Below are 72089 nucleotides of genomic sequence, written 5' to 3' on the forward strand. Positions count from 1 at the left end.
TTAGTTCCATTACTATTTATATGCAATTATACTGATGTAGTGGAAGATGACAATTAGGTATCACGTGGAAATTAATTAGAACCATTATAATCTCAAACCATATAAAAATTTCTCATTACCTAGACTTTCCTTTATGGCTTTTTTCTTCCTATATTAATCATATTTTTTTTCTTAATATTAGGTGATTATATGTATTATTGTGATTAGTTTTATGGTAAAGTGCTTAGGTATCAAATTGATTAATTATGTATTATTGTTGTTGTCCATTAATAGGATTGAAAAGAAATTGGAAGAGCTGCACATTGAGATGGGTGAATTATGTGAGACCTGATCTCTGTCCCCTCTTGAGATCAGGTCTGACATAATGCAAGTGAGGCATGGTTGGTTGGAAAAGTTTTTTTTTATTTGCAAGGATCTCACAATAGTAGAGCCTTCATGTCTATGATGGATCAAATTTGGAGAGTGAAGGGAGGTGTGGAGATTAGGGAAGTGGGGAAAAACCTTATCAGTTTTAAAGTGTAAGGTTGGAACTGTGGATGAAAGTTTTAAAGATACATTTGTATATGGACAACCTGAAAGTCAAAATAAATATAAAACTTTGGATCTGTTAAAAGGACAGAAACCGAGGGATGATGTTGCCTGGTTATGTATGGGTGGTTTTAATGAAGTAATGGGGGCAGATGAGAAGTAGGGGGTTGACATATTGATGCAATCCTCCCTAAGAAGGGACCAGTCACTAGAGCCATGAGCAAGAGGCTCCAAGAGGATTGGGCTAGAGCTGCAGAAGAAGGCCCTAGGGTTCTCATGAACCTCAGGGTAGATTTCTGAGCCCATGGGCCAAGTTTGGGTCCAATTCTCTTTGTACATATTAGACTAGGATGTCATTATATTTGGTCCTTGTATTTAGGGATCCATATTGTAGGTAGGGTACCCTAGAAATATAGGATTTTTCAGCCCTTGTATTTTAGGGCACCTAGACTAGTTTTTGTATTAGGGGTAGTTATGTAATTTCACATGCACTAAGTGAATATTTGATGTGTGTGGTTGGAAATAAATTTAATTGAATTGGTAGAAGCCCAATCCAATTAAATTTTAGAGGGGGAAGTGAGCATTTGCTTACTACACCCCATTGCCACATCATATAGTCACATTTTGTGTTTGTCCTTCATGCTTTACATGCCTCATGACACCTAAGCACACTTAGTGGAGAATCTTGGAATTGATCTTGGATTAGTGGGCTGAACCATAACTAAAATTCACTAATCATAATTAGTGAAATTTTGGCTCCAAAGTTTGGCTCCACAAATTCAATTTCAAATTCAAGTGAAATTTGAATTGAAATTCAAATTTCACTCCAATTTTGTGTGACACTTAGGCTATAAATAGAGGTCATGTGTGTGCATTTTTTTAAACTTTGATCATTTGAAAATTAAACTTCAGATTTCAGAGCTCTTTTAGAGCACAAAATTTCGTGCTCTTCTCTTCCTCTCCCTTCATTCATCTCCTTCTTCCTCCAAGCTCTTATCCATGGCCTCCTATGGTGGTGAGTTTCTTCTAGACTCATCTTCTCCTTGAAGTGGCGTCTCCTCTCTCTTCTTTCTCTATTCCGTTGTCATTCATCTTCCAAGAAGCAAAGGAATCCATTGATGAAGAAGATCCTAGACCTACAAGCTCCAAATGGAGCTTACATCACATATGAACTTTCAGAATGTTGAGTTGTTTAACCAAATTGTTTTGGATTGTTGTTTGAGGGATTTGGGTTATGAAGGGTATAAATATACCTGGTCTAATAACAGTTAATATGCTAAGATAGTGGAAGAGAGATTAGATAGATATATGGAAAGTGATGTATGGATGAATTGCTGGAAGGAAGTCAGGGTATTCCCTTCGGCAAGATATACATCTGCCCATAATCCAATGGAATTGGATTTTCAAAATCAGATTCTGAAAAAGGGAAGAAAAAGGAAGAAAACAAAGAGGTACAAGTTTGAGAAGGTATGGCTAAATGATGTGGAAGGGTGTCAAGCAGTAACTAAAGGATGGTGGTGCAAAGGTGAGTTAGTGACAAGAAATTTAAAAAGAGTCAGTACTAACTTTTGGAGGAATGGAGGTTTCCCATTTTGGAAAAATTCTAAAAAGAGTAAAAGATCTGAAAAAGAAATTGCATTAATTACAAAAAAAAGAAGCAAATAGAGGATATTATTTTGCTGATAGCTACGAAAGACGAGGAGTTGGATGAGTTGCTTAAATTGGAAGACGAAGTGTGGCTGCAAAGATCAACAGGCATTTGGTTAGAAGGGGGAGATAGAAACACAAATTCTTCCATAGAAAAGCTTCTCAAAGGAATCAAACAAATAAGATCAAAAAAATAAGGAATGATGGAGGGATGGTTTTTTATGATGAAGAGAACATTGAAAAGGGTCTCACCGCTCACTTTGAAGCAACCTGTAAATGTTGTGATCCAAAACTATAAATGAGCTGGTTGAACTAGTAGAGGGAAGACTGGATGATGAGATGAGGGAGATCATGAACAAAGATTTTACTTAGGAATAAGTAAAATAGGCATTATTTCAAATGCATCTAGCGCATTGTGGGAGATGATGTAATAAAAAAGGCATTAAAAGTATTGAATTAGAATGCAGACCTAGGTAAAATAAATAAAACACTTATTGTGCTAATCCCTTAAGTGAAGAAGCCTGAGTTTAGGCCCATAAGCCTTTGTAATGTAATTTTCAAGGTCATTATAGAGGCTTTTGCAAATAGGATGAAAATTTTTTTGCCCTCTTTGATTGGTGAATCTCAAAGTACTTTTGTGCTGGATAAGTTAATAACAGATAATACTATCATAGTTTTTGAATTTTTTCATCACATGAAGCAAAAGAAGAAAGGGACGAAAGGGATTATGGTTCTAAAGTTACACGTCTTAAAAGACTATGATGGGGTGGAGTGGGATTTTATGAGGATGGTGATTCAAAATATGGTTTTTGATAGGCATGAAGACCCAAATGACAAGCCCAAAAGGAGGACTAAAACACCTCAAAATTTGAAGGATTATGCCAATTCTGTTATTTTGTAGTACTCCACTATGCTATAATTAGTAGTGATCAATTCTGTTAGAAATGCTTTGTGCTTTTGGCAATTTTGTTATTTCCTATAGTGCTCTATTAGTGCATAGGTGATCCATATGACCCAGACAGTCACCAGACTCTCATCTTTCATCACATAGTTCTTAAGGTCTAACCTTGTGAATGTGTGTATTTTCTGACAGCCGAGAACCCGAATGCGAGATAGGGTAGGTATATGCTAGTTCGGGAAGAATATTATTAATATTATTATCCAAAAAAAGTTGTGGACACGTATTGCAATAATGACAAAATGACTAAATGAGACCCTACACTAGTACTATCCCATTACCTATGCATACAAACAAGAAAGAAAAAAGGGAATGAATCCATTCAGGAAAATCATACATAAAACCAACAGTGTCTTACTAGTTACTGGGTTGTGGACTTTTAGTGAAGTGAAACATGGACATGAAGCAAGTTGGTATATTGGGTGCCAAAATTTATAAAAGAAATATTATTGTTTTAACTTAATAATACTACTATTAAATGACTATTCTGAAATGAATATGAAAGAAGGGTGAGAGCAGTTAGTAGAAAAAGCAAACCTTGTGCTTTACGCCATGTATATATCCATGCGGATTGTTGTAATTGCTGCCTTTGCTTTTAATTCCTGCAACAACTGTGTCTGTGTGCTCCAACTACGCCAACTTTAACTATGAACTGAACCTTCCCACTTCACCTTAATTTCCCTGCTTGCAATCAACACACATAAATGGGTTATACTATAACAAACAGACTTTCAATTAAAAAGGGTTTATTTGAAAGACATGTTGTGAACCACAGCTAGCTAGCTATAGGCCACCAAAACGTTTGACCCTATAGTAGCCACATGCACAAGCTAGCATTGCTTTCAATTATTTTCAGTTAGCTGCCATAGACTGTTAGTGTAGTGGATGACATTACATTTAAAGCCAGCTAAGCTAAAACTGGTTTAAGTTAGTTTCCAAACACTAGCTTCTTTAAAGACAATACATTGGTATGGGAATGTGATATTGGTGATATATATATATGCTACCTCTATAGCTCTGAATCTGATAGTCTGAACCAATGTTGAAAATTTCATTCATACAAAGGCAACTACTAGAGTCTTTTGTTTTCTTATTTGGATTCAGTGAAACTAAAGCAAAACTAAATGCCCAAGCAGGATTCCAATTATAGATGTTGCAACATAACAGAAACAACCTCAAAGGAAATGTTTTTGAGTAAGTGATGGGAAAGCAAGAAAAGTTAAATTAAAACAAGACTATAATATAATACTTCACCATGCATGAACCTAATAATAAATTAATTGATGACAAATTGCAAGGGAGTTAATGAGATTTTGAATGCTTTTAAGGGAAAGCAAAGAAAAAAAGGCGAGCTTGGAACATATATAGCTAGGGTGCAAGAAAGAGGAAGCAAACATAGATTTTGGGTGATCAATTCTGTTAAAAATGCTTTGTGCTTTTGGAAATTTTGTTATTTCCTATAGTGCTCTATTAGTTCATATGTGATTCTGTTATTTGCTTTTGTCTGTTAGCAGGCACTAATACCTATTTTCTTAGGGTGTATCCTCTTGAAGCAAAAAAAGGGGCATAATCCGAGCTTCATTTGGTCGAGCATAATGGTAGTATGGCATATTTTAAAATAGGGTATGGTTTGGCAAGTTGGGGATGGGAAGAACGTGAAAGATTTGGAGGGATAAATGGATTAGGGGGTGTGAAGATAATATGTTGAGATTAATTCCTAGTGAGGGTTTGGAAGATATGATGCAAGCATATCTTATAGAAAATGACTCTAGAAAATGAAATAGGTCCCTTATCTTATATATATTTGAAGAAGGATAAAGTGACCAAATCCTTGCTATTTCGTTGGGATATAGCCAAAGAGATGATAAGTTGGCTTAGGGGCTAACTTTAGATGGAAAATGCTCTGTAAAAAATGGGTATAGAGTAGCACAGAGGAACAACGGAATGGTCCATAGAACACCTTATATATCTCAATCAAGACAAGAAATGGTGAACATGCACCAAAGCACCACAGAAGAGCAAGGATACTTGTAATTTATGCTCAATGACAACTCTTTTGCTTCTTCTACACCAGAGACCTTAGCAGAAGAAGTTTTGTGAGATGGTCTATGGAACATAGATGATGTTCGTGGAAATTTCAGTGTAGCTAGTGCAGTAAGCAAAGTCGGTCAATACAATTTAGTTGCTCCCTTCTGTTAATGTTTTTTTGGTTAAGCAAAGTAGTCCTAGGTAGCTAATCTAAGTCATACTTTCATCATAAGGCTCCAAAAGCCAGAAGCTTTGAGGTTTGGATTAGTTATTATTGCATAAATTGTGTAGTAGAAGTAGTAAATGATGTTATATGAAATGGAAAATAATAAAAAATGATGGAACATAATCCAGTCAATTATATTGTTTAACCCGAATTTTCTTCTCCCCAAATTTGGAACATAACTTTTAGATAGTAAAATAGCTATTTTAATCTAAGTTATTATTCTAATCAATTCCATTGTATTCTCTACTACTAATCCAAATATAGCCTAAAAGATATGACAACTTCTAAAACTTCATAAAAAAGAAACTAATCCAAAATAGCCTAAAAGATATGATAGCTTCTAAAAATGCATAAAAAAGAAAGGGAAGGTGAATGCCAAAAAAGTGTTGATTAATTCTAAAGGGTTAACAAGAAAATTAGCCAAATATGAAGAGGGACAGAGATCTCGTATGATTTGCATGGATTTCCCATTGTTGTCTCAATGGTGAAGAGGCCATTATGGTCGGTTCACTCTATAGCAGCAGCCTAAACATTCAAATATTCAATTCCTTCCACTTTACACACCCACAACATAGTATATGTATATATATATATATATGTGTGTGTGTGTGTGTGTGTGTGTGTGTGTGTAACAGACCAACTTGCTTCATGATTTGAATCACAAACTAAGCAACTAACGGGCATAATGTTCGCTATTACGTAAGTCCTCACAATGTAATCAGGAGGAAAAGTTGCTTACTCAAAGTAGAAGAACAAAAGCAACGATTATGACAAAACTAATTCTAATAAAATGAACTATGAAGGCCACATGCATACCTAAATTGGGGCTGAGCCTCAGCAAAGGAACCAGTAGGTGACCTTCAATCACATTCAAACCAAGATGACAACAGATCGGCACTGGAGATGGCGGAGCAGCCTGGGGTTCACAGAGGGCACAATGCGACGATGTCACGGGAGCGACAGCTAGGGCGAAGAAGCAAAGTTGTCGGGTTAGTAGTGAAGGAATCACGCACATGTCGTGATAAAATGAGTAAGCAAACAAAGACGATTTTTCGAACAAAACCGTCTTTGTACCATAGTACAAAATTACAACTTTGCCATCCCGCACATAGTTATCTACTCATCAAAGGTGGTTCTAGGCAAACGTCGTTGTTGTGTTTGACTTTATTACAAAAATGTCACCGCCAATCATTCTAAGACGGGTTTTTAGAACCGTTTTACAATCAACTACGTAAATAATGACTTTTTTAGTAATGTGCTAACCTTATCATGTGTCCTTGCCAATGTGCAGCGACCAAGTAATTTCTGTTAATGCATGAAACTACCAAACAAATATCCTTCCAACAAATATTTAACCATAGATAGCTGTATAAGTTTAGGAAAATACTTACCATCCACGTGTTTATCTTCGATCTTATATTTTTCTTCATTTCTTAATTATAACATCATTTTATCATATCTATAATTTTCTCTTTATCTCTTGTTTCTTTCTATATCCATACACCTCGAAAATGGGGTGTGGTAGTATATATGCTTATAATTTCTCATAAGTTTATTTAGCCTCCACAAAAAATTTGCTAATCCGATAAATTGATGTAGAAGAATATTATTATATATCAGGAGTGGTGAAATCATGAAATGATTGTAATTCGTTAGGTAGAATGAAAATAGCCACCTTCTAGAGAAAACTAAAGAACGGGATTGCGTGGGTCAAAGGATGAGAGAACAACTACGTACTAACATTAAGACGTCCTACCATGCTAGGTTGCGAGCATGTGCTTAAGAGCAAGTAGAAGAGGCCATAAGCTCATTGAAAAAGAATACTAAGTGTGCATATCAAACTCATACTGATGTACAATATATTTAATTTGAATGGTTTAATTAATCATTTGCTATTATATTTGTGCTAACTTTTTGTTTTAATTTTTATACTTAAAAATTTTAGGTTTTAGTCACCATACTAGAAATTTATCTACATTTTAATCCTTATACCTCAATTTTGTGGAGGTTGTAGGCTGCCAAAAATTAACAAGAATTAAAACATAAAGAATTATTTGTGTAAAAACTAACGTAGATTTTTTTAGTGTTGAGACTATAAATGAAAGTTGACACAAAATATATGAATTAAATAATAAATTAAATCTTTAAAATGTTATTGTATATAGTTTCTTTTATGATCTTTAGGAACAAAACCAATGACAATATCAGCTATAAAAAAGATTATAACAACTCATATTTTTCTTAACTAATTAAATTAGACTTTTTAATTGAAAAAATGTAGAGGAATCACAAATTTTTTTTTAGTAACTATGATATTGGTATAAAATTGACCCAATCAAAAATAATCTTTGTTGGAAGTCATGAACACAGACAAGGTTACATAATTTGAATTGAAACTTTTGACATTATATTATAAATATGGTGTTAAAAACTATAATAACTAGTGGACACTATATATATTTATTTTATTTATTTTTTACTTAATTAATGTTTTAGTCCTTTTTGGGGATTTTGTTTTTCTAGTCTTTGAATTTTAAAAATAATAATTTTTTCCTCCTGTGATAAATTAGCACTAAGTAACTATTTTAAAATATAAATTCTAGTAGTTAGAAACCATCAAGAGTTGTCAATTTATCATGAGAATGACAAAATAATATATTTTTAAAATTTAGGATTAAAAAAATAATTTAAATTTTAGAAACTAAAAAAATGATTCTCAAATTCAGAGACTAAAACACCAATTAAATCTTTACTTTTTTACCTTTCAAAAAAAATTTAAAAAAAGAATAAATTACAAAAACCTCCCAAAGTTTACTTAGATTACACATTTACCTTTTCCTTTTTTTTTCACATTACTGGCCTCTCCTCCTCTAACACCCTTAACGTTGTGAGGTAATATTTAAGATCTAAGGGGGATTTCACCATATCTGGTTTTTTCTTTAGTGTTTGATAAAAGTTCTTTGAGTCAAATTGTTTCTTGTTATTGATGATGACAACTTGTTTTGTCGTTTATTCTCAAATTGATTTATTTTGTTGTCTGAGCATTATGAAATAAAGCATTATGGATGCCTCCGGGAGTTCAAATATACACAAAAATTTGCTTGTGATCTATATGATGTTATTTTATTCATCTTCTACAAATATTTATTCATCCTCTCTGCAAATCCTGTTTTCCCTTGAGGTGTCTTACGAACAAGATGAGATGAGATGAGGGTGTTTTGGGAATAATTTTGTTTTTTTTAAATCACATGCCAATCACCTGGTCATATAAATAATTAAGTTAACTCGATTTGGAGAGGGATGTAGCAGACAATACATGTGTAGTTAGAATAAGTTTAAATTACTCGTTTAATTCTTATAGTTTCACGATTCATATATTTTTAGTTTTTATAGTTTTAAAGTGATTTTTTTAGTCTTTATAATTTATATTTTAATTCCCTTTTAGTTCCTATAGTTTATATTTTAATTTTCTTTGAATCCATGTAGTTTGAAAGTGATTTTTTAGTCCTTATAATTTTTATTTTAATTTTCTTTTAGTCCCTATAGTTTAAAAGTGGTTTTTTTAGTCCTTATACTTTATATTTTAATTCCATTTTAGTCTTTAGATCAAAATATGAGTAATATTATCAATTACAATTAACTACAAAATATTAGCAAGTAATTCATAACTAATTTATTACAATATAATTTGTAATAAAAAAATAGTTATACTTTATATCTAATTTGTAACTAATTATTTATATATATATTTTAATAAAGACTAAAAGGTAATTAAAATACAAATTATAGGGACTAAAAATATTATTTTTAAACTATAAGACTAAAAGAGAATTAAAATAAAAATTATAAAGACTAAAAATATCACTTTTAAACTATAAGAACTAAAAAAAATAAAATGTAAATTATAGAAACTAAAAAAATTACTTTCAAACTATAAAAATTAAAGAAATATAAATTGTGAAAGATCTAATTTAACCTTAGAATAAACTTAGAGTTTGTTGTAATTTAATAAAGAAAACACTGGAAACGACATGTTGGGAGATTTTATTTGCCTCAGAAGTGGGAACTCAGGAAAGGATAACCAATTGATTGTGGCAATTAGGTATAATCACTGCACCGCAGTCTCAGCTACAAAACTTAATTCTGTTTGACCGAATTAGTCATAAACTTCAAAGGATACCGTTAATGTGTCAAAAGTATTTCAAATTAGAGTTCTAAAACTTAGCACCCAAACAATTAGAGTGGTTGGTATATAAAAGCATACTTGAATGCTACTGGTGGAAAGTGAATACGAATTCACCTCCAATTCACATTTGGCACAGATTTTTTCAACTTATGAATAATGCTAAATGGTACAATTATTTTGGCATTCAAATTTCTCTTTTATGTCGTCAACAATTAAAACCGTATCTCCCCATGTATATGTGACGACCCGTAGGTATATATACACAAACAAAGACATTATTTAGTACCATAAATAGCATTAATATCAATTTTCAAATGTTGAAATAATTTGTTTGAATAATTTTTATATCATGATTAACTTCTAATAGTTTTGTATATACGTAGCATGATAAGAAATATTTGGATTCTATTGTCCGATAGCAATTGAAATAATTGTTAGTCTTGCCTAGCCATGTATGCTTCGTGTTCTTATCTTTCCTTGTTTTTGAAAGTGATTTGGAAAACCACCTGTTATGACTCTACACTTTGAACTTGTATTCCCTATTTCCTTTAAAATAAGCCAAAGACATATTAACTGAAATAAAAGGGTTACTCCAAGTTTCCAACCCATTTTTAAACAAGGACTTGTGCTTTTCTAGCAACATTATTTTATTATAGGGTGTTGGACATTTTAGTGTAATTGATCTCTTTATTATGTTAAAATAAGAGTGCACGCTTGTTTTAATGTAATAACGAGATGCTCGGTTTAGGCAAATTTTGGAAGTTACATGGAAGTTAAATTTTGGAAGTTACATGGAAGTTATTTTTCAAGAAAAGACAGGTTTTTAAAAAGATAAACTTCCATCAACCGCCAACCGTTTTTTTTTTTTCAAAGGATAAAACTTCCATAACTTCCTTCAACCGCCAAAAACCACCTGTTCTTTGATTATAAATAATCATCCTGGTTCAGAAAGCATAACATGTGAAAAACTCACAAGACCAAAACAAAACTCTTGAATTATAATCTTCTGATTTTATCCGATTGAACAATTTTGGTTGAACCCCGAAATTTGATTCAATCTGAAAGTGTTTATACACGACTTCAGATTTATCCAGTATCATCTCGATTTTTCAAATTAACCAACAAAAGATTGAATCAAATTTTTCGAGATGACGAACGATAGTTCGAAGATGACAAGCAAGTTTGCGAAGTTGGACAAGTTTGAAGGGCAGGATTTCAGAAGATGGCAGAAGAAGATGCACTTTCTCTTAACAACATTGAATGTGGTGTATGTGCTGAGTACACCGATGCCGGTGTATATGGAAGGCGAAACTCTGGATCAAACAAGGAAGCGTTCGAAATGGGAGAACGACGATTACATTTGTCGTGGACACATTCTGAATGGTATGTCTGACTCTCTCTTTGATATTTATCAAAATGTTGAGTCTGCTAAGGAATTATGGGACTCTCTTGAATCCAAGTATATGGCAGAAGATGCCTCAAGTAACAAATTCTTAGTTAGTAATTTCTTTAATTACAAAATGATTGATTCGAGGCCTGTTATGGAGCAATATAATGAACTGCTGCGGATTTTGGGTCAGTTTACTCAACATGATTTGAAAATGGATGAATCCATTGCAGTTTCATCTATAATTGATAAACTGCCTTCTTCTTGGAAAGACTTCAAGCATACCTTGAAACATATGAAGGAAGAGTTGACTCTGGTTCAACTCGGCAGTCATTTCATGATTGAGGAGTCGCTGAGGGCTCAGGAAATTGACAAAGTCAATAATAAAACCGTAGCAGGTTCCTCTTCCGTTAATATGGTAGAGGAAAGTGGAACAGTTAAGCAAAATTACAATGCTAAAGGTAACAAATGAAAATTTCAAGGAAATAAGAACAAAGGTCCAAACAAACAGACAAAATTGTCATGTTGGAAGTGTGGGAAACCTGGTCATTTAAAGAGGGATTGCCGGGTGTTCAAAGGAAAGAACAAGGCTGGTCCAAGTGGGTCTAATGATCCTGAAAAGCAACAAGGTCAGATTGTAGTGAATAATTTTAATTCGAATACGAATTCAAATTATGTATCACTAATATCTGATGCATTCTATGTGCAGGATGATGACGTTGCTTGGTGGTTTGATTCGGGAGCAACAAGCCATGTGTGCAAAGATCGTCGTTGGTTCAAGGAATTTAGACCAATTGATGATGGCTCTATTGTGAAGATGGGCAATGTTGCAACTGAACCAATCCTAGGATTAGGTTGTGTGAATTTAGTTTTTACTTCCGGAAAAAGATTGTATTTGGATAATGTCTTATTTGTACCTGGTATTCGTAAGAACTTATTGTCTGGTATGGTTTTAAATAATTGTGGTTTCAAGCAAGTACTTGAAAGTGACAAGTACATCTTGTCAAGACATGGTTCGTTTGTTGGATTTGGTTATCGTTGTAATGGAATGTTTAAATTAAACATTGATGTTCCTTTTGTTCATGAATCTGTTTGTATGGCCTCGTGTAGTTCTATAACTAATATGACAAAATCAGAAATTTGGCATGCTAGATTAGGACATGTTCATTACAAAAGATTAAAAGATATGTCAAAAACAAGTATGATTCCTCCTTTTGATATGAACATTGAAAAATGCAAAACTTGCATGTTGACCAAGATCACTAGGAAACCTTTTAAGGATGTTAAAAGTGAGACTAAAGTCTTAGACCTTATTCATAGTGATTTGTGTGATTTGCATGCTACTCCATCATTAGGTCATAAAAAATATCTTGTTACTTTTATTGATGATGCATCAAGGTATTGTTATGTATATTTATTAAATACAAAAGATGAAGCTCTTGATAAATTTAAAATTTATAAGAAAGAGGTAGAACTTCATCAAAATGGGCTAATCAAAACTCTTCGTACGGATAGGGGAGGTGAGTATTATGATCCGGTTTATTTTCAATCTACTGGAATAATACATCAAACTACAGCTCCCTATACACCACAACAGAATGGTGTAGCCGAAAGGAAGAATAGAACCTTGAAAGAAATGGTGAATTCCATGTTATCCTATTCGGGTTTAAGTGAAGGATTTTGGGGTGAGGCTATGTTGACAGCCTGTTACTTGTTGAACCGAATTCCTAACAAAAGGAATAAGGTTACCCCATATGAACTTTGGCACAAAAAGACACCAAATTTGAGTTATCTCAAAATTTGGGGATGTAGGGCTGTAGTCAGGCTTACAGAACCTAAAAGGAAAACCATAGGTGAAAGAGGTATAGATTGCATATTTATTGGATATGCTGAACATTCTAAAGTATATAGATTCTATGTGCTAGAATCTAATGATTATGTTGCTGTGAACTCGGTTATAGAGTCACGGGATGCTATCTTTGATGAACAAAGGTTTACATCTATACCTAGGCCAAAGGACATGAATTCCATGTCGAAAGTCTCAGTTAATATTGAGGATATACCTTCAACTAGTACTGAAACTAGAAAGAGTACGAGAGTAAGAAAGGCTAAGTCATTTGGTGATGACTTTCAACTCTATTTGGTTGAAGGGTCAAGGAATGATATTGAATTTCAATATCAATATTGCCTTAATGTTGAGGAAGACCCAAAGACTTTTAGTGAAGCAATGGCTTCAAGGGATGCTGTATTCTGGAAAGAAGCAATCCAAAGTGAGATGGATTCCATCATGCAAAATAATACTTGGAAATTGGTTGACTTACCTCCTAGATGTAAGCCATTAGGATGTAAGATGATCTTTAGGAGAAAGATGAAAGTGGATGGTACTGTTGACAAGTACAAAGCTAGATTGGTTATCCAAGGCTTTAGGCAAAAGGAGGGTATTGATTTTTTCGATACATATGCTCCTGTTGCTAGGATATCCACTATTAGACTGTTGTTAGCACTTGCTGCTATCCACAATCTGATGATTCACCAAATGGATGTGAAAACTGCATTCTTAAATGGTTAATTGGATGAAGAGATATACATGAAACAACCTGAAGGGTTTGTTATGCCAGGAAATGAAAATAAGGTGTGTAAACTGATGAAATCTCTTTATGGCTTGAAACAAGCGCCTAAGCAATGGCATCAAAAATTTGATGAGGTTGTGTTGTCTAGTGGTTTTGTTATAAACCAAGCAGATAAATGTCTATACAGCAAGTTTGATACTCATGGCAAAGGAGTTATCATTTGTCTGTATGTAGACGACATGTTGATCTTTGGTACCGACCAAGATCAAGTTGATGAAACTAAGGCATTTTTGTCTTCTAAGTTTGATATGAAAGATATGGGGGAGGCGGATGTGATCTTAGGAATAAAGATCAAACGTGGAAACAATGGTATTTCCATCTCTCAATCACATTATATTGAGAAGATATTGGAGAAATTTAATTTTAAAGATTGTTCTCCGGTAAGTACTCCCATTGATCCTAACCTGAAGCTATTACCTAATAAAGGTGTAGCAGTGTCTCAACTTGAATACTCAAGGGCGATAGGATCACTCATGTATGCAATGATTAGTACTAGGCCTGATATAGCTTATGCTGTTGCTAAACTCAGTAGGTTTACAAGTAATCATAGTTCTCATCATTGGCAAGCTATGAATAGAGTATTCAAGTACTTAAAGGGAACCATTGACTATGGTTTGACATATACTGGATTTCCTTCGGTTATTGAAGGTTACTCTGATGCAAGTTGGATAACCAATATGGAGGATTATTCATCCACAAGTGGTTGGGTATTCCTCCTTGGAAGAGGTGCTATCTCTTGGGCATCCAAGAAACAGACCTGCATTACAAATTCAACAATGGAATCTGAATTTGTAGCTTTAGCAGCAGCTGGTAAAGAAGCTGAGTGGCTAAGAAATCTAATCTATGAGATTCCATTGTGGCCCAAACCTATACCTCCCATGTCTATCAGGTGTGATAGTCAGGCAACTTTGGCTAAGGCATATAGTCAAGTGTATAATGGGAAGTCTAGACACTTGGGTGTTAGACACAACATGGTTCGGGAGTTAATCATGCATGGTGTGATATCAGTGGAGTTTGTGAGAACTCAGCATAATTTGGCCGATCATTTAACCAAAGGGTTAAGTAGAGATCTCATGAAAAGGTCGGCTGTGGGATTAGGATTAAAGTCCATCTGAAATCTCTTATGTTAAGATACCCAATTCCCATCTAATATGACATTAGGTGCTGAATTCAATGTGGGAAGCTTAACATGTAGAGATTGGAACACATCATCGAAAGTATCCCAAAAGGAATGTGTTCGGTTCTGCAAGTTAAGGAGGTTGAAGTATAACTTCTCAATGGTTCTTTTGAAAAATTGCATTTGCAGGTGCAAAAAAAAAAAAAAAAAAGAAAAGAAAAGGACTACCTATATAAGCATGAAGTTTAGCCGCTTCAAGAAGCTGGGACTTGGCTTTGATATGCTTATGAAGGATAGGGACACAGGCTAGTAAAACTAGTGTCGAGCAAGAGTAATGTTATAAACTAGTGTGCAGATTATCTTCATGTATTCATTATGAATAGAAAGGGTTCAATCCTTAGTGACACCTTGATATTCGAATATTTGAAACGTGTAATTTGCTAAGATGAAATTCAATCGTCACGATATTTCATCTATGCAGTAGTTTGTGGTATGTTATGACTTTGGTAATTTGATTGGTAATTACACTAAAATGGGGGAGGTTTGTTGGACATTTTAGTGTAATTGATCTCTTTATTATGTTAAAATAAGAGTGCACGCTTGTTTTAATGTAATAACGAGATGCTCGGTTTAGGCAAATTTTGGAAGTTACATGGAAGTTAAATTTTGGAAGTTACATGGAAGTTATTTTTCAAGAAAAGACAGGTTTTTAAAAAGATAAACTTCCATCAACCGCCAACCGTTTTTTTTTTTCAAAGGATAAAACTTCCATAACTTCCTTCAACCGCCAAAAACCACATGTTCTTTGATTATAAATAATCATCCTGGTTCAGAAAGCATTACGGGTGAAAAACTCACAAGACCAAAACAAAACTCTTGAATTATAATCTTCTGATTTTATCCGATTGAACAATTTTGGTTGAACCCCGAAATTTGATTCAATCTGAAAGTGTTTATACACGACTTCAGATTTATCCAGTATCATCTCGATTTTTCAAATTAACCAACATAGGGAACATAGGATTAGTACACTGTACACCAATAAGAAAACAAAAACTTTAGCCTATAAAAGATGTGCAAAAAACCACAACCGAGGTAAAAACTCTTAATGTGATCCATCAACTCAATAATATGGACAGTTTCAATTCTAAAGATAATGCCATTTCTTACATGCCAGACATACCATATTAATTTTATTTTAAATAATCATAATATTTCAGAAAAAAAAAACAGCACTTCATATTTATCGTTAGAATTAAGACTACGAGTGGTTAATTTAACTATCTGCATGAGTTTCAAAAATCATAAGGTAAAGTCTTAAGTAAAATTTAATGATTAAAAGTTATATGTTGCAAAGCAAGTAACGTGGAAGTAAACTTAGTATCTTTCCTTTCTACTTGCATTTCAACTAATCCAACCTATCTAATTTATGTTTGTGATCACAATGCCTCAATTTTCAGAAGCAGAACATTAATGATTCAACTTCGATCAAAGAGCATCATAAAGGGACTTCCTAACCCAGTAAGAATCAGCATTAAAAGCTTTGTTATATAAAGACTTGGATTCCTCATAATTCTCCATCCACAACAAAAAACTGTTGGATTTTTTGGCTCCCTTCCTATGTAGAGTAAAGACCCAAATGAGAAGGTTCATATGTCTTACTTATTTAAGTGGAGTGGGGTCAGATTAGAGAGTGAGATACATTGAGAGAGACTCATTTGAAAGGGAAAAATAGTTACAAATCATTGAGAGAGAAAGAAGGAGAGGAAAAATCATTGTGATTTTCGCATACCCACTAGAGAGCGTTTTTTAGATTGCAACTGTGGATTTGTTCACCGTTGGATCCGGCTGATTTTTGGATAGAAGGAAAAAAGATATCTGGAGAGAGAGATAAGTGTTTCATATTATTTGCTCTATATTTTGGGATTTTATCTTCTTGTCTCTATTGTACTAATTGGGGGTTTGTTTTGATTTGACTATTTGTAGCACGTTTTAGTACACTTGTTGGAGGTTCTCTTGTATCTTCAATGATTATAGTGGAGTTATTTCTTTGGTCTAGACGACCCGTGGTTTTTACCCTTCACATTAAACAAATTGTGTTTCTGTTTTCTTTAATTTCTATCTTGCGCTCTATGCTTTATTGGTGCTCCTCACAGGTTCTTGCAAGTTTTGGGGAATTTATTTTCGCTGTCTATTACTTTGTTATAGAGTTTGTTATTGTGTTGGCCTATTTCCCCCATCAGAGTGGTATTAGAGCTCTTGGTTAAGGGGTTGTTTTTCTACTTGCTTGAACGATGGAGGCACATATGAAAATGGTATCCTTGAGTGGAGCAAGGTATCACTTTTGTAAGGGAAAGATGAAGGACTTGTTATTTGTGAAGAATATGCATCTTCCGGTCTTTGGCACACAAAAACCAGATTCTATGTCTGATGAAGAGTGGGGTTTTGAACATGAACGTGTATGTGGTTTTATTAGACACTTTGTAGATGAACCCATTTATAATCTTATTTCTCATGAGACATATGCAGGAACTTTGTGGCAAACTCTTGAGTCTTTGTATGCTTCTAAATCAGGGAGCAAAAAATTGTATCTATTGAAGAGCTTTGTTGAATTGAAGTACAAGGATAGGGCTCCATTTACTAAGCACTTGAGTGAATTTCAAGGACATTGTGATTAGTTGTCAGCCGCAGGTATCGACTTTGATGATGACCAGTTGGGATTGTTCCTATTAATAACTCTACCTGATTCATGGGAGACATTCCGGATCTCTATGATTAGTGTTGCCCTCAATGGTATTTTTTCTTTGCAAATGGCAAAGACTAGTGCTCTTAATGAAGAGATGAAAAGGAAGACACAAGGTATTTCTTCTCAGTCAGAGGTGCTTGTTACTGAAAATAAGGGAAGAAGTCAGAAGAAGATGATGAAGGGTGATAGAGACGAGAGCAGGAGCAACTCTAGGTCTCGGTACAAGAATGTTGAGCGTCATTATTGTCACAGAACAGGGCATATCCAAAGGAATTGTTTTCTATGGAAGAAGGAGAGTAAAGACAAAAAGGGTAAGCAAAAAGAGAAGGATCGTGATGATGACCGTGTGACTACTGCTACCAGTGATTTGCTTCATCTTGTATCTGATGAGAGCATGTGAATAATTGATAGTGGTGCTACACTGCATGTTACAGCCAGGAAGGAGTTCTTCACATCTTACACTCCAGGTGATTTTGGAGTCTTGAAGATGAGTAATGATGGCGTGTCCAAGGTGATTGGTGTTGCTGATGTTTGTTTGCAAACCAACATGGGAATGTAGTTGCTACTTAGAGGAGTGAAACATGCTACAGATGTCCGCTTTAATTTGATCTCTGTGCAAGTACTTGATGATGCTGGTTATGATAACCACTTTGGTTCTAGAAAGTGGAAACTCACCAAGGGTAACTTGGTTGTGGCCAAGGGGGAGAAAATTTCAAAGTTGTATTGGACGAAAGCTTTGGTTGCTAGAGACAGTGTGAATGCTATGGATATGGAGGCATCTTTGTGGCACCTAAGGCTTAGTCATATCAGTGAGAAGGGGCTGAATTGTTTAGCCAAGAAGGATATGCTTCCAAGATTGAAGAATGCAAATTTGGAGAAATGTTCTCATTGCATGGTTGGTAAGCAAACCAGAGTTTCCTTCAAGAAGCATCCTCCCTCCAAAAAATTTGAGTTGCTTAAATTGGTGCATTAAGATGTTTGTGACCCTTTAAAGGTGAAATCATTTAGTGGTGCTGATATGATGACTAAGGCATTACTAAGAGGGAAGTTTAAAGCTTGTTGTGGGATTGTCGGTTTGGCAGTCATCTCCACATAGTTGTGAGGGGGAGATTTGTTGGGTTTTTTGGGCTCCCTTCCTATGTGGAGTAAAGGTCCAAATGAGAAGACTTGTATGTCTCACTTATTTAAGTGGAAAGAAGTCAAATTAGAGAGTGAGATATAGTGAGAAAGACTCATTTAAGAGGGGAAAACAATTACAAATCATTGAGAGAGAAAGAAGGAGAGGGAAAATCATTGTGATTTTTGCATACTCACTAGAGAGCGTTTTTCAGATTGCAACCACGGATTCGTTCACCGTTGGATCGAGCTGATTTTTGGAAAGAAGGTTTTACGCGCATGGTACTTCAAATTTTATGGTTGGATCGGGAAAAAGATATCTGGAGAGATAGATAAGTGTTTCGCATTATCTGTTCTATATTTTGGGGTTTATCTTCTTGTCTCTATTGTACCAATTGGGGGTTTGTTTTGATTTGACTGTTTGTAGCATGTTTTAGTCCACTTGTTGGAGGTTCTCTTGTATCTTCATTGATTATAGTGGAGTTATTTCTTTGGTTTGGATGACCCGTGGTTTTTACCCTTACATTTAGGGGTTTTCCATGTTAGACAAACTGTATCTTTGTTTTCTTTAATTTCTATCTTGCGCTTTATACTTTATTGTTGCTCCTCATAAGTTCTTGCAAGTTTGGGGAAATTTATTTCCACTGTCTATTACTCTGTTATAAAATTTGTTATTGTGTTGACCTATTTCCCCATCCAAAACTACTTCTGAATTCAGTTAACACACCAACCCCACATCCAAAGGTTCAGTTCAATATGGCAACCTTGTCAAGTTTTGCTTCTTTGGCCATTCTAAGTTTAGTTCTAGTAATTGGTGTCATTATCTCTAGGGCTGAAGCTAAGCCAAGGGCATTCTTTGTATTTGGAGATTCACTTGTTGATAATGGAAATAACAATTACATGGCTACCACGACATGTGTCGATGCCCCTCCTTATGGGATTGATTATCCTCCAAGTCATAGACCAACTGGCTGTTTCTCCAATGGCTACAACATTCCTAATCTTATCAGTTAAGTTCACATATTGAACCATGTTTTGGCTTCAATATTCATCTTTTAAGCTTCATTTTCATCATGCATATTTGAATTTTTGAACCTTTTTTGTCATGTAGCTTTGCATATAATAATTAGCTCAACATAGACACAGTTTATGGCTAACTATGTGAATTGTTTCAGGTCAACGACTAGGTGCTGAGTCTACATTGTCATACTTGAGTCCAGATGAAATAAACTCTTTGTTGGTGCCAATTTCACTTTAGCCATAATTGGAATCCTTAATGACACTGGAATTCAGTTTGTAAGTTCATTACTTACTATATATATAGTTACTTTTTCCTATGATATCTAATGCGTGTCATGCCCAAAAACCTTTAAAAATAACACAAGATAAATTCTAAAATAATCAATACAATTGTAAAGTTTATTGCTAATCATAATGATTCCACTTAAAAATGATTGCATGCAACTTTTGCATATAAATGTGATCAGAATGTATAGACAACTACAATATTTTAAAGAGTACCAAAACCGAGTGAGTGCTATAATTGGAGCTTCACAGGCTAAGAGCTTGGTGAATCAAGCACTAGTACTCATCACTGTAGGTGGTAATGATTTTGTAAACAACTACTTCTAGGTGCCTAATTCAACAACGTCTCGCCAATACTCATTACCTCAATATGTCAAGTATCTCATTTGAGTACCAAAAACTTTTGCAGGTAACACCCTTTTGATTAAACAAAAGGGTTGATACTTAATGTCTTATGATCACTCTTTGTGATAGTCATATATATATATATATATATATATATATATATATATATATTGCAGGAACAGGACCCTTGGGTTGTGTTCCTTCAGAATTGGTGAAATGTGGCAGAAATGCAGAATGTGCTCCTGAACTTCAACAAGCTGCATAATTGTTTAACCCACAACTCGAACAAATGTTGCTACAACTCAACAGGAAAATGGGAAATGAAATTTTTATTGCTGCAAACATAGGAAAATGCACAACAACTTCGTTACTAACCCCCAACAATTTGGTACTACACACTACTAGTACTAATTAATTTTCATGTTGTCTACCTAGTTTCTCACAATCATTGTTTTTTGAATTGTGATCACAATCAAGGTTTTAAAAAATAGCCCATGATCACTAATGTAGCTGCAACATAAATAATTGTGACAGCATAATCCAGCAATTATAGGCCTATCAATAGCATATGTTTGCAATTTTCTACCAAAGAATGTGAAAAGCTATGACTCACTACTAAAAAACTTGTTTTTTTACGACACACATTCTAAGACGGTTATACGGAAACCGTCTTAGAATGTGACGCGGTGGTATTTTTGCAATTAAGATCACTGTATTTTATTTTTATGACGCACATTCTAAGACGGTTATGAAAAAACTGTCTTAGAATGTGATACAGTTACATTTCTATAATTATTGAAAACTTAAACGACAACAGATTTCAAGAAAGAATCGCCTTCATATTCGTTCCTTTATAATGTTTACTAATTACTAACCCTAGCTTGCAAGCTCAGCCATTTGCTCATCCTCCCCCATCTCTCAACCACTCCACCCTATGTATGACGCCGCACCACACACAAAACCTCCCCGCCACACACAAAACCTAAAACGCGTATCACTCCCTTTCTCAGTCACTCACTCAGCAAAAGAGAAGTGTCGACAGTTTGGATGGTGGGTGCTTCATCAACGACAACAACCTGTGGCGGAGGACAGGGTTCTCGTCGCTCTTGGAGTTCACATTGGGCAGAGCAACTTCTCTGCATTGCGCTGGGATGCAAAACCCTTGCTGCAATCACCACCACGGCACAGCCGCACACCTCAGAGACGCCACCGCAACCAGGTTTGCGTCTCTTTTGTTTGGCTCTCTTATTGAACTTTGCTTCTTTTTTTTTGTGGTTGGGGCAAATACCTCTCTAAATGCAGGAGTCTTAAAATAATTTTTATGGTGTCACCTTTGTTATTCCTTTTCCATAGTGGCAATAGTTGATCCACTGAATCTCTAGGCACAAGCAAAATGAATTGAAGAATCTTTTGATATTATCGATGACTTAAAACATATATATTCTCTTCTGTGATTACTTTCCATGCTAGTGTGGGCCAAAATCCATATCTATGTGAATCAGGTCAATGCAATTTCGAGAAGAAACAGAAGAACATTGCTACGCCCATAGTAGCATCAATTAGTGGGGTGTTGATTCTTCTAGTAGCCGTGGCAATATTGTGGACCCTTAAAAGGAGAAAATCAAAAGGTAATGCTGCGATTTTAAAATATTCGTATTTTTTATCAATGATTTTCCAAACAAATTCATTCTTGACCTATTAATTTTCCAATATTGTAGAAAAATCAACAGCTTTAATGGAAGTGAATGATGAAAGTAAAATCTCACGCCTGCAATCCAAAGAAGAAGATGATTCATTACTGCAAGTCAAAAAACAAATATATTCATACTCTGACGTCCTTAAAATCACCAACAATTTCAATACAATTATTGGTAAAGGAGGATTTGGAACAATTTACCTGGGCTATATGGATGACAGTCCAGTTGCAGTGAAAGTGCTTTCTCCATCGATTGTACATGGCTTTCAACAATTTCAAGCAGAGGTAATTTTTTAATCGCTTTACACTAGCTTTTTTAGATAAGTAACAAATATATATGGTTAAACATGGTTGTGATTTTTATTTCCAGGTTAAACTTCTAATCAGAGTTCATCACAAAAACTTAACATCCCTTATTGGTTATTGCAATGAAGGAACCAATAAGGCTTTCATATATGAGTATATAGCTAATGGGAACTTACAAGAACATCTCTCTGGTTAGTTGTCAAATAAAATTAATTTCTTGTTAAAAATGTGTGCAACTCAATTTCCAAAGTAGGTTTGTATTCTGAAACTCTGGATATAGAAATTTTCATATGATTAACTTCTAGTCAACAAAAACCAACATGTAAAGAAAGTTACACAACTTGTTCCTGTAGGTAAACACAGCAAATCAACGTTCTTGAGCTGGGAGGACAGACTTCATATAGCAGTGGATACAGCCTTAGGTCAGAAACTAAACTTCAAATTATTTTGACAGTTTTGTTAAGTCCCTTTTTACCCTCTTAATATGTTTACTGTTAATGTTATTTGCTTACTGACTTGCTTTTGCTTACTGTTAATGTTATTTATCTAATTTTTTTAAGCAACTAAAGATTTAAAACCAAACTATTAATAGTTTTTAAATTTAAAATCACTTAATATTTATTAAATAATACAACTTGTTTTTTCATGCTTTGCTAAGTGATTCTGCAATCCTTGACATTGAACCCCTACATTTAATTAGTTGCTGAATGCTATTTGTTTATACCTAGTTTCTATGGGACCAAAGATATAAAATAAACTTTGTTGAGTTTCTTTAATTTCTAACTGAATGGTTTTGAAACTGCAAAAGCATTGGCTTCCAATTAATGTGAGTGTGTGTGTGTGTGGATTTTGCTGAATTCTGAATTAATGAGTAAGGAATACGAAAATGAAAATGAAACCAAGAGAGGAATCATCTGTAAATTGGAATTCATTAATTGGTTGAAGATAAACTCTTCAAAATATCTTGTACTTGTCATAATAGCAACGGATGTTCTTCTTGTCCCAATTTCCATACAGTAGCTGATGTGATCCTATCAACTTTTTGCATGAGAAAACCTCTATAGATACATGTATACAGAAAATCATTGAGTCTAATGAATAAGGGTGTAAGCACCCCTTTGTGCTTAAAAGTTAAAACTGGTTTTTGTCTATATTACTACCAAATGATATGTAAGGAGAGACAAGGTGGTAGTTGAAACTGGTTTGTTAATATCATAGCAGGTAGTTCATTCTTAAAAAACACCAATATATATAGGAAATAAGACAGGTAGCTTTCTGGATCAGGAAATCTGATCACGCTAATTACTCAATAAAAAAATTGTATGTTCATTCACATCTATGAAATTATGTGTTTCTCCATACACTAGTTGTAATCCTGATTATTTAGCTTTTATAGGTTGAAGGAAAGAGGTGCTAGGCTACTAGTTTGATGAGAACAGCTTATTGAATGAGTCATGAGTGGTTGTGCTTGCCGGTTATGATATAAATTGTTGGCATCTAAACCTATTAGATTTCAGTGTTAGTAACATAGTTCATGCTGTTAGGTTGTGTTGCTGCTGCCTTTAATTACAGTATAAAGGTTTTCAATTTCCTGCTGCAAGTTCTGATTTTTAATTTATGTTGTCAGATTCTATGTTTGTAGTTGCTCACTTTCTCCTTAGAACTACTACAAAGAAGTTGGGTTATCTTTTGATAATATTAAGGTTTCACATCACATATGCTTTATGGTATGGTAAAGTCATACTTTTATTTTTTATTTATACTTTTGTGAATTAACATTAAATTATCCCCTTAGAAAAAGTTACAATCTTATATACATTTACAGGAAATATAAAAGAAAGTTTTTTATGCAAGAGTAAGAGAAATGAGTATTGAGTTATTGACCATTGGAATTTATTATAGATGGTTAAGATCATTAGAATATAAAACTAACGTCATTTTTTTAAATGGTCATGTTATATTAAAAAACTTTCCATCTTAATCATATGACTTAGATTTGCTATATATGCAAGATGTTTATTGTGACAGCTAGCTGCAATCTATCTATTAGAAAAATAAGTTAGACGCACGAAATGCCATTGAGGTAGCTAATGATCTACTCAAACTCCTTTACTTTGCTTTTGTAGTATAAAATTTGAATGAGTTACATTAACTTGTCATCTATATATGTTTGCCTATGTCAACTATTGGATCTCAAACGAACTTTAAAACAATTTCCATCAATTAATCTATGTACTTAGTGATCAAAAGATCAATTAGTTCATGAATATCAAACTATGCTTGCCGAGAAACTTCTACATAAATCAGATTACGATATTGATTCAGAGATACTGTCATACCCTAATTTCGTCCGGGGACCGTCCGTTGTTGGGATGCGACCCTCGTTTGACCACTTCGAGGTACTTGGCACCCATCGTTAGACAATTCGTAAAGTTCCGTGACATGCCAGAAATTAAAAGGAAGTGTTAGTGCACAATTCGTAAAGTTTCGTAACGTTCTGGAAGGCAAAAAAGGGATGATTACGTAATCCGTAAGGTTTCGTAACATTACGGAACGAAAACAAGCATCGTTACGAAATTCGTAAAGTTTCGTAACGTTACGGAAAAAGAATCACCAAAAAAAGCAAGGGTGTATTTAGTAAAAATGCGGGTGCAAATAGCAATCAGGCCCACTTGGGCCTTCCAAAATATTCCTCCAGAAGGCGGTTGCTTCTGGAGGAAGCAACCTAGCTCGCCTGGGCGAGCTGGGTGGCAAGCTTCTCCCCTATTTTCCTATAAATAGGGGGAGAAGTGAAAGGGAAAAATGTTCAGCCCTCCTGATAATTCGAGATCACTTGAAATTAGTGAAAAAAATTGTTTCCGTGAAGAAAATTCAAGCCAAGGCGTTTCCGTGGGTGATTTCGCGAAGATTTTCAACCGTTCTTCGACGTTCTTCGTTCGTTCTTCGTCGTTCTTCAGTCTTCAACCGGTAAGTTCCCGAAATCGAACTTTTCAATTCATTCTATGTACCCTTAGTGGTCCTCATTTGTTTTCACGTGCTTTTATTTTCGTTTCATTTACTTTCCGTACCCCCTTTTGACGTGCTTTAGTCATTTACTTAAGTCATGTTCTCGCCTTATCAAAAAATAAAATAAATTTCCACTGATCATTTGAGTTGTAATATCCGTTAATTTCTGTTAAAATAAAATCCGACCGTTCGTTCATGCCGTAACCACGTTGGAAACCAAAAAGAGGTAAAATAATAATATAATAATAAAAAATATCTTTTAGTAAAATAAATCAAAAAAATCAATTTGACGTTTTTTCTTTGGGATTTCTTTTTCTTAATCGAATCAACTAATAACCAAAGTGAAACCAAGGCTAAAATTAATTCATAAACCAAACTTTTTGTCATCACATAAAAAAGCCATTTTCAAAGGTCCAACGCCTTGAAATGGTCTTTTCCGCTTTTATTGGTTAAGTGTAGATTTCTAAAAAGCCTAAAATCAATATGTAACTTTGTTACCTCTTTCAAAAATAAAGAAATCATTAATGGTCCAATGCCTTAATGTTTTCTCACTTTTCAAAAGAATCGAATGATTGTCTAAATGGTCCAACGCCTTAAATGACCTTTCATTAAATAAAAACATATCTTGCAAAAAAGGATAAAAAAAATAACTTAACCAAAACGCTTTGTTCAAGAAAGAACTACGTAGGTTTGATTTCCTTATCACAATTGAGGAATACGTAGGAGCAAGGGAAACACCCATGTCGACCACAAAAAGATAAAAACATAAAAAGGCATAAAAAAGACATAAGAATGTAAAAAGGGAAAATAACATAAAATTGAAGTCATATTTGCACATTCGATTAAGGGTTGTCGTCTCTTGTGACGGACGTGTGGGGTGCTAATACCTTCCCCGTGCGTAAATACAACTCCCGAACCTTTCGCTTAAAATTCGTAGATCACGTCTTTTCCGGTTTTTCCGACGTTTTCCTCAAATAAACGTTGGTGGCGACTCCGCGCGTATTCCTTTCTTGGGACACGTACCCGTGAGTCACGCGTCGCCCTCCCGCCGAAGGGTAGGTTGCGACAGTTGGCGACTCCACTGGGGAATGTCTTTAGAGAGTTAGGCCATTTAATCTTGTGCAAATGTTTCATCATGACTTTCTCCTTTGTTGGTTTCCCTTTATTTCTCTTATGTTCTTGTGTATATAACTCGTTGATGCTTTTAGTGCGTTTTAAAATGTATGCATGAGGTAAATATTCATTCATTTGATGCACACAAACACCAACACTATTTGCACACACGGTGAGTTGAAAAAGGGCCATATACCCAGGTTCATGGGAACATAAGAAGTGGAGGTGAATCTGTGATCATGCTAGGTCTCCGACTTGCTTGATTACAGTGAACCCTCATCTAGAATTTTTCTCTTTGATAACATATTATTGCTAGTAGTCCCTACTGTTGCAATATGTCCTTCGAAGGGAATGATACCTCTAGAGACCATCAAGAGAGATATAACCACCTTGGGAATTATCACTAAAAGCCTTTTTAGCTCCCTCTCATATAGGTCCCTAAAATAGGCGCACGAAGCAAACACGCTGCATGCCATTTTTTCACATTGCCATGCATGTAGTCAAAGTGACATGTACCCCTTTGCTTATATTTTGGTTGTGAATATTGTCGTGTTGTGCCTTTCGCATATACATCATGCACAAGTTCTGTCTTGATCCCCTCTCTTTGGCAAACCAACGAAGGGTCTGTGTCACCTTCTTAAATACATATGTTGGGCACTTTGCTACCCCAAGACGTTGTATCTAAGAAGGAGACAATTTCCCGGACTCCCGTATTCATAAATTGCATCTGTGTCATATGCATTTCTTCATGCATTCATCCATTCCACCCACGATAGATGTCGGAGTTTTGATTCGCACCGAGTTTTTGTTTCACTTTAGTAAACATGGGGACAAATTAAGCTGGTAAAAGGTTTTATCAAGTCAAGATTAAGGGCCTAGATATCACCAGCATTAAGGAGTTGGGGCAGTTGATGGGACCTCTCCAAATGCAAGCCTTCCGCAAGGCGTACGGAAAGATCTTAGATTTGACCATAGCAGAGATATCCACAGAAGCCATTGCATCACTCACCCAATACTATGACCAGCCCTTGAGATGCTTCACGTTTGGAGACTTCCAATTAGTACCAACTGTTGAAGAATTTGAGGAGATTCTAGGATGTCCTATTGGGGGAAGGAAACCGTATCTTTTCTTCGGGTTTCTTCCCTCCCTGAGCAAGATTACAGTTGTGGTCAGGGATTCGGCGAGAGGATTGGACCGCATAAAGCAAACTCGAAACAGCATAGTGGGCCTACCACGGAAGTACTTAGAAGGCAAGGCGAGGGATATGGCGAATCAAGAGGAGTGGGTCCCGTTTATGGATGTATTAGCATTGCTAATCTTTGGGGTTGTCCTCTTTCCAAACGTGGATGGTTTGGTGGACCTAGCCACGATTGATGCTTTCCTTGCCTATCACCATAGCAAAGAAAGCCTGGTGGTAGCTGTCTTGGCGAACTTATTTGACACATTTGACCGAAGGTGCGAAAAGAGTAGTGCACGGATCATCTATTGTTTACCAGCTCTTTGTGTATGGTTGGTTTCGCACTTATTCCAACAAGACATAAGGCACCCATGTCCGCTCCGAAGCCATCGCTCGTGTGTCGAAAAAAGAAGAGTAGATTGGGACCAATACTTGGCTGGGATAGGAGGCAGAACAGTCAACTGGTTTCCACGATGGAAAGAAGGAAATGAGGGAGTTCTCTTCTCATGTGGGGGCTACCCAAACATCCCGTTGATAAGAACGAGGGGTTGCATTAACTACAATCCCGCACTTGCCATAAGACAGTTAGGGTACCCCATGAGGGGAGCACCGACGGAAGAAAGCCTGTCTCCTTTCCTTGTGAGAGATTTCGCCGCACAAAATTTCAAGGTTATACAAAGAGTCCATATGACATGGGAAAGCCCGTTAAGGAAAGATAAAGAACTTAGGGGCATTCATAATGGCATCATTGGTGGTTATCATGAATGGCTGAAAGTTCGTACACGAGGTTTAGATTGGCTCTCCAAGTTAAAGATTATCAACGAAGAGAACTTCGAAGCTCCGGAAGAGGATGAAGAACTCCGAGCTCTGAAAACCGAACTAGGTAAAGCGAGACTTGCCAAAGAAAAATTCAAGTTGGTCGCTACAGACGTCAAGAAAGAGTGTGCTGGGTTACGAGAAGAAAATGCAGCTACCGCAAAAACCCTTGAACAAGAAACCAAGAGGGCTCGCAAGGAAGAGCATGGTCATGACAAATTCTGTGGAGCGTTGAGGGGCAACAATAGTGAGCTCAAGCTTCGAAGGGAAGAAAGAGAGCAATCACGAGCACATAGCATGGTTTTAAAAGAAGAGTTAGTCGTTTGCTCAAGGTCCAAAATAAACTTGTCTCAGCGTTTATGTGAGACAGAGACCAACATGTTAGCTATCATCACCAAGTACCAAGAGGAACTAAGTCTAGCCACGGCCCACGAGCATAGGGTGGCGGACGAGTATGCCCAAGTGTACGCGGAAAAGGAGGCTAGAGGAAGGGTGATCGACTCGTTACACCAAGAGGCAACCATGTGGATGGACCGATTTGCTCTTACTTTGAACGGGAGTCAAGAACTTCCCCGACTGCTAGCCAAGGCCAAAGCAATGGCGGACACCTACTCCGCCCCCGAGGAGATCCACAAACTTCTCGACTATTGTCAGCATATGATAGATTTAATGGCCCATATAATTAGGAACCGCTAGGGAACTTGTATTGTCACTCAGATCTTGACTAGTTATAAACTTTTTGAATAAAATGAGTTCATCCCATGTTTTTACTCCAAAAGTCAATGCAAATCAAATCACCCCTGCATTCTATCCCTAGCATGCATTCATAATTTTTACCTACTCCTCACGTTTGGTTTTTCTAGGAAAAACACCATAACTAAACGCGCCACAAGGCATCCCTATCGCACCAGATCCAAATCTAGAATGATGGGTGACCAAGAGGAGACACAGGAACAGATGAAAGTCGACATGTCGGCTTTGAAAGAACAAATGGCTTCTATGATGGAGGCCATGCTAGGGATGAGGCAACTCATGGAGAAAAACATGGCCACCGCTGTCGCTGTCAGTTTGGCTGCCGAAGCAGACCCGACTCTCCTAGCTACCGCGCACCATCCTCCCCTAAATACGGTAGGACGAGAAGGAACACACTGGGGCACAACAACAACCCCCATTTGGGATACAACTGAGCGACTTACCCTTATGGATTGCCGCCTAATTACACGCCTCCAGTCATGCAAGATGATGCGGGTCATATCTCTTCTCCCATCCTTGAAGGGGAGCCTCCTCGACAGCCCGACGAGGTCCACGAAGATCATCAAGAGTATGCCTAAGGGATGTCGAGTTCTACCCCCCGATCCCCGTCGAGGGGCCGGCACCCAACACTCTGCCTCAGCCCAACCTCACAGCACAACCAATAATCTTGTCCACAGAAGGACCACCCCCGGCGACCGAAGAAAAAAGGAAACTCGATCTCCTCGAGGAGAGATTGAGGGCTGTTGAAGGCTTTGGTGACTATCCATTCGCGGACATGACGGATCTTTGCTTGGTACCGGATGTTGTTATCCCCCCAAAATTCAAGGTGTCGGACTTCGACAAGTATAAAGGGACGACTTGTCCCAAGAACCATCTCAATATGTATTGTTGCAAGATGGACGCGCACTCTAGGGATGAGAAGCTATTAATACACTTTTTCCAAGATAGTTTGGCTGAAGCCGCGGTTGTTTGGTACACTAATCTGGAAGCTTCCCGCATTCGTACTTGGTAGGACCTGATTACTGCTTTCCTAAGGCAATATCAGTATAATTCCGATATGGCTCCCGATCGCACTCAGCTACAGAATATGTTCAAGAAGGAAGGTGAGACCTTTAAAGAATACACACAGCGGTGGAGAGACCTGGCAGCACAAGTGGCCCCTCCCATGGTCAAAAGGGAGATGATCACCATGATGGTAGACACCTTGCTAGTGTTTTACTATGAGAATTTGGTAGGCTACATGCCGTCTAGCTTCGCGGACCTGGTATTCGCCGGGGAAAGAATCGAAGTAGGGTTGAAAAGAGGGAAGTTCGATTATGTTTCCTCCACAAGTGCCAATGCTAAAAGAATCGGAGCAACTGGGGCAAAAAGGAAGGAGGGAGATGCCCACGCCGTCACTTCGGCGCCCGCGTGGGTCAAACCCCCACAGACATCTCATGGTACACATCAGTACGCGCAACATCATCTGAGCTTCTCAGCTCACGCCGGGAACTCCTCTAATTCAGCACCCATGCAGCCTAAGGCACCCGTTCAGAGGGAGGCCCCCCAAGTTCCAACTGCAACCACGACTCACCCGGCCGGCAATCCCAACGCAATGAGGAACTTTCCCCCGAGGCCAATTCCAGAATTCACCCCACTCCCAATGACGTATGAGGACCTCTTGCCGTCTCTCATCGCCAACCAACTGGCCGTAATAACTCCCGGGAAGATCTTCCAACCCCCTTTCCCAAAGTGGTATGATCCTAACGCAACTTGCACGTACTATGGGAATACCCCAGGGCATTCCATCGAAAAATGCTTGGCCCTTAAATACAAGGTCCAACATTTGATAGATGTTGGATGGCTGACATTTCAAGAGGATCGACCCAACGTGAAAACCAACCCGCTTGCCAATCATGGAGGGGGAGCGGTTAATGCCATTGGGTCAGATAGGCCGCGCGGGTCTAAACCTTTAAGGGACGTGGCAACCCCTAGGAGGTTTATCTTTGAGGCCCTACAAAAGGGAGGTGTGATTCCCCACGGTGGGTGTAAAGAGGATTCTTGTTTGTTGCATCCCAACGAGCTACATAGCATGGAAACATGTTTGGCAGTGGGGGAATTGTTGCAGCGAATGATAGATCAAGGTCGACTGGAAGTTGGTGATGAGGGGAGGGAAGAGCAGCATATATGTATGCAGTCCGTGGATGAGAGAAGCTTTGGAAGGCCTAAACCTTTGGTGATATATTTCACCAAGGGCGCAGCTTCGCAAAAACCCCGACACCCTTCGGCAGCCAAACCTGTCCCTTTCCCATACCAAAACAGCCACGCAGTCCCATGGAGGTACACACCTCCGAACAAAAAGGAAGAAGAAGCCACCGACATCAGTTCATTGTCTGCCAAGGTAACCAATATCACGGGGCTGAGCGGTGTGACCTGCAGCGGTCGCGTGTTCACGCCCCCCGACCTACCAATTCAGCCCACGAACGTCAAGGGGAAGGCAAAGGTAGTGGAAGAACAAGATGATAAAACGCCCCTCACTCCGAATGAGGATATTCCAGTGAAGGGTCTTCCTGAGAAAAGGGATGGTTATGGCAAGAAGGAGGTGTCGCTAGAGGAAGCCAGTGAGTTTCTCTGCATAATTCATCAGAGCGAGTTCAAGGTTATTGAGCAGCTCAACAAAACCCCAACCAGGGTCTCTCTATTGGAATTACTCATGAGCTCAGAACCTCATCGAGCTCTGCTAGTAAAGGTTTTGAACGAGGCCCATGTGGCCCAAGATATCTCTGTAGAAGGCTTTGGAGGGCTCGTTAATAATATCACCGCCAACAAGTATCTTGCCTTCGCCGAAGAAGAAATCCCTACCGAGGGAAGAGGGCATAACAAGGCTTTGCATGTATCAGTCAAGTGTATGGACCACGTTGTAGCCAAGGTGCTCATTGATAATGGTTCCTGCTTAAACGTGATGCCCAAAAACACTTTGGAGAAATTACCGTTTAATGCTTCCCATCTAAAGCCAAGTTCCATGGTAGTTCGTGCCTTCAACGGCACCCGTCGAGAGGTTAGGGGAGAGATCGACCTCCCGGTACAGATAGGCCCTTACACCTGTCAGGTTACCTTTCAAATAATGGATATTAATCCCCCTTACAGCTGCCTGTTGGGACGCCCGTGGATCCATTCGGTGGAGTCGTTCCCTCTACACTCCACCAGAAATTGAAGTTCGTAGTGGAAGGGCATTTGGTTATCATATCGGGTGAGGAAGACATCTTGGTGAGTTGCCCATCCTCTATGCCATATGTGGAAGCCGCGGAGGAGTCATTAGAAACCGCTTTCCAGTCTTTCGAGGTGGTAAGCATTTCCTCCGTGGATTCCTTCTCTGGGCAACCTTGCCTGTCAGATACGACAGTAATGGTGGCCCAGGTGATGTTGGGGAATGGCTACGAGCCCGGAATGGGTTTAGGCAAGGGCAACGGCGGCATAACTAGCCTGATAAGCGCCAAGGGAAATCGTGGGAAGTTTGGGTTAGGTTATAAACCCACACAGACAGATATAAGGAAAAGTGTTGCGGGAAGGAAAAGCGGAAGTCAAGGCTCGCGATTAAGACGAGAAGACGAAGGAGGCCCGCCCTGTCACATAAGTAGGAGCTTTATAAGCACGGGTCTAGGGGATGAAGGCCAACTTGTTGCAATATGCAAAGATGATGCTCCGGCTGGGTCAGATTTGGTACGACCATGCCCTCCTGATTTCTGACTAGGAAATTGGCAAGTAGAGGAGCGCCCAGACATTTACGCGACAAGCATAATGTAAACCTTTTTATGGCTTTAAAAGCTCTACAGTTGGGCCTAGACTTTAGAGTTTCCTTTTGTTAAGGCATTGTGTCTTTTGTTCATGAATTTATAATAGAAAGATCTTTCTTCATCTGTTCTTGCGTCTCTACCCATTCTCATCCATTTGCATGTTTATTTCTTTACGTTTAAAACACCAGATCCGACGACGAGTCCCTCGAAGGTACTAATACCTGGGACCCGCCCATCGACTTCGAGCAAGAAACGAATCAAACAGAAGATGAAGAGAACGAGGATGTGGGACTTCCCCCGGAGTTGGAAAGGATAGTCGCCCATGAGGACCAAGAAATGGGGCCTCATCAAGAAGAGACAGAAATAGTAGACTTGGGAACTGGCAGTGGAAAAAGGGAAGTAAAGATAGGCACGGGCATGACCGCACCCATCCGTGAAGAATTAATAGCCCTGCTAAGAGACTACCAAGACATCTTTGCTTGGTCGTACCAAGATATGCCCGGTTTAAGTTCTAACATTGTACAACACCGATTGCCCCTAAATCCCGAGTGTTCCCCAGTAAAACAGAAACTGAGAAGGATGAAGCCCGAGACATCCTTGAAAATAAAAGAGGAGGTAAAGAAACAATTTCACGTTGGGTTTTTAGTTGTCGCTCGGTACCTAGAATGGGTTGCCAACATTGTACCAGTCCCTAAGAAGGATGGGAAGGTGCGAATGTGTGTGGATTATCGGGACCTGAATTGGGCCAGTCCCAAAGACAACTTTCCTTTGCCGCACATTGATATCCTTGTGGATAATACGACCAATTTCGCTTTGTTTTCCTTCATGGATGGGTTCTCCGGTTACAATCAGATAAAGATGGCGCTAGAGGATATGGAAAAGACTACCTTCATCACCCTGTGGGGAACATTCTGTTACAAGGTGATGTCCTTTGGACTCAAGAATGCCGGGGCAACTTATCAACGGGCTATGGTAGCTTTGTTCCATGATATGATGCACCAAGAGATCGAGGTCTATGTGGACGACATAATTGCCAAATCTAAGTCCGAGGAGGAACACCTTGTCAACCTGCGGAAGTTGTTCGAAAGGCTTAGGAAGTATCAATTGAGGTTTAACCCCGCTAAGTGCACTTTTGGGGTCAAATCAGGGAAATTGCTAGGTTTCATCATAAGCCAGAAAGGGATAGAGGTAGACCCCGAAAAGGTGAAGGCCATCCTTGAGATGCCAGAACCCCGTACCGAGAGGCAAGTCTGAGGTTTCCTGGGACGTTTGAATTATATTGCCAGATTCATATCACAGCTCACCGTTATTTGTGAGCCATCGTTCAAACTCTTACGGAAAAACCAAACCGACTGTTGGAATGGGGATTGTCAAGAGGCATTTGGGAGGATCAAAAAGTGTCTCATGAATCCCCCTGTGCTTATGCCACCGGTACCCGGAAGGCCTCTCATCTTGTATATGACGATTTTGGACGAGTCAATGGGATGTATGCTGGGGCAACATGATGAGTCCTGAAGGAAAGAGCGTGTTGTCTACTACTTGAGTAAGAAGTTCACGGCCTGTGAAATGAATCACTCCCTGCTCGAAAGAACGTGTTGTGCTTTAGTCTGGGCGTCCCATCGCCTAAGACAATACATGCTGAGCCATACCACCTGGTTGATATCCAAGATGGACACGGTTAAGTACATCTTTGAAAAGCCAGCTCTTACGGGACGGATCGCCCAGTGGAAAGTCTTGCTATCCGAGTTTGATATAGTTTACGTCACCCAAAAGGCGATAAAAGGAAGCGCCTTAGCAGATTATTTGGCTTAGCAGCCTCTCAACGACTATCAGCCCATGCATCCCGAATTCCCGGATGAGGACATCATGGCCTTGTTTGAGGAAAAACTAGACGAGGACCGGGACAAATGGACCGTGTGGTTTGATGGAGCGTCAAATGTTCTAGGCCATGGCATTGGAGCAGTATTGGTCTCTCCAGACAATCAATGTATACCTTTCACAACCAGGCTGGGGTTCAACTACACCCACAATATGGCTGAGTATGAAGCATGTGCCCTGGCCGTCCAGGCAGCAATTGACTCCAATGTCAAGCTACTCAAGGTGTACGGGGACTCAGCGTTGGTGATCCATCAGCTGATAGGGGAATGGGAAACTAGAGACCCCAAGCTGATACCCTACAAAGCCTATATCAAGGAGATGGCTAATTCTTTTGATGAGATCTCCTTCCATCATGTTCCCCGGGATGAAAATCAAATGGCTGATGCGCTTGCCACTTTGGCGTCCATGTTCCAGCTAACACCGCACGGGGATCTACCATACATTGAGTTCTAGTGTCATGGCAAACCCGCACATTGTTGCCAGGTGGAAGAGGAACGGGATAAACGGAAAGCGCCGCTGCAAAGCAGCCTAGTATCCTTTAAAAATTCACAATAGTTATTACTGTTGTTTGTTTAAAATAAATAGTGGATGCCTAATCTACCTTGAGTGGGTTCGAATAAGTGAACGCCAACCCGTAGAGGGCCATGCTTATGTTTCCCCTAAAAAAAATGGCAAGTTAGCTCGCCTAGGCGAGCAACCCCTGCACCAAAATATAAAAAACGAGGGAGGGGAACGTTTTCTGCACCCAAAAACTTCCCCCCTCATTCAAAAAAAGGAAGCTTACGGGACTCACAGTTTTTGCTCCTCCAAGCCACCTTTGGTTTCATTTTGCTTTCATTTTTTATACTCATACTCACTCCAACAAGAAATGGCTCCGAGAAAGTTTTCCGCAAAGAGATCTAGGAAGGACGCCGTGGTTGAAGGGACTAGTGCCACTCCCGAGTTCAACAGCCATCGTTTCAGGAGCGCTGGGCACCAGCAGCGTTTCGAGGCCATCAAAGAATGGTCATTCCACCGAGAGAGACGCGTCCAACTCAGGGATGATGACTACACAGATTTCCAGGAAGAGATAGCTCGCCGGCGTTGGACGTCGCTGGTCACTCCCATGGCAAAGTTTGACCCAGATGTAGTCCTAGAGTTTTATGCCAATGCTTGGCCCACGGAGGAGGGCGTGCGGGACATGCGGTCATGGGTAAGGGGCCAGTGGATTCCTTTTGATGCAGACGCCCTCAGTCAGTTCCTGGGAGACCCGCTAGTGTCAGAGGAAGGCCAGGAGTGCGAGTATAGTCAGAGAAGGAACCGGGCCGATGGATTTGACGAGGAGGTCATTGCCCAGCTGTTATGCATACCGGGTCAGGATTTTGCCCGGACCGCTACCGGGAGACAGGTGCGGATCATGCGCACCAACATGACTACCTTGACCCAGACGTGGATGACGTTGCTACTCAGCAACATCCTGCCCAGCGATCATAACTTCGACCTCTCTCTGTCGAAGTGTCGGCTAGTGTATGCCATCCTGACACGAATGAGCGTCCATGTGGCTTAGTTGATCGCTGATGCCATTTATTTATTTGCAGGTATGCCACCTACCAGGCACCCTCTAGACCCAGATAAGTCTAACAGGGCCCTGGGATTTCCAGCGTTGATCACGGGCCTCTGCCAGTCATTCGGGGTTCCCGTCACACCTAGTAAGGTGATTCGACCGCCGATCACCCGGGCCTTCATTGAGAAGTATTGCACGCCTAGACAGGCGCAGGGTGATGCACCGCAGGCCACAGACGCATCGCCACCACCTCATCAGGCTGATCCACCTGGGTCATTTGGCATGGAGCGGTATTTACAGCACTTGGTTCGCCAGCAGGCGGCCAACCACAGGGGGCAGGTGCAGACCCATGAGTGTCTCTACTAGCTAAGCCTCAGTCTATAGAGCCAGGGTTTCGCTCTTTTTCCGTGCCCTACTCCAGATTCGTTTAGGGCTGAGGTCGCATGGCCCGGAGATTGGCCCGAGGACCAGACAGAGGAGGCACCTGCAGAGGCTCCCGGCGATCCAGAGGACGCCCGCATGGATGAGGAGATGACAGATTTACTCGGCTTCTTTGGAGGAAGCGGAGCCACGTGACCGAGGTCACCGCATTTTTTTTGACATATCTGTTTTTGATTAGTTTGTTATTAACGTTTTCTATTATTGCCCATATTGTTGTTGACATTACTATTTTCTATTTTGTTCATATGGTTACTAACATTACTATCATTATTGCTCGTTTCTGTTAGAAATTTTCGGCGTTATGGCTCTCAGTTATTTCGTCACCGTTTTGCGACTTACCATTTTCGTGCGTTTCTCGTTCACCTTGTGGTTAGACGTGAGTAGGTAGTGTGCGCCCTCGTCCGCAAGACTTTTTCAGAGAGAAAAAGAGGAAAAAAGAAAGAAGAGAGAGGAAATGAATAAATGATAAATAACTAAAAAAGGAAAAAGAGGAAAAGGAAAAGAGAGCAAGCAAGGAAAGAAAAAGAAGGAAGGAAAAAGAAAATAATAAGAATAAAAGTGTCTAGCTAAAAAAAATAACGCGCTTGTGAAAAGAGATAATTTCCAACTTTTATTTGAAGAGAAAATTCGTTGATCATAACTAGTTTTTGAAAAAAAATGTGTGCACTTGAAGGGTAAATACTGTGAAAGTTTTTTCGAACATGCAAGATAGACTCGGATGAATGCACAAATTGATAAAAGAACACATTTTGGAAACACTGGGTTGACTTAAATAGAGGAAATGAATCCTGAGCCCTAGCATCACAAGACCATAAAAGTTTGACACTTGAGTGTCCGCATAGGTGCATGCATGACTAGTTTTGCATAAAGTTTCCAAATCATCATTGATGCATTTGTGTCATGGAAATAATGTGGGACATTCCCTTTTATCCCTGAACCAGACCAACACCCTGACATATACAAGCCTTGAGCCAAAGTCCCAACTCACCATAAACCTTGCCCTCAAAAGAAAACAAGAAAGGAGAAAGAAAAGAAAAGAGAAGGAGAAAAGGAGAAAATTCCTGATCAAAAGAATCAGAAGAAGGCAAAAAGGAAAATTCCCAATCAAGGAAAATGGGGGAAAGCAAAAAAGAAAGAGAATTCCCGATCAAAGATCGGAAGAAAACAGAAGAAATATACAGAAAAGCCTTTGGACCAGACAATATCTAAACAATATAGATTTGTCACCAAGAAAACATGAAAAGAAAGGAAACCACGACCTAAAGTGGTCCTCTCTATTTGATTGCCAACCAAAATCATGTGCGTCGGTGACTTGTTCACCTCACGCTAAACAAAAAAACAGGAAAGGAAAAGGCCAAAAACATTCAAAGCCAAAAATTCCCACAAAAAACACTATTCCCAAGAAAAAGTCCTACTGATCCATGATCACGCATGTGATCTTTGATTTATAGGAAATAATTTGCAAAATCAAGGCATGGTATATCTATAGTTCGGAATTAGGATGAAACACTTACCTGTGTGAGATTGATACACTTTGAGTGATTTTCTTCTATTTTTGTTGAACCCAGTGTTTCCTCTAAATGATCATTTAGAAATGAAATGCTAACATCCAAAATCTCATTTGTGGTTATGAGAAGATGTCATCTGCATACTCCCCTTCCCCGGTAGACACATTGTTTTTCATCCGAAAAGCATATGTTGCTCTGATTAGTTGGAAATTTTCTCTCTTTACTAAAGCATGTTCGCATTTTAGTGAAGAAAACACCGAGACTATTTTTAGTCTCACAAGTTATCTAGAACTACGTAGGTCTGCATTCCTCATTGAGGATACGTAGGAGCATGAGCCTCGCTTTTGTCGGCCGCCCCCACAATTTCTGTCATACTGACACTGGAGTCACGTGACAGGCGGAGATACCCGAGTGGTTATCCATTTAAACTTTCTTTTGCTATCTCTAAGACTCAAAGCATGATAGCACGCAGAGACTAACGTCGTCTTCTGCACCTTTTGTCAATCACGGCCAACAAGCCCATTGACACGCGGAGATTTACGTCATCTTTCGCGCAGACAATTTCTGTCATACTGACACTTGAGTCACGTGACAGGCGGAGATACCCGAGTGGTTATCCGTTTAAACTTTCTTTTGCTATCTCTAAGACTCAAAGCATGATAGCACGCAGAGACTAACATCGTCTTCTGCACCCTTTGTCAATCGTAGCCAACAAGCCCGTTGACACGCGGAGATTTACGTTATCTTCCGCGCAGACAATTTCTGTCATACTGACACTGGAGTCACGTGACATACGGAGATACCCGAGTGGTTATCCGTTTAAAACTTTCCTTTTCTATCTATAAGACTCAAAACATGATAGCAAGCTGAGTGGGTAAACGCGCAGAGATAGATTATGTGCCCTTTATCATTCAGGAACAACAAGCTGAGTGGGTAAACGCACGGAGATAGATTTTGTGCCCTTTATCATTCAGGAACAACAAGCTGAGTGGGTAAACGCGCAGAGACAGATTCTGCGCCTTTTATCATTCAAGAGTAGCGAGGCGGGTGATAAACGTGCAGAGACAAATTCTGTGCCTTTTATCATTCAGATTTCGCAAGTTGGGTGATAAACGCGCAGAGACAAATTCTGCGCCCTTTGTCATTCAAAAACAGCAAGTTGAGAGGTGGGCGGAGACATATTATGGTCATTCCGCACACCTTTTCACCATCTAGAGGCGATCGTGTCCGGCGGCACGCAGAGACAAATTATGGTCATTCTGTGTCTCGCCGCCCAGGCTCGATCGTGTCCAACAAAACGCAGAGACAAATTATGGTCATTCTGCGTCTTGTATCAACCAAGAGGAACGAATTTGACAGTATCAGGATGATTTGTCGGTACTGATCATTTTCAAATTTTTGCAGGTTCTGCTGGCAGGGAGGTTCACTGGTCGAATGGTGTTTCGCTCGAACGAAATTAGTGTCTTATCTTTACTTCCTTTTTATCTGCAGTAAAAGACAAGTAAAGAGGGGCAACTGTCATACCCTAATTTCATCCGGGGACCGTCCGTTGTTGGGATGCGACCCTCATTTGACCACTTCAAGGTACTTGGCATCCATCGTTAGGCAATTCGTGAAGTTCTGTGACATGCCGGAAATTAAAAGGAAGTGTTAGTGCACAATTCATAAATTTCTGTAACATTCTGAAAGGTTAAAAAGGGATGACTACGTAATCCGTAAGGTTTCATAACATTACGGAAAGAAAAAAAAGCATTGTTACGAAATTCGTAAAGTTTCGTAACGTTACGGAAAAAGAATCACCAAAAAAAGCGAGGGGGTGTATTTAAAAAAAATGGGGGTGCAAATAGCAATCAGGCCCACTTAGGCCTTCCAGAATATTCCTCCAGAAGGCGGTTGCTTCTGGAGGAAGCAACCTACCTCGCTTGGGAGAGCTGAGCTCGCCTGGGCGAGCTGGGTAGCAAGCTTCTCTCCTATTTTCCTATAAATAGGGGGAGAAGTGAAAGGAAAAAAATGTTCAGCCCTCCTGGTAATTCGGGATCACTTGAAATTAGTGAAAAAAATTGTTTCCGTGAAGAAAATCCAAGCCGAGGCGTTTCCGTAACGTTTCCGTGGGTGATTTCGCAAAGATTTTCAACCGTTCTTCGTTCGTTCTTCGTCGTTCTTCGGTCTTCAACCGGTAAGTTCCTGAAATCGAACTTTTCAATTCATTCTATGTACCCTTAGTGGTCCTAATTTGTTTTCACGTGCTTTTATTTTCGTTTCATTTACTTTCCGTACCCCCTTTTGACGTGCTTTAGTCATTTACTTAAGTCATTTTCTCGCCTAATCAAAAAATAAAATAAATTTCCACCGATCATTTGAGTTGTAATATCCGTTAATTTGTGTTAAAATGAAATCCGACCGTTCGGTCATGCCATAACCACGTTGGAAACCAAAAAGAGGTAAAATAATAATATAATAATAAAAAATATCTTTTAGTAAAATAAATCAAAAAAATCAATCGGACGTTTTTTCTTTGGGATTTCTTTTTCTTAATCGAATCAACTAATAACCAAAGTGAAACCAAGGCTAAAATCAATTCATAAACCAAACTTTTTTCATCGCCTAAAAAATCCATTTTCAAAGGTCCAACGCCTTGAAATGGTCTTTTCCACTTTTATTGGTTAAGTGTAGATTTCTAAAAAGCCTAAAATCAATATGTAACTTTATTACCTCTTTCAAAAATAAAGAAATCATTAATGGTCCAATGCCTTAATGTTTTCTCACTTTTCAAAAGAATCGAAAGATTGTCTAAATGGTCAAACGTCTTAAATGACCTTTCATTCAATAAAAACATATCTTGAAAAAAAGGATAAAAAATAACTTAACCAAAACGCTTTGTTCACGAAAGAACTACGTAGGTCTGATTTCCTTATCACAATTGAGGAATACGTAGGAGCAAGGGAAATACCCATGTCGACCACAAAAAGATAAAAACATAAAAAGGCATAAAAAAGACATAAGAACGTAAAAAGGGAAAATAACATAAAATTGAAGTCATATTTGGATATTCGATTAAGGGATGCTGTCTCTTGTGACGGACGTGTGGGGTGCTAATACCTTCCCCGTGCGTAAATACAACTCCCGAACCTTTCACTTAAAATTCGTAGATCACGTCTTTTCCGGTTTTTCTGACGTTTTCTTCAAATAAACGTTGGTGGCAACTCTGCACGTATTCCTTTCTTGGGACACGCACCCGTGAGTCACGCGTCTCCCTTCCGTCGAAGGGTAGGTTGCGACAGATACGTACTGTAGAACTCATCAAGGTATTTATTCAAATAAAAACTCATTAAGCCTTTTTATTTGATGGGTATGGAGTTAATATTTTATTATAATATTATTATTATTTTGTGTGTATTCATTCTTCATTTTGTATTGCAATCTAAACATTTGTTTAATTCTTTTATTTTTGCAGATACACTTTGGAGAGAGCAGCCAACGGAAATGTGAGATTATGCTCAATGATCTAATTGGCTCAAAGAGAACCAACAATAACATTAAATTGAGCAGACTTTCTTTTTTGTGTCCCTACTTTTCCTGCTATTGTCACTCATTTTTTCATTGTTTTGATCATTACGTGGGAGGCAAATTTGTATTCTCCAAATGTAAATGTACTCCTCACATGCATATGCAATAATTTTTGCTGAAAAATATTTGAATTTTTATTTCTAAAAGGTAAAGTAGAAAATAAAAACACATCAATCAAATCAGGTTTTTAGTGTTGATTGGGTCTTTTCAAGCAGCTTAAAAAATTTCAGAGTAGGAATATCAGTGATTTAATTTTTTTGTTGTAAGCTTAATTTTTTTGTTTGTAAAAGGTAAAGTAGAAAATAAATACACATCACACCAATTTTAGCTGTAAGCTCAAATTTTTTTGTTGATTTAATTTGTTTCAAGTTTGGAGGAATATTAGTGATTGATTGTCGAAGAGGTGCTTCGTTTTTTTGCGGAGTAGGAAATCAAAAGGAATGAGGTAAAAATCTTTCAAGTGTTTTTCCTTAGTTGCCCAACAATAATAATAATAATTATTATTATTATTATTATTATTATTATTATTATTATCAATAATCTTCAAATTGTTATAGGTTTTCTATTTTTCTATGTACCACTTAACTGAGATGATGATCAACGGAAATTGGTTTGATCTTAGATGGTATATATATAGTATATACCTTATGTTTGCGACATTTTGTACACACACAAAGACAAGCCACCAAAACATGTGTCCCTCTTTGTATTCGGTTAAAGATCTCTCCATTTTATAGCTCATGGTGGCCTGCACAGGTAAGTTAATTTTCATGCTTGCTGGTTTCTATGCTTGGACATGTTAACTAATTGATGTTTAAATTATCTTTTTTTTTTTTGTAAAAAAAATGATTGACTTTGTTGTAGGTTGTTGGTAAAAATAGTGTTAATAAGACTGTTAAACTGAGCAAACCGACCAAACAATTGCCAGGAGACATTCTTATTAGGCATTATGGAAGCACTATTAGAAAATACACTTTCAACATCGGTTATTTAGGGCATTCTACATTGGTTTTAAAACCGATGTTGAAAGTACCGATGTTAAATGTATTATTGTTAACATCGGTTTTTAAAAATCGATGTTAACATACAAACGTTAACATCGGTTATGTATAAATAACCGATGTTATTAGAAATAACCAACATCGGTTTTTTGAAAAACTGATGTTAAGGTTCATGTTAACATCGGTTTTTCTAAATAACTGATGTTGTTTACTATATTAACATCGGTTTTTGTTAATAATCAATGTTGTTTTCAAGTTTTTTTTTTTATAAACTTTCTGTTTTTACAATAAACCCAAAATTGTACCTATAAAAGGCAATTTCAGACCCAATTCACAGCAAATAAACATTTTATTCTCCTTTGAAGCAGTTTTAATCACAATAAACATTGAATAATTGATTTGTTATTAACAACTATCAACAAATGAATTCAATGTTCAAATTACATAGGAATCCTGATAATTAACTCACTCATATATAAGACAATTATTTCAATTAAATTTCACTTTTCCTATAAGCTGATATCTCATCAGTTTGTAATATTATAAAAATATCATTTGAACTCTGATTCTCACCCAAATTTACAGGGACACTCCCTAATAGGTATATTCCTTCATAAATTTTACCACTCAAAAATTCATCAATATAATTTTTTTAAAATTAAAAACAGTTGCAGTGAAGTTACTAAAATTCACTGTCTTGCATTTTCTAAAATTCGTAATATTTTATAGAGATCACCTTTGACATTTCACATACCATTATATTTTTCCAGAGGCTCAAAACTAAAACAATTTTTCTAATAAATAAACATCTCTGTTGCCAAAAAATCAGATTTTCAAAATTTTAGAAAAATACTAGACGAATGTTCTAAAAATCAAGAAAAGTACTAGACACTTTTCAAGGTCCAGGGAATAACATAACTTTTACCAAACTTGTGTGTGTGTGTGTGTGTGGACTTAAGGCTATGGATTTTAGGCAACCTGAGGTGCTATTGGTAAACAAGGTTGATGAATTTATGGTGAGAAAAAGGTCACTTAAGGCATTAGCAGACCATTTGGACCCCAATAAATTAACAATTGATGGCGGCCAATATATTGATGGCCACATAGGGCTAAAAACTCTTCACTATACAATAGCAAAGTGTGTAGTCCCCTACACGAGTCATGTTTGAACAAGAAACAATTTTTTTGTCATTTAATATTTGAGCCAAAATCACTCAACACCTCACATGGCTTACATAGACTGACATTATATGCAGAGATGTTTACACATGTCAATAAGAAGATGAAAAATTCAAACCTTGGGGCTATCATAGTTTAAGCAATATCAGCCAATGGATCTCTCTTATTGTATATGAGATGCATGTCCTTATAAGGACTGCATATTGCATCTGAACCTTGTGTGTGTTTGTGTGTGTGTGTGATCAAACATGAAGTTTTTCAGACAACATCAATTTTACTAGACAACAGTGACATATCATGCTTCCATACAAGTATGTTCTATATTATATATATATATCATTGGAGAAATGATCATCACCTGATACAAAAAAAGAAGCTGCCTTATATGAATCACAACCAATTTATCAGCGTATGAACCACTGATGAAAAAGAAGTTAGTGGAAGAATAGTGGTGGTCACCTAAAAATTCAGTGGAAGAAAAAAGTCAGTGAAATATTTTGCAGATAAATTGATCTATCTAGTTTGGCATAAGAAAAATATTTGTACATGAAATTTGTCTGTTACACACATGCAGGTAGGAAATGCAGGTAGCCATGATTTGAAGGAAAGAAGGAATGAATTTGGGCTAGAGGTTTTCAGCATCAGCAAATACCTAGATTTATCTTTTAATTTTTGCAATTTCTATTTATGTAAGGTTACATCATAAGCATATATCAATATAGCATATATTAGTAAACATCACAATTTTTTCAATCATGAGTAATTGGAACCATAGGGGGTGTTCCAGTGAAACTGAGATAACCACTGGAGCTGCAATGGACTTGCAACAGATTAAACAAATAGCAAGACATATGGTAACAAAGTTTGGCGTGTTAGAGATTGGACCATGGGCATTGACTGATCCTGCAGTGGAAGGTCATCATGTGGTACTAAGGATGCTGGCTAGGAACGAAATGTCAGAGAAACTAACTGAGAACATTGATAATTGTTAATGCACTGAAATTTCTTATGTGCATTTGTTATTATGCTTTATGCAGTGTAGTAAGTGTGGTGTGACTAGTACTTGTTGGAGTGTGTTATTAGACTTTGTATTTATGATGGGTAGATGACTTATTAAGTTGTTTGGTAGAAGTAACTATTTGTTGTGTTCTTTACAGTGGATTCTGGATTACAATGAATCATTGAATTGGAAGGAAATTAATCTTTTTTTTAATGGGGAACTTAGTTGTACTACAAGCATTATACCAAGTTGATTATCTTTGACCTTGATAGGTTGAAAGAATCCTATAGTGTTGTAGTGAGGATTTAAATGTATAATTTTGTTTGGGTTTAATTTTGTTTTGTTCTGACAGGATTTAAAGGTATAAATCCATAACCAGTCTCATCCTCTAGCATTTCCTTTTGTTTGTCTGTCCAACATTCTTGAAGGCATAAGTTCTTATAGACATTAAATTGACTGTTAAGATAAAGGAGTGAACATGCTTAAGCATGAATAACAGGTATGATACACATCAATCATATGTCAAAACAATGGCCTTTGTCAAAATTATTTCATCACGGGGTAAAAATTACTAAAAATGAGAAAAAGACTACAAAGCACGAAGAAAGTGAATCCTCTTAAATCATTTAAGCTAGATCTGTTATGCTCTCAGTTTGATACAAATTAGCTTAACCAAACAATAACAAGCACAACAAAATCTATCCTAACAGAACCCAAGAAATCACTAACAAATGTAAGAAAAAGATAAAATAGACCAAACACACATCCAGACAACAGCAAAACCAAACAGATGATAGATTGGAGAAGATTCAAATGGCACAGGAAATAGATTAAACAAGAAAAGCACCAAAGAGTTAGAGCATTCTGAAAGTAACACAAAAAGAAGATACATGATATACCTAATTAAAAACATTTCCATAACCATATAACAAAAAGAAGGTGGAAAAAACAAATTAGAGGCTAGCAATTTTTTGCCTAGATAATAATTATTGAGGACCAAATAATCAGTGTGGTTCTTTTTCAGTTCAGTTTTTTAAAATAAATAACCATACTCTATGCCTAAGTGATCCTAACCTAATAGATAAATGCCTACAACAGCTAGTTGCTCACTCACATGCTCCCCCAGGAATTAGAACTATTCCTCCAAGTCCCAAATGGCTATCAACTTCTCATGGATGTATTGAAGCGCATTTAATAGACAACAGGTATGATTTCTGTATTGGCATTGAAGTTTTCAAATTATGGTTTCTGTTGGCTTGCTTTCAGGGGGCTTCTAATCTATATTCTGCTTCCTTTTAGAAGAATGACATAACTGAAATTGAAACGATTGGTTGTAGTGAACTAGTAGGATTCATCATCACAAAAATAGATGAATACTGGCAACTTAAGCAAGTATATCGTGGTAATGCTTTGGCGGCTTTAATTTCAAGTATTAAGCAGTTGCCCAACAACTTAAAGCCACTAAAGCTACAAATGAAGGCATTGAGTTTGTTGAGAAGTATTTTTCCATTATATTTGGAAGAGATAGAACAATAGGTATGTGTGTGGAATACACACAAAGGTATTTCTTAACTGCAACAACTTACTTTTAGAAGGCTTATTTTAGCAAATTATACTTTTTGGTGTGTTTAAAAAAAAATTAAGGTTATAATTTGCTAATTGCTATACTATTTCTAAAAAAAAAGCATGTATATATTAACAAATTCACACACACATATAAAAGAATACAAGAGGAACCAAGGTTACTTAGGTCAGCAGTGGTGAAGTACATAAAGGAACAATGGAACTACAAGGATGAGCCAATCATGGTAGCTCTAGATTAAAAAGGGAAGGTCACAAATTAAAATGCTCTTGATATGATCAACATTTGGGGTGCACAAGCATACCCATTTTCGGCTTCCAAAGAAGAAGAGCTATGGCAAGACCAGAATTTGACAATGCAACTTTTGCAATCACTCATACTTTGTTTCCTCTAGAGAAAATGAAAGACCAAATGAAGGAACTATAATGTGTCAAGAGTGCAAGCGACCCATGAAGAATTTTGTGGTGTACCAACCATGAATAGGACAGACACAGTAGTTGAGTTGAACTATTTTTGTTACCATTACCACCAATTTTGTCTCTTATTTTGAGTGTCAATCATTTAAATCCTAGTCCTAACTTAGAAAGCTTGAAGGAATTTCCTATAATCATTTAGTGATATAAAGATATAAAGATATAAAGAAACTTGTGTTTAGTACAATAAAATCAACTATATTTTACTCACCTGCTTTCCCTTATACAAGTAGAATTTAAAACAATTTTCATATTTTCATATGGATTCAAACTGAGAAGGTGGGATGACAACATTTTGTTAAAGGAAGAGGTAGAAGCCTCTTGTATAAGCAAGAAAGAAGCAACACTCTTAAGAGGGAAAAACTAAAACAATGCTTAGGCTTATTACAAATCAAACTGCCACAGCTCTTGAACCAAATTGATTCAAAACAAAAAGGCAATATAAATTATGTGAACTAGAGATTAAGTCCAAACAACTTGAAGATGTACAAAGGCACAGGAATAAACAGGATCAGGCATTATCGAAGGAAATTCAATTGCTCAGAATTTAAATTAGAAAGCTTATGGCAGAGGAGCATCATTTGTCTAAAACTAACCAAAAATAGAAGATGACTACGATGTTAATGCAACAGAACATCACCACAACCACTCCCTTACAAGTACACTACATAGTAAATGAACCTACATCCTTCTTGTTCTGTTTATGCTTTTCTTAACTAAACCCTATTAGCTTCTAGAGTTATAGAAAATTACTAACATTGTGAAAGTGTAAGTTTCTAAGTCTGGGTGATAACACATTAATGTATTCAACCAAATACATTATCAAACTCAAGCATCCCACTAAAAATATAACGGGATTAGACACCCCAATACAAGTAAAAACACAATAACTAGTACAAACAAAACACTAACGGAAGTTAAAATAATGGCAACCAAAAGCAAAACTTACCAAGACACAATAGACATAGCAGACACGACAAGAGGAGCAAAAAGTGCTTTGGTGCCAATGGCTGCAAGGAAAGCAACGTCAGCAGACACAGTAGACACAAAGCAAGAAAACTTACCAGACCATAGCGAAGAGGGTGGCTTTGCAACCAGAGCACAACCAGGGTGGCTTTGCAAGACTCCGCGTGGTGGGTCAAGGACAATGGCAGTGCAGAGGGTGGCTTTGCAAGGTGGGTCAGGAGCAATGGCAATGACGAGGGTAAGTTTGCAAGAATGAGTGCGGCCAGTGACGAGGGTAAGTTTGCAAGAATGAGCGCGGCCAATGAAAAGGATCTGTAGTTTAATTTTAGTAAAAACACAACATCGATTTTCTAAAAAAAACTGATGTCACCTACCTCATGTTAACATCAGTTTTTTGAAAAATCGGTGTTAACATGACCTAGGTAACATCGGTTTTGTCAAAACCAATGTAAATGAGACTATGTTAACATCGGTTTTGACAAAACCGATGTTAATAAACTCGTCTCATTTACAAGTATGCCACCGTATTTGTGTTAACATCAGTTTTGTCCAAAACTAATGTTAACCTGCCGATGTTAAATGTATATTTTTTACTAGTTAAACTATACATGGTAAGCTATACATCCTTTGTTAGAGCCTACTATTGCAGTTTGGTTCTGTTTTTTTGAGTGACTTGTTTCGATGGCTGAAAAATTGGTTGATTCCCCTATGGTGAATGACAAATATTACATGGATTGATATACTACTATTGATGTCTGGTTTGTCAGTCAGGGTCTTTATGAGCATCACACTAACAAGGTAGAGGATATTATTGTTATGGAGAGAGATGAATGGAAACGAGTGGATTATCAACTCGTTATGATGTTTGGAAGAAAGCTCAATATATTACTGTAGTACAACTATTATCTCGTTTTTATGAGGTTTGATTTATGTTTCTTATGTTGTAACTTGAAAGATCAAGCTTCATTGATTTTTGTCTTGAAAATATATACATAGTAACTTTTATTTCTGCATGATATAACTTTTATTTCAATTGAACTATTGAATTTTAAAGGGATATCAAGTGTGCTAATATACTGGTTGATGTAAGTGGGCAAGTCAAGCTTGCAGGTTTTGGGTTGGCAAAGGTAACCTTTAACAACACTGAATTTATCTTTTCAGATTCTTATCATACACAATCCTAATGTTGGCTGCTTAATTATAATTCATATCTTTTTTATGTCTTTTAACTTCTCAGGCTATGAAATTTAATGATGCCAAATCAAGCAAAGGAATTCCTACAAAGGAATAAAATCATTTTTTATATTTAAATGAAAATTATATTTAAGGAATATGGGAAAATAAATTAAACCTTTGAAAAAAATTACTTTAAAAAATCTTGAATGTAATTTTGTAATAAGAGTTAAAATGCAAATGAAAAATCTTCAATTTACTTACAAATTGAAATTACAAATAATAGAAAAAGACTAACATAAAGACTTGAAAAAAGAAGCAAACTTTTTCTATTTGTCTTTTCTTTATATAAAAGTAAAGATATGTGTGTTAGTCGATGGTTATAACTTATATGTCTTGCAAGTTCACTAATTTCGCAGGAAAAAAAAGGCAACTAATTCCCCTAATAGCTAATAATGTACGTTCTTATGGTCGACTTCTTATTTTAGCACCTTTTTAAAATATTGTAGGTTATATGATTTGATATTAATTAAGGTTTTCAACACTCTTTGTTTAATTAATATTTTTATATATGCAAATTTCTTTCTTTCTCAATTTTTATATATATATATATATATATATATATGCAGGCCCTGAAAATTTTCTGTTCATGATCTTGTCAAAGATAAAGTTAATTATTCTTATAGCAACTGCTAGATGCATATTAAATATTATGAATTAGGAAATTGACAAGTTAAACCACCAATTTGAGTAAGATGAATTGGGTGGGCCCTTATTTTAATGATTTGACACATCTGGTGGTGGTTCTTCCAATGATTCACAAATCCGTAGTGGTCCCTGATTCTTTTTTCCCTTGATTGAACCCAAAACATAGAATGCATCTTGGACAAAAGGCATTTTTTCACATTGAAGGTATTTTGATTTGATTGATTGTGTGTGATAGTCAAATTAACAATTATATTGTAGAGAAAAATGCAAATTAGCACATGCAAGTTTGAGTCACGTGCTTCATCATCCTTGACCTTTTAAAAGGTGTATCTTGTCTTAAAACTTGGCACACTAATAATGCTCGTAAATATTTGTCTTCTCAGTTTTAGTTTTTGTTCCATAGGGTATTTTTAATGAAACATCTTGTGTTCACACACTACAACAAAATGGTTTTGTCGAAACAAAGAATCAATACTTGGATGAAACCACTCGTACCCTACTTCACCATCATGTTCCTATTTGCTCCCTGAGTGATGCACTTCTCACAACATGTTATCCAATTAATCACATGTTTTATTCTGTTTTTCACAAGTAGGTTCCCTACTTTATCTTGTATTTCAATAAAATCTCTACCATGTTCTTCTCATTGTCTTTGATTGCACTATAAAGTAAACTCTACTAAATCTCTAAAATTTATATTTTTTGGGTTACTCACGACCTCTAAAAGGACTATCACACTGATTTGGTACCTAACTATGCTCTACATAATGCAATTCTAGAGTGGCAGCAACAGTGATTCAGTGAACCTTCATTGGCCATTACCCTTGAATTTTAGTAAGTTAAAATTATAATGCTTTTTAAGATCACAAAACATCCTTACATACTCATTTTAGAAACTTAACTTCAGAAGAGTCATGTCTGAATTCTGATAGCAAGTTCGGATGGAAAAGGGAGTAAAGAGGGAAAACAAAATTTTTAATTATATATTAGTCTAGGGACTCTATTAGTAGTTGTTTACAGTATCTAGTAGTAGTTGTTTACAGCATACAAAAAGCATAAACTGCTTTGTGAAGGCTAGTTTAATTGCAAAAGGGGTGGCTAGTTTAGGACTTTGAACTAAATGGTGAAACTTCAAAGATGCTAAAATACTATTTATTAATGTGCCACTCGCAATAAAAAAGCATAAACTGCTTAGTGAAGGTCAATAATGGTTCAATATTTTTTACAGCATACACTGATATCTTGTAAGAATGGTGTAATGTGACCAATATTACCTAAGTCTTCCATTTTAATATTATCTTTAGCTTCCTTTTTAACAATGGTGTAATGTTTCTAAAGTTTGAAATAATTTGTAGTTTTTGAATGTGCAATTATGCCATGGGTATTGGTGAAGCATACTTCGTGCAACTACATGGGAGTTATATGGCAGGCAAAATTGCTATTTGTGTTGAGATATGTTTATATGAAATTATGAATTAAGGTTACACTAATTATTGTTCTATCTTGTTTTTTTGGAAATTGCCAACTAACATGGTATAATTGATTGCTTTAAGGCTAACCTATTAATGAAAAAGAAAAAAAAAACTTGTTGTATCAAGCTAGCATTGCTTTTCTTGTATTTTATTTTTTTTATTTTATGCTGTTTTTAAAATGAGAGTCTAACTTTTGCTGAATTTTAATCCATATATCAATGTTCTATTATGTTAAAACATTGAACTAATTGTTATCTATTTGGCACCAACAACTACTCCTTCCCTTTGCAACATAATTATAGGTCGAGGCTTATTGCCTTGCAATGAATTATTTTGTCCCATGTAGAAGCTGATCTCATTTTAAAAAGAAATGCAAATATAACAAAATATTAAATCTTGTAAAAAAAACCAAATATTCAATAATATGCAATATAATAAATAATAAATAAATTTTCAATTTTATGTTTAAATAGGCAAATTAAGCATTAGCTACTACTAATTTATCCTATATATTATGAATGAAACTTGAATAGAGAATAAATAGTATTTAAGTAGTTAATGTAATGTTAAAGTATTTTTTATAAATATTATTTTCGGACTTTTCATATATCTTTTTCTAACTTGAATAGAGAGGCATACAATTTGCTTCATCGAGTTTGAAGTCAGTGACCTCTTCATATTTTTTTTCTAACTTGGTGAATACTCGTGCTTTGCTTCTTGTAAATTTCCCCCAATTTTATATTCAATTACCTTGCAGGATGTGAATAGTGCTATGAATGTGCACCATATTCAATTTATATAATAATTATATTAAAAATCACATAAAAAATAATTTCTAAATTTTTGATATTGTAAAATCTTTTGCACTTACCTGATAGTATAACTAACATGTTAAGGTCATTATAAAAAAAAAGACACAAAAATACTTGAGCACCTTGTTATTGTTAAAAAGGAATATAGATTCTGATGATGTATAATACAGACAATTACATACTCTTGGGGACTGATGTTTCTTGCTAGTTTAATGCATACGTATGTAGGATTATGCTGCTACAAGGTGGTATAGAGCTCCAGAATATTTTATTTGATCACATTAATCAAAATTTTCTCTTTCTTCCAGCTAAGCATCCCCAACATTCAATTCGTTTTCCCTCCATATTTTCAACTATTTATTGAAATTCAAAATGATTAGATTTTGATCTTATTTAAACAATCAACAGACCATATGAATATGAATTACTGTATGCTTTACAAACTATATGCATCACATATATATTAATGAAGAGAGTGATTTATGAATATGAATTATGGTGATAGTCCTTTATCTATTTTTCCTATTTGCCTCTGATATATAAGAAATGGTTATGAGTGACACTTTGGTTGATATTATTTGATGGGTGGTAGATTGGTATTAGCACCATTCTTATTTATTAAAGCAATCATTTTGTTGGAAATTAGTAGTACATTGATGTGAAAAATAATGTCATTATGCTTTGTGCTCAAGTAAAATTCTAAACTGCATAATTTTCATTTACATTTTCTCAAGTATTTTGATTGGCCTACCTATAGGGAGTGTGATCTGTTTTAATTCACATATAGTGTGAGGTGAAATAGAAAAGTATATTGTATATTTTTCTATTTCAATGGAGGAAGTTCAATTCTTTTAATATTTTTTTATTTTTTTAAAAAATACATTCTAAGATGGTTTACTCATAAAACCGTCTTAGAATCCTTAATATATTTTATTTTTTAAAAAAAAGAAATACATTCTAAGATGGTTGTTCTTTAGATAACCATCTTAGAATGTCTACATTCAAAGACGACTTTTAGGAAAATCATCTTAGAATCTTAAATTTATTTTATTTTTAAAAAAAAAATTATATTCTAAGATGGTTTTTGAAAAATCGTCTTAGAAAAGCTACACATTCTAAAACGGTTCTCAAAAAATAACCATATTAGAATGTGCATCTTTTCTAAGGCGGTTTTTCATGAACCGTTGTAGAAAGTTTTAACTTTCTACGACGTTGGATACAAAGTCAGTTCAAAACCGTCTTTAAAAGTATCTTAGAACCGATGTAGAATCACCTTTTTGTAGTAGTGACTGGATCCCTAATTTAAAACCTACATTTGTGATATTGTCTCTATCTTGGACTTAGTTCATTTGTGATTTGATGTTATTGCTCTCTAACTAATGATGTCATAAAGAAATTAATTAACAAGAAAATTGACATTTATGTTGTTGTTAATTTTTGCAGGGTTTATTACATCACAAATAGCTTGTTGTGGGCAAGGACCCTACAATGGTCTTGGGCTGTGCACACCACTTTCCAACCTTTGCCCCAGTCGAGACCAATATGCATTTTGGGATGCATTCCATCCATCTGAAAAGGCCAATAGAATTATTGTGGAGGAAATTATGTCAGGCTCTAAAACCTACATGAACCCAATGAACCTCAGCACCATCCAAGAAGTCCATGCACCTCGCATGCTAGTTTCATGATGCCCCTCATTTATTATTGTAATTGCGATTTAATTTTGTATTCCTCAATATATAATTGGGGAATTAGAAAGTTAGACGAAGGAAGAAACTTCCCTTTTACATAAAATTACAATTGATATATATATATATATATATATATAAATAAATAAATAAATGGTAGGAAGAACTAAGTAATCCCTGAGTCTCAATATTAAAAAAAATGTTACCTAATTTTCAACCTTTGATCTTTATGACAAGTGTAAAATATAACTCACCTTTTATTTTTCTTCTATAAAAATGATTTAAAATAGAAATATATAGATAAATTTCAGTATAGGATCATTGAGTAACTTTGAATAACTTTGCTAATATTAAAACAACATACAACACTACTAGAAAATATAGAAATTGCATCGCCAAGTTAACATCGATTTAATTATATGAAAATTGATGTTAACAAATGCATAGTGGTTAACATCGGTTCTAAGAGAATCGATATTAAGAATCGAACTTAACATTGGTTTTATTTAGAATCGATGTTGAGTCTCGCACGTCAACATTGGTTCTGAATAAAATCAATGTTGAGTTCAATTCTTAACATCAGTTTTTTTGTGGAATTGATGTTGTGCTACACCCAAAATCAGACTGTCATTTCATTATTGCAGCTCCTGCTCCTAAACACTTTGCCACTACTTCTCATTGTGCCTCTCGTGGTGCCTCTCTTCGTGCCTCCCATTGTGGCTCTTGTCGATGTCTCCGTTGCCCATCGTCGTCTTCCGCTGGCCAAATGCTCTCAAGCCTTTGTCATTGTTTTCCTTCATCACCATCACTTCGTGTTGCAGGTGAGAAAATTTGTTTTCCCCTTTTTGCAGTTATGTCTTGTTGGAATATATAAGAGCCAATGCTTAAGATTCTACCAGGCTTAAGGAGCATCTGAAATGCTATCGAGGTTTTCCTGCTTTTATTTTATTTCTTAGTATCTAAATGTTTCTATGATTGGTTGATTTGTTTTCTATGATGATACATGAGATGGAATTTTGTTCAAAGAACAACCACAGTGGATGTGATTCAAGAGCTGAGTGTGTGATCTGCTCATTTGTAATCATCTACTAATTTCTATTGGTATTAGGAGATGTTTAAACATTTCCTTATAGTTGAGTTTTATACAAGTTATTATTTCCATAAGCATATAGTTAGCTAAAAAAGCTAGCCATTGCCCAATAATTGTGGATCTAAATGGACTCGTGTCCTATTTTTACAAACAACTGGGATAGTTGAAGGATGTTCTTTATTCAGTTTATTGTAAATTAAAGGGATTCCTCAGGTAATGATCTTAGCACAACTCTTGTGGTTTATTGTTGAATAGCTTGAAACACTTTCTTCTTGGTAGTGCGAGAAAAAATATAAAAGCATAATTGGTTATGTCTATGCTCATGCAAAACTGCTTGGAAAACAAAGGAATTTTGATTGTTACACAAGCTCTATCTTTTATATTTTATAACATCTCATTTATTTTTCTTCACATCATCCATGATCTCTCTTATTTAGTTATTTTCACCCATGTCATATCGCACAAATAATGTAGCAGATGATAACGTAAGATTTATTGATTGATCATCTTAAAAGGTTGCTGAACCAACTAGCTATCTAACTCCTAATTCTAAACTCAAAGTGACTCCCGCAATTTTGTTCACAACAACCAGTTCTCATTCACTAGTTGCAGTTTATAACCTTGTGCAAGTTATGTATATAATTAAAGTGTCAAAATGTACCATAAATAATAAAAATTTGTTTTCAAAATAGATAGTTAAACTAAAACAAGCTAGTGTTTTTATAATTAAAGATAAAAACAGAAAATAAAACTTGCAAACAATTTTCTTAGTTCAAACAATCTCTTAAAAAATCATCTGCAGTAATGAGTTTGTGATCTTGCGCTTTTTGTCCTCCATCCGTCTTGGTGGTTACGAAGATGTTGTTAAGAAGGGAATATATGATGATGGTTATATCTTGAAAAACTGGATAGTGGAGGTGAGACAATAACCATTCAACTGGATTAGTATCAATATAGGAAAATGTTAATTGTTAGTTTGATTAGCAGAGAGAATCGAACATGCAACATTTTCTTCTTTACAACATGTCAAGAAAAATTAAATAGCCATGTTAAGTTATTATTTGAAAATTGGTTGATTTGTTTTCTATGGTGATACATGACATAGGATTTGGAGCTCATTGTCTGAAGTTGAGAGGTGCATTCCATGTATGAAGTGCACCCTGACAAATTTGTGTGGATGTTTTATGCGCAATTAGCAATGTAGCATGTAATTGTATGAGCCAATGACATTTTCTGTTTGATATTTTAAACAAGATTCTTCATAGTGTGTTAGGAAAAGGTAATCAAATTTGATGTCGACTGTGGTATATAGTTGGAATCTTTTTGGGCTTGCAAGAGAAATAAAGTATTTGTTAAACTATTTTTCACACTTGATTTAGTAGCATTATATCGTTGTTTGTACTCTCTCTACTTACTCAAACCCACACTGGCAAGATTTAGGAAGAATAAATCTATTATGGCTTTTTCACAAAATATGTATATTTTGCTTGAATGAGTTAAGTATGCAGTCAGGGAATAGTTCACTGTATGGATTTCTTGAGCCATAATCCATAATAAAATTAGGACAATTGCAGTTTGAATTTGAGGATTATATTAAAAAATGAATGCATAATTCACAAAGACATGTCTACCTAGGAACCTTCTTGAATGGGTAAGTAAAAATAAACAAATACATTTAAACAATGTATGCATTATAATAACATAATGTTCTCCAATGTAGTGAACATTTGCAACAGGTGGTTATATGTTCTAAGTACAATGTTGTCTCCTGGTTTTGTTCCTTGCACAGCCTAACAACTACATAAAAGGAATAGTTAACATGTCAGTTTTAATTTGTAACACATTTATTTTATCCTTAGTATTTGACATAAATATTTTAATCATATAATATACATTCATGTTTCTCTTAACCAGTACTTTGAAGAGATTCAATGATAAACACGGAAGTAAATCCAAGGCAAATGTTCAATGGATTCTAGTTAAAGTAAGTCATTTAAACAATGTTTGATCTCTTCAAAATGACATTTTATTACTTAGTGTAATAAGTAAAGAGAAAGCACTAATTGTGACCATCATGTCATGCATTGGATGTCAACCACAATCCTAGAAGGTTTCAAGGATAATTAGGAATAGGTATTGTTTACTTCATAACTGATTTCATTTGTTATAGTTGTTATACTACAAGAAAAATGACATATGCCTACGGAGACTTTTATCCACAGACATAAATTATTGTAGGTAAAAGTAAAAAGAAAAAATACTTATACATACAATTGTTTGTCAGAGGTAAAATTTAAAGATTTGTATCTACTATTATTTGGTATAGATAAAACTCAAAATAACTTATACTTACAAATGTCTAGTGTTGAAGTTTTATGCATTGAGATCTTTCTTTCTCAATCTGCTGTTAGGATTCCCTGTTCTTGGGATTGAGTGGCAGAAAATGGAAAATCCTAATCTGCAAATGGAAATAGGCATGAAACCTGATCAGAAAGGTGTGCACAATAGAAGAATTGATCCTACTGCTCTAGAATCTAAGGTTTTAAATCCATCAGATGTTATCCCTAGTTTTGATGGGTTGATATTGCCAATGATGGAATAGGTGAGTGGTTTTCTTTCAGTTTCTTAGTACATTATACCCAGTATATAGCTTACATTTGTTTAGGTGTACTTTGTTTAGCTACTAAAAACTAAAAAAGTCTTGAGTAGAACTATTATTTCTTGTTTGATAGCAACTATGATAGAAGAAAAAAGTGTTATTTATTAAATGTGTGACATCTTTTAGAACAACCACAACATTCGTTGAATTAAATGTGTCACACTAACGACTCCTTACCATATCTCTCAAATTTTGATCTTTTACATAAACCACCAGTTTTATGACTAGAAAGTGCCTTGCTAACCCTTTGTTTGGTGAAGGAGAAATAGGGTAGAGAGGAAAGAAATAGATGGGAAATAAAAAGCCGAGTGTGTTTGGTGCAGGGGAAATGAGAGAGGAAAAACAAAAGTCTGTCATCTCTCCTTAGTCATAGTACATTACTAGATCAATTTTAATTCTCATGTAATTTAGTTGCCACCATCTATATTGGTGCACTTTTTTTGTGTTTGTTTATTGATTAGGTAGCAATAACGAGACTTCATGTAATTAACCATTTCTCCTATGGCCAATATATAATATATCATAGATTTGAGTTTAACAGTCTGTAATATAACCTCTTAGGATGTTCTTTTCAGTTCCATTTCACCACGGAGAGTGTATTAGTTTCAGTTATCTCATACCACAGAAATATACTGGGGATAATGCAGCAATCCAACTACTGTTGAATTCAGCCATTTTCAAATTTGACATTAAACTTGATAGTCGCAGAAGGCTTATTCCAGCACATAACAAGGGCAAGCCTCACTCATATTATATTATTGATGAATTTGTTTTATGCATCTTCAATTGGATGTTGTTAAAAGTATATAGAATAATTTGTGTAACTTGATTTGTGCATCCCCACCTTCATGCATAAACTTTTTACAAAACCAACAATATGTTATAGTGAGCTTTGCCAGAAGTGGAGGACCCGGGGGTTAGAATGTCAATAAAGGTTCTTTCATTGTTTTGTTTCATTTCACTTTCCGTCAAGCTGAGGAGGCTCATTAGTTTTGTTTGTGTGTGCTGATTGGTCAGTGAACACCAAGGTGGATATGCACTTCAATGTTAAAAATCCATATTGGTTGAGTGACGACTGGATCAAGGATAAGATTTTGCAAACGGCATGTCACAACTCACCCCTCTAATCTTTAGGTAACACTAGGAAAGCTAGTATATAACTTTTTTATTGAAATTGTTGAAAAGAATGTGTTTAGCATTAGGTGTTATTGTCAAAAAAAAATATCTCCTAAAAGCTTATACTCTTTGGTGGAGACCCAGGAATGGTTTTTTTTTCCTACTTCTTTTGGTTCTTGACAGTTATCATTGTTTGGTACATTTGGAAATGATTATATTTATATCTCTTTTCTTCTTACCGGAAACATAGTGAAAAGAAAGTGATACTTTTGTGATTATTAGTGAAAGTAAAATATGGAAATAGGAAATTTTCCATAAACCAAATAGACCTATAATTTTTTATTTTAAGAAAAAGATGTTGGCACCTTAAAGTGGACTTTTCTAATATATAAGACTATTTGTCAAGTAACATTAGCTACAGAGAAGAAAAACTTTTACTTTCTGGTAGCTCTGAACTTGGTTACTTCTTATTCTTCTTTGGTTTTGGGGTTTGGAGGTGTTCACTTGTGAAAAATATGTGGTTTTTGATAATCCAATCTCTTACATATAAACAAATCAGTGGAAGAATGCAGCTTAGGATAGTGATTTGACATGGAAAGCTAGTAGTAATTTGGACCAAGTTTTGTCATTGTTCTAATATAAAGTTTTATAGTCTAGAGTATGTATTAAGCAAGATGATATAAACTAAAAACACCAATTTGGCTGGCATAATATGCTCAAACACTTTTCACTTATAACTGCTTAACATGTCATGTTTGTGTGTGCAATTTTTGCTTGAGTGTTTGTCTTATTTTCATGATGCTTTCAAGGATGATATAGTGATATACTATGTGGCTAGAAAAAAGACTGGCTGACCTGTTATCCGAATAAGTTCAGTTACAGCAACAGAGGAATTTCTAAGAAAGTATCAAACATTTCTTGTTGGTTGGTTTGATAAATTTGAGGCAAATCTATATCAAATTGTTAAATGACTAAGCACTGCAATTAGAAATTAAATCTCAATTTCCAATATCAAATTATCAATTGCACTGTATTAAAATTTAGCTTAAAACTTTGAAGTAATTGATCATAACCCCTCTAACCTGATTGTCAGTGTTATTATTATCCTAAATAATATTAGAGTATGTTGTCAAGGTGTCAAGATTGGGAAAAAATTTCCCATGAATTTTTTTAATATTATATATATGTAGGTCCTTCCATATATATGTTCACTAAAGTTCATGAACCCAAATTATTTTGAATTTAAGTTTCCATAAATAAAACTTCATCCATGGCACAAGGTTCATTCTCTTTTTTGCTTACTTACATTCGGTAACTTATTGTGAATGTTTGTAGTAATTCAAGATTTAGGTTAAATTTGCTTATGCTAATTCATTGCCTAGATGAGATACATTTAAATAATTGTTGAACTTGTATTGATACTATGCATTTCTTATAAGTGATACTTGTGTCAATGTGGTCCATTTAATTGCATCTGCATGTGTTTCCTCTAGTGATTCTAAGTAATTGGCAAAGCTAAGTAATTCAGCCTACTTGAATTTTATTTTGGGGATATGGTGAGTTTTGTATTATTTTTGAGTATTTTTTATAATTATTTACTTTCCTCACCTTGGATATTATAAAATTATTTGACTCATGATATTATGGCACTACAGTTGAAAGCTTGCATTCATCCCTTTTTTTTTATGAATTGAGGGACCCAAACACCCGCCTTCCTAATGTTCGATCACTTCCTTCACTGTTTAACTTTAAACCTCAGGGTGAGTTTAATAACATACATCGCAACTTTGCTTGGCACTACTACAAAAATCACTTTTAATTTGACTCAGGGTGAGTTTATCAACATGCGAATGGGATTTCTTGGCTATCATCCAACTGGGCTATTATCTACATGTTTAATTATAAAATATTTATATTTTTTGTTTGTTTTCAATTAACTTGGTGGATGTACCATTTATTAATTTTGTTGACCTTATCTTCTAATGAAATTCTGCCTTGTTTTCCTTTTTCTTTCTTTTGGATCCAGGTATTGCCTTCTTTGACAGATAAGCACCATGAATTTATGATGAGAGAACTTTGTAGTGTTGGTGCAAATTGGATGGCTTTCCTATTATTGTCATTTCATTTAATGCAGCTTCATTAGAAAAATAAATTCATGGGTTTTATTATTTGCAGGTTTACAAAGAACTAAATGGGAAAGTTAGAGATGTCGTTATTTCACTTGTATGTTTTTCTTCCTTAGTATGCTAGAGTTCCCATGTTTACAAATTTAGAACAATTAACAAATCCATTTTTATTTATAAAGATTGATCAAGAACAGGAAGGAGAGCATATTGATCGAGCTCTATTAAAGAATGTATTAGACATATTTGTTGAAATTGGAATGGGGCAAATGGATCACTATGAGAATGATTTTGAAGCTACCATGCTCAAAGACACTTCTTTTTATTATTCTCGAAAGGCTTTGAATTGGATCCTAGAAGATTCTTGTCTTGATTATATGCTGAAGGTGTGGTTTCTCATTTATTCTTATTGTAACATGGTTTCTTCATTTACATTACTTTCTGGACCCTATTTGATCTTTATGTCTTTTATTGTAGGCTGAGGAGTGCTTAAAATGGGAGAAAGATAAGGTTGCTCATTACTTGCACTCTAGTAGCAAGCCAAAGTTATTAGAGGTCTTTTATTGACTTTATGATACTATTTCAGCTATTTGGTTTTCTGCCATGCCTAGCGGAGTATTGCTACACAACTTATAGATTTTTTTTAATGATTATAATGGTTTCTTTTGTTTGACTCATTTTAAAGTTTGTGAACTTTTTCTCGTGTTTTCTTTTGTTCTGGAAATTTCTCGCTTAGAAAGTTCAACATTAGTTGTTACCTGTGTATGCAAACCAAATCCTTGATAAGGTACTCATGAAACTCTATTTACTTGTTATGCGTACAATTTTTTTAACTAAGAGTATGTTGTTCTCACCACATGTGTTCATTTAAATGCTTAGGTTGATGACTTCTTAAGAATGTAGGCTTAGATCTTGCTTCCAGTATATTTAAACATGTTGGTCATGTTGAATCTATCTTTATGGTTTTTCTCCCTTTTATACATGTCAATGTCAATATTGGGCTCTTCTGTTCTGCTTGCTTTCTTTCTCACTTACTTATCTTTCTCTTTTCCATTTCCCCAACATGTTACCATTGAAGGTATGGCTATGGTGCTTCAATCTTTATCTTCTATTGTGTCATAAAAATTACTTCCAATAATCCTTTGTTGTTTCTAACAATTAAATGTGCTCTTTCGCATGTGTTTCCTTAGTTTAGAGATAAAATACCAATAATGGGCCTTCATTATTTTGGGAGAATTGGTCCTTGACATAATATCAGAGGCTTGTATGATCAACTGGTTAGGAGTCAATCCTTGGCATCCCTATTGCTCTAGTTGAATCTTGGCATTGTCCATGTATCAAGACCAAAATGCTCTTATGCTGGCATGTTAAAAGATATAAAACTAATATTTGGCTTTTACCTAACACTTTAAGCTATAGGGAGAATTGGTCCTTTAATTCATGTTTACTAGAAAGTGGGATGAATATTTTTGGAACAACATAAAAACTGAGATAGATGGGTAGCTAAAATGAAATTGATAATGGTGGGGTAAAACAATGCAACAACACATCTTGGAGACGAGATTGGTAGTTTGTTATCTCTTCTCCTGATCTAAAATTCATTAGTATGTGCCTGCAGCTAGCATTCTCCTTCTTATTGTCCTACATTCTTTCATTCTTTCTCATTAAATATTGGGGAGAAGATGATAAAAAAATCAAATATATACTAATATAAACCTTCACATACCTTCTAAATAAAAAACAAATAAATTTATAGCATGAACGTGGAAAGCTCTCTGTATATCTGAGATAAACACATGACAAGCTCAATTAAAATATATCATGAAGATAAGTAACTTAACTGGATACAACACTGGTTGTTGGATTTGTCAACAACAATTTTTCAACTCTTTTAAACAACATTTTTTATCCGTTTTTGGTAGTGAATGTCAGTTCCATCCTTTAACTATAATGCCAGATATCCAAAAGCTACGTCTAATTGGGAATCTTGAAATCTCCAACTAAAAGCATCTTGATATTTGATGTCTCCTATTGCAATGTTGTAATCATTTAACTTATCAAAGAACAAGTCCAAGTCCTTGGGCAAAACTGCAGGACCGGAAGGCATAAGTCCACTTTTAGTTTATGCAAATACTCTAGCTTATAAAGAAATAAAGTTTGACTTTGGTTTGTCTCTCCTTCCTCCAAACTTTGATCAACCTCTTTCCTACATACCACTCTTAAAAACAAGCCAACCTTATAATCTTATATAAAATATGGTGCAATAATATTTAAAATGGAACAATTGTTTCTTCTAGTAATCTCTTTTTTTATATTAATGTCATTAATTATCAGGCATGTTTTAGCATGAAAGTTTCATTGTTTCATTGATTATTGGTTTCTCTTCACAGCTTACACCAAACTTACAGCATCTGACACTCACTGGAAAAAAAAAAACAGATGATTTTGTGGGAAGAATTCTAGGGAAACCACTCACACAAGATGATTATTGTTTCATTGATGAATTGGGTAATGAGATGGACAGTACATCTAATCGCCTAGATTTTGTCCAAGTGAGTTTCTGCTTCAAGTTTCCTTTATTGCATTAAAATGTATGATCTATCTGGCCGATTGCTGTGATTAATTAGTAATACTATAAGGATAAATTTTTTAATGTTGAATGTGAAAGTTGATGTGTGTCTCATTGTTTATGATATCAGAAAAAAAAAATGGGAATGGTCATGAAGAAGGCTAGTGCGAAGGGCCAAATCATGATGATATTGAGTTTGTTGGTGTTCATTTTCCTCTTTATCTTGATTTTCTTCACCTAGTCATTGAGACATACCTTGTCAATGCTCTATTTGTACATGGAAAAAGATCTAAAGCTTATGTGAAGATATAATATTATTGGGAGATTCAATGTTTAAAAAATGAATGGAAGCCTCTTTGGTTTGTCAAAGGCTATAGAAAATTTTGATTATGATTAAAAGAGAAGCGATGTACTTGGAAATATCAGAAGAGGATTTTGTTTTATAATAATATTAATAATAATTTGGAAACATAAAGCATCTCAATAGATAACAAGCAATATGAATTTTTTATTATGTTACTTTTACCTACGACTAAAGCCTATTTACAGTCTTTCAATGGTAGGCATAAGTTATTGACTTTTATCTACAGTTGGAGGTTGTCGGTACAAGTTAATGTTTTTACCTACTGTTAGATGTTGTAAAAATAAGTTAATGACTTTTACCTACGCACATTATGAAATATAGGAATCATATATAGTGACAATCAAATGTCATTGTAGGTGAAAGTAAATCCGTGGGTAAAACTTCTACTAACAGACTATAATTCGTCACTATATGCCCCCTCAAAGTTGATAGCCAAAATGTTCGTAGGACAAAGTCTTTATCATTTATCTACGCATTTTTAACATCTAGTGATGGATTTTGTTCGTAGACATAAGTTATTTTTCTTGTAGTGTTATTATTTACACTGTAACATCCCCATTTTCGTAAACTATAAAAAGGATTGTTATTTGTAAATAAATAGAGTTTTAGAAGAAAAAAATTATGAGGTTTTATAATTAAATAAATAAGGGGAAATAACTTTATTAATTAAAATAATAGTTTGAGAGAAAATAAAAAAGGTATTTTATTATTCATTTGATGGAGAATAAAATAGAGTTTCTTTTTTTATAAAATAATAAAAATAAATAAATAGAGTAAATAATAGGTCGTGAATACCCCTAGCTTTAAATAGAAAAATGCTAGGTCAATTTTCAAACTGACTCCTCAGCCGCCTCTTCCGCCTCTCAATTTCGTTTTTCCTTCTCAACCTTTCTTTTCCCGCAGACCACCAAACATATTTCAGAAAAATAATTATCTCAAACTCATTCACCGTTGGATCGTCGTGAAATTTAAACACCAGGTTCGAAACTCAGTTCCGAGCATTCTCACCGTTGGAAATTTTAAAATCATGTTTGAACTTAGAGTAATACTCTTCGCATTGTAGCCTTTTATTTTCCCGCAGAAACCCAAAACTGTCTCGGTAAAACTCTGATCCCGGATTCGTTAACCGTTGGATTGTAGTTAACTTTGGATATGTTGTTCAGAATTCAATTGCGCACAATTTCACCGTTGGGATTTGTGAGAGAATATTCATGGAGGGAGAAAAAGGAATCTCATGAAGATAATACAAATGAAGGCTTCAATCCATTCTCATTCTCTCTAACGTTTGGGAACCCTATCAGAGCAACCAGAGGAATCTCAGGAACTTGTTAGAGATGTTCTATTGCTGTCGGAAGACACGTGAGCCCGCTTAGAGGTAAGGGATGAGTTATTCACAATTAGAGATTAGTGAGAACATGTGTAGGGATCTTTAGAGGATTAAATTAGGATCTTATTTTGGGATGTTTATTAAATTGTAATTTTTCCTTTATGATTATAAATAAAATATTGATGTTCTAATGAGAATTGCTTGATAAAAATTGATATTGATATTTTGTATATTTTAACCTATGATTTTGATAATATTGTGTAATATTATTTAAGGGGTTTTACTCCCTAGGTTATGATAGTCTTTTGTATAAATTATTATATTAAGGATATGAAATGATGATTCAAATTGTGAGTATGTGGTGCATTGTACATGTGATGAATGGTGGAATACATGTATATTGAGATGTGTATTGTGTTGTGAGCTATGAATTGTGCAATCACACAACTGTAAGACCCTTTAAGGGCGACGAGTTTTGCGCAACGAGTATTGTGATGGGATCCATTGTGGGAACCCAACGAGTTTAATCACAAGTGCAACGAGTTAAAATGATTTTGAAAATAATTGAGTAGTTGTGTGTATTGCATAGTTCATAGGTAAAGTGTGTATGATTCATGAGATGTAATAATATGTTATTTTGAGATTATAACATTGTGATTGAAATCGATTGTATGCGATAAATTGAGTATGCACGTGATTGAGATGTTGTGTGCATTGAGTTGTAAACTGTGGATTGTACAATCACACGACTATAAGACCCTTTAAGGGCGATGAGTTAATGCTAAGTCCCTTTATGGGTGACGAGTTAATGCTAAGTCCCTTTAAGGGCGATGAGTTAATGCCAAGCCCCTTAAAGGGTGACGAGTTAAAAATATTTGAGAACAATTACGGAGTTGTGTGTTTTGTACAGTTCATAGATAGAGTTTGTGTGCTAAAATGTTTTCTGGGTTGGACTTGAATCAGGAGGGAGAGACCCTGACGGACTCTTCGGAGTGTAGGCCTTGGGGGTCACCCGGTTTGAGTGCTCCTTTAAGCCTGTGCCTATCCCACATGGTTGGAGCATTCTCGCAAAATACTGTGACCCTGACTGATTTTCCTATGATCTTACCTAGTGAGAGTGACCTAACTTACTAGTGTGTGATTTGTCTTGTCATGTACTCTTAGGCGCCCGACGTGGTTTTTCACTGACATGGTACCATATTGCATATAGGATTGAGTCTTAGTGTATATGTTGCATAACGCTTATGTATTGATCGATATTGATTGACTTGATGATATTGTGTTTTAATCCTTGCGTACGTGAATGTTGTGAAAATGAATGAAATGTGTGGTGTTGCGATGTAATGTTGTGCGACAAAGTGGTGAAATAGCGTGAGTGATGCTTAAGTAAGTTGTATTTTGTTTATATGATATTTATACCTACATGTTATCTTGTTTCTCTCCATTAGTTAAGAATGTGATAACTCACTCCTTGTGTGTTGTTTGTGTTTGGATCCTGTGATGATCTTGAACTTTGTTTGGGGGAGCAGATGAATAGGTGGATGACTATGAAGAACCTCATGCTAGAGGACACGGGAACACAACGCTCTGATAGGATGTGACATTAGGATATAGGTTTTATATTAATTGTATGAAGCTTAGACGACCTTGTTTGAGTCGAGATGACTTTATTATTTATTTTGACAAATTTGAATATGATGTAGAAGAAAGTGAATGTAAGTCTTTTACCCCTTTGAAAGGCTTGTATTTAAAAATGTTTTAAAAAAAATACTTTTAATTAATATTTGAATTTTTATTTCTTTATTAGTATATATGTGAGGGGTAGAGGCTGTCACATACATTGATGAAGTTAAGTTTCATTATATAATCCAAGAGTATTGGAACCAGAGAGAATAAAGATAATTCGCATTGAGTGAGCAAAATACTTACTAAGAGTTAGAAATGAAGCACTGAGTGCTTAAGGAATTTTGGAATTGTTTGAGTTGTGTTTAGCATATGTTATAAATGATATTTTTGTATTAAGATAACTCTTTGATGTACTTTAGGTGTTTCTTTATTTAATAATATTTATTCAATAATAATTTGAATATAATATATATTTCCTGGATTGGTTCTGACTTGAATTGGTTTCGGTTTTAATTTGCAGATTTGGTTTCATTTAACAAATAGACAAAATATAATATTTTTTTTTTGCAAAAACAAAATCGTTTATGTTAAAATTGATGTTGTATAGTGTTATACAACATCTGTTTTGAACAAAACCGATGTGGTATAGTAGCAAAAAGAACATTGGTTCTTCCAAAACCAACGTTGTATTGCACATACAACATCAGTTCTATACCACATCAGTTTTAGGGAGAACTGATGTTGTATAATAGATTTCAACATTGGTTTTTGTAACCGATGTAAAAAATGACTAACTTTTAACAACGGTCATTTTAACATCGGTTCAAAATCGATGTTAAGTGTCCTCTAAAATCAATTTTAATGACCTATTTTCTAGTTGTGAAGATTAATGAGTGGGTAGCTAATGTGCTATGACCAAAACCAATGTTGTATAGTACATTACAACATTGATTTTGGCAGAACTGATGTTATTTTTGGTATTATACCACATCGATTTTGGGGAGAACCAATGTTGTATACTAAATTTCAACATCGATTTTTATAACCTATGTAAAAAATGACCTATTTTTAACATAGGTTGTTTCAACATTAGTTTTGAACCAATGTTGAATGTCAATGAGTGGATAGCTAACGTGTTATTTGTAAGTGCATATGTTGTATGAAGATTTTGATGTTGCCAAAAGATTGAAGCTATTCAACGTTGATTCAAGTCAAGATCAAGAGATCAAGAGAAACGATTCACAATAGTCCTTTATGTGTTAAAAGAATCTCTTAAAAAGGTTGCAAATGTTTGGCCTTAAAAGACTTGAGTTTTCAAATCTCTTATAAAGTTTTTAAGAAGTTTTAGCTCTTTAAAAAAAATATGTATTTCTCTCTGGTAATCGATTACTAGAGGTTGTAATCGATTACCAGAAGCAAAAATGTTTTTGAAAAACTTTCGGAAAGTTTGAATTTGAATTTTTAAAAGTTGTAATCGATTACTACTATTGTGTAATCGATTACCAGTAATTGAATAATTTGAAATTCAAACTGAAAAGACATGACTCCTAAAAATTAACTGTGTAATCGATTACCACAGATCTGTAATCGATTACCACAGATCTGTAATCGATTACCAGTGAGGAAATTTCAAAAATAACTCTGAAAGGTCACATCTCTTTGTAAGTTTTTGAAAGGCCACCAAAGGCCTATAAATATGTGACTTGTGTTCAAATTTCTTTAGAGTTTTTCAAAACTTCATTGTCCTATTCTCTCACAAGAAAACCTTTGACTAAACACTTGCAAAACTATTAAGGATTCTTATAAGTTCTTCAAGTTGTATCATTCTTCTCTTAAAGAGAGAAAAACATCTTTTGTACTTCAAAAGCAAATTGTTGTTGTAATCAAGAGGTAGTGGGTCTCTTGATTTGTAAATTTTCTGAATACAAGGGAAAGGTATCCCTGGGTGGTTCAGAAGTTGTAAAGGAATTTACAAGTATAGTAAAAATCTCAAGTGGATTACTTGAGGACTAGACGTAGGCACAAGGAGTGGCCGAACCAGTATAAAACTGAGTTTGCAATTCTCTCTTCCCTAAACTCTTTTACTTTATTGGAGTTTAATTTTACTTTGCATATTTAAAGAAACATCAAGTAAATTGTTCATTACTTCTTTTTTTGCATATTAAGTCTGCATATTTCTTTTAAAGAAAGAATTAAAATTTGTTAGGGAAATTTTTTAAAACTTAATGCACCCCCCCCCCCCCCCCTCTTAAGTTATTGAGGCCACTTGTTTAACAAGTGGTATCAGAGCTTAATTCTTGTATAAGGTTTAGAAACTTCAAGAATAGTTATGGCCTCATCAAACTTTTTATTTCTCGAAGGAAACTCTATAAATAGGTCTCCTATATTCAATGGTGTGGGTTATCATTGCTGGAAAACCTGTATGCAAATTTTCATAGAGGCTATAGATTTAAATATATGGGAAGCCATAGAAATTGGTCCTTACATCCCTACTATGGTAGCAGGAAATGCAACTATAGAAAAACCTAGGGAACAATGGGATAAAGAGGAAAGGAAAATGGTACAATATAATTTAAAAGCCAAAAATATAATTACATCTGCATTAGGCATGCATGAATATTTTAGAGTATCAAATTGCAAGAATGCAAAAGAAATGTGGGATACCTTACAAGTAGCCCATGAAGGAACAACAGATGTAAAAAAGTCTAGAATAAATACCCTAACCCATGAATATGAATTGTTTAGAATGAATCAAAATGAAACTATACAGGATATTCAAAAGAGATTCACACATATAGTAAATCATCTTACGTCATTAGGAAAGATATTTCCCAATGAAGATCTTATTAACAAAGTTCTAAGATGTTTAAGCAGGGAATGACAACCAAAGGTAACGGCTATTACAAAATCAAGAGATCTTACTAACATGTCTCTTGCAACTTTGTTTGGAAAGCTTCAGGAACATGAAATGGAACTCATGAGACTAAGAAGGAAGTGATAAAGAAGATTTGAATGAAATAGAGGAAGATGATGATTTCAGTTTCTTCATAAAGAGGTTCAATAAATTTCTAAGAAATAAGGAAACAAAAGAACATCAAACCTCAAACCAAAGAAAAGAGGAGAAGATTCATCCTCTCTTCCAAAGTGTTATGAATGTAATCAACCAGGACATCTGAGAGTTGATTGCCCAAGTTTCAAGAAAAGAATAGAAAGATCTGAAAAGAAAACCTTCAATGATAAGAAAGCAAAGAAAGCTTACATAACTTGGGAAGACAACGATATGGATTCATCCGAAGACTCAGAAAATGAAGTCGTGAATCTAAGTCTGATGGCCAAAAATTATGAAAGCGATGAAGAGGTAACATCTTCTAATAATAACTTATCTATTTCCTTTGATGAACTTCAAGATGCATTCACTGATTTACATAAAGAATCAATCAAACTTGCAAAACTAGTTTCATTTTCTAAGAAAACTATTTCAAACTTAGAAAATGAAGTTTTAAAATTAAATGAAGAATTAGAAAATCTTAGAACTGAAGTCAAAACTTTAAAACCAATTGACACAAATCAATCTTCCACCATAAAAGTAATACATGATAGTAAAGAAGCATCTAATTCATGTAATTGTTGTAGCAAGTTTATAGAAGAAATCAAGGATCTAAAAAATTCTCTTGCCAAATTTACTATTGGAAAAAATAATTTAGATATTATATTAGGAAAGCAAAGATGTATGTTTGATAAGGCTGGATTAGGATATAGACTTGATAAACAACAAAAATTATATAAAAATTTCTTTGCATCCACTCAAAAGAATAGTTCTCCTTTCTTAACTTGTTTTTACTGTGGAAAGAAAGGACATGGTGCATCTACATGCTATTTTAGGAAAAATAGTAATAATATTAAAATGATATGGGTTCCAAAAGAATCTTTTATCAAAACTGACATTCAAGGACCCAAGAAAGTTTGGGTACCTAAGTCATAAACATGATCATATAGGTTTCTTTGAAGAAGAGTTGGTACATTGATAGCGGATGCTCTAAACACATGATGAGAGATGCATCAAAGTTCACTCATATTTCTCCCAAGAATAGTGGACATGTGACTTATGGTGACAACAATAAAGGTAGAATCCTTGGAGTCAAAAAAATAGGTACGAATTCATCTACCTCCATTGAAAATGTTCTACTTGTTGATGGTCTTAAGCACAGTCTACTAAGCGTTAGTCAATTATGTGACAAAGGCTATCTAGTATCATTTGACTCTCATAATTGTGTTATTGAAAACAAACATGATAGAAATATAAAACATATAGGCTATAGATCAAATAATGTTTCATGATAAATTTAGATAAAACATCAAATCATGATCAATGTTTTCTTAGTAAAGATGATGATCCTTGGTTATGGCATAGAAGAATTGCCCATATAAACATGGAACATTTAAATAAACTAATTTTTAAGGATTTAGTTATTGGTTTACCAAAACTTATATTTGAAAAAGATAGATTATGTGATGCTTGTCAAAAAGGAAAACAAGTACGGGTTTCCTTCAAATCAAAGAATATTGTGTCTACAACTCAACCCTTACAACTTTTGCATATGGATCTTTTTTGCCCCTCTAGAACTATGAGTTTTGGAGGAAACTACTAGGCTCTTGTTATAGTTGATGATTACTCAAGATTTACATGGACATTATTTCTCACTCATAAAAAATATGTTTTTCATGCTTTCAAGAAACTTGTCAAAATCATTCAAAATAAGAAAAATATCAAAATTGCATCTATTAGGAGTAATCATGGAGGAGAATTTGAAAATAAGGATTTTGAATCATTTTGTGATGAAAATGACATTGAACACAATTTTTCTGCACCTAGAACCCCTCATCAAAATGGAGTAGTTGAGAGGAAAAATAGATCTTTAGAAGAGATAGCCAAAACTTTGCTTAATGATACAATCTTTCCTAAATATTTATGGTTGAAGCTGTAAATATTGCATGCTATATAATGAATAGAGCTTTAATTAGACCACTCTTGAAGAAAACTCCATATGAATTGTATAGTGGAAGAAAATCGAACATTTCTCATCTTCATGTGTTTAGATGTAAATGTTTTGTGCTAAACAACGGCAAAGACAACTTAGATAAGTTTGATGCAAAATCTGATGAAGGTATATTCCTTGGCTATTCCTTGCACAGTAAAACATTTAGAATTTATAACAAAAAAACTATGATCATTGAAGAATCTATCCATGTTGCTTTTGATGAAACTAACCCAATTTCTCCAAGAAAGGATACTCTAGATGATATTTCAAATTTTGTAAAAGGTATGCATATTCATGGTGAATAGCAAAAAGGCAAAGGAAAGGG

The 72089-nt window shown here is 35.6% G+C and overlaps 1 pseudogene; it reads left to right on the forward strand.

Annotated features, from left to right (window-relative positions):
* The first annotated feature begins 19325 nt into the window (after nt 1-19325).
* On the forward strand, nt 19326-53851 carry LOC102662844 (GDSL esterase/lipase At5g33370-like; annotated as a pseudogene).
* Nucleotides 53852-72089: the final 18238 nt, after the last annotated feature.

The sequence above is a fragment of the Glycine max genome, chromosome 5, assembly GCF_000004515.6.
Source record: "Glycine max cultivar Williams 82 chromosome 5, Glycine_max_v4.0, whole genome shotgun sequence".
Classification (NCBI taxonomy): domain Eukaryota; kingdom Viridiplantae; phylum Streptophyta; class Magnoliopsida; order Fabales; family Fabaceae; genus Glycine; species Glycine max.